This window comes from Callionymus lyra, chromosome 9 (genome assembly GCF_982586985.1).
Source record: "Callionymus lyra chromosome 9, fCalLyr1.hap1.1, whole genome shotgun sequence".
In the NCBI taxonomy this organism is placed as follows: domain Eukaryota; kingdom Metazoa; phylum Chordata; class Actinopteri; order Syngnathiformes; family Callionymidae; genus Callionymus; species Callionymus lyra.
The window spans coordinates 17,787,501-17,838,225 of NC_141826.1; the positions used below are offsets into that span (position 1 = coordinate 17,787,501).

The following is a 50,725-nucleotide window of genomic DNA, read 5'->3' on the forward strand; positions in this document are numbered from 1 at the left end:
ATCACGGCAAAACAGATAAGGGACACAAAAAATGATGAATATTAAGATATTATTATTAATATTATCTTTAATCTGATTAAATCTGATTTAAATTAGTAATTAATTTATTTAAAGATTCTAAAGAGAAAAAAACATCTAACATATCCATCCATCCATACATACTTTTGCTACTTCCACCACTACTACCTATGCTACTACCACTACTTTTACTACCACTAATACTAGTACTTGTACTATTACGATAACTACTTTTGTAAATGCCACGCTACTACAAAAATAGAAATAGTGAGATGTTTTGAATTATTTTTTAAACAAAGTATAAATGATTAAAATACAAATATTAGTGGTAAATACAAATAGTATCTATAATTACTTTCTTATGTTGCAAATTATTGGTAAGAATTTTTATTTTTTTCTTCTGTATGTAATGCATGATTTTTAGTAGAAGTATATAAAAAATCCACCTGTACTTTCAGAGCTGTGCCGTTGACTCATGACTGTAATTTGTGTGTTTGTTGCAAGAATAGACTTGATTAAATACATATTCACAGTCATAAAACTCACAGTCTCAACAATTTCCTCCACAATTCAGCGGCTCTTAAACGCCTCATCACATGTTGCGGCGAATTTCTTCAAACACACACACACACACACACACACACACACACACACCCTCGGACGGACACACCAAACAAAAGCAGTGGCCCAGAAAATGACATAAATGTCAATTATTCTCCAGCTCATGTGAAAGAGGTTGAACAAAGTGGTGGTAATAAAAAAATATTGATCAGTGGAAGCCGTAACGTGCCTGACAGGTATTGTTGTGGCATCGAGCGAGCGGCGCCTCGGCGTCCATGTCGACCTGCAGGACATTACATGACCACGTTAGCACTGATCACTGCAGAGGAACGACCTCCAATCAGCACGCGGCGTTCACACGCGGCAACGCAAACTAAGTGCAGCGTTAATAAACGTACCTGCTGGAAAAAAAAAAACAGGATAATTGCTGCTGAAAATGTTTTTTTTTTCTCTCTCTCTCTCTCCTAGTGCCGCAGTAACGATTATCTGATTTATGCAGTCAGAGCTGAAGGTTTGAAGGTTTGGTCATGATTAGATCTGGAGGTTGGGATGAAGCTTCAGTATTTATAAGCAGTTACTCATACATCAGCATCTTTTTTCGTGAGTGGGAGAGTTTATGTAATTGTGTTGGTTTTTTTTTCGACGCCTCGATGTCATCGGACACCGTGACGGCGGACGTCGACCCCCCGTGACGGCGTCCGAGGAGACGTTGGAAGTTGATGATGATTTATGGTCGAGAGGTTCTCGCTCCTGGTGACCGCGACAGCTGCTGCTCTGGTGTCGATTTGAATTCCAGGAGCGACGTCTGGACGTGAAGGTGTCCAGATGTTAGGTCAGTCGACGATATGTGGTACAGGTGTGAGAAAATGTTGATACACTATGTATAAAGCGATGATTTTCAAGATACTATAATAGTAATACTACTTCTTATTTTCTAAAAAATTAAATTAAATGTAAAAAATGTATACAGGACTTTTGAGTATCGTGAGAAAACATTGAAATATATCAGTGTATTGATATTCAATAGCAACTGTATTTACTTTAAAAAAAGTTTTCATTATAGTTATTTTTATGATTCATTGGTTATAAATTAATAGTTAAACTAAAAAAATACAATATATGTGTAAATATTTACAGCATTTTTTTTATTTTTGTGCCGCAATTTAACTCCCGGCCGCTAGATGGCAGCAGTACCTACGTCGCTAAACTTACTACGCTATAGGAACAAGGAAATTCCGGGAGATCTCGGCAATGACTGGGGACGAGAGGATACAGTCGACTCCAGCAGCTTTTAAAGCTGATGTTTGGCCACATTTCGGTTTCAAAACAAATGAAAGCAGTTACGACTTCGTCAAGAGTCATGTGGTCTGTAAATTCTGCAACACCAGAGTCAAGTACACGACAATACTACACATATATCCTTGGTACTACAGTATCACAATATATCGTATAACGCTGTCTCTCTATCGTGATAGGTTTCACTTATGTAAGTAAGTAAGTAATTTATATTTTTTACAGCGCTTATCCAGACCAGAGTGCTTTTTAAAAGTGTTTTTTTTGTACTTCAGATTTTCTTGTCTATTTTCCATTCTTTGGTTTAAAATACAGTTTATAACGGAAATCTAAAGGGCATCAAATGTCTTCATAACAGTACATATATTTTTTCTGTAGAACATTTGAACATAAAAAACGTTCATATACTAGATTGTCCTTCAAACATGCAGTTAAACAGAAAACATGTGCTCACCAAAATAAAAGCATCGACAATTTTCAATTCAATCTTTAAATAATTATGTTTATGTTTCATATAATCATTCACTTCTTAATAAACTTAAACATGTTGTTTTACTCAACTTTTCTTTTAAACCAAACAACACGTTCACCTCATAGTTAATTGATGTTTTTGTTGTTGACGTTACTATTTTTGTCACTAATTATTCAGATATATTGATATTGTTGTCCTTGTTGTTATTATATTATTAAATGATTGATGTTGTAGTTCGATGTTTTGGCTTCAAATCAAAGATTCCGGTTCATGTTGATATTGCGACCTGTACAGATGAAAGTGCTTAAGATAAGATAAGAAACAGAGATTATGATCGGAGACACCAAATAATAGTAAAACTGATGTTGAAGCTACTGGCGTTTTGCTGAGAATGTTTGGAGAAAGAAGACTAAAAACTGAAGGATAAGAGTAAGAGTTTCACATCGTTGTTGTAGTTCTTGTTAATGTATTTTTGATATTACTGTTGATTATTATAATTGCCAGTGTCATTTTACTCATTGCTATTTCCTCAAAAACATTTTTACGCCTTTATGAAAATATTTTTTAAGAGCTTTTTCACATGGAAATAAATCGCAAAATAGATGTTTTCCACAACAATTTTTTGTGCAGGTATTTTAATTTGATTTTTGCGAAAGTGCCCGAAAACAAGCTTTGATGTATTAGAAATAATGCGTGTTGTTGAGTTTTTGGAAAATCTTTTTTGAAAACTCGTCTTAATTGTAAAACTACCATCACTATGTGTCTGTTTGTACAAAACCTTAATGTGATTAAGCCCCGCCCACTGAAAAAACTTTCTGGACATGAAATCTTGTTTACCATAACCACGCCCACTCTGCTGTGATTAGTCAAACATCAAAGTTTGTCACCATGTGTCATCAATCCCAGAAGTCTCCACCTCCAAGGGACTAGTTGTATAAACAAAGCGGGCGTGATTACAGCTGGCTGGAGGAGGAGTTGAAGCAATTATTACAACATAATGAACTCCGCTCTCGTAACCTCTCGTTCGCCCAGATTTCAGACGGGGGAGAACTTTATAAAGTCATAAGTTGAAAACATGTTTGAGTGACTTACTGGAGAGGAAATCTTGTTTACCATAACCACGCCCACTCTGCTGTGATTGGTCAAACATCAAGGTTTGTCACCGCGTGTCATCAATCCCGGAAGCCTCCACCTCCAAGGCACTCGTTGTATAAGCAAAGCAGAGCTTGATTACATCTGGCTGGAGGAGGAGTTGAAGCAATTATTACAACATAATGAACTTCGCTCTCGTAACCTCTTGTTCGCCCAGATTTCAGACGGGGGAGAACTTTATAAAGTAATAACTTGAAAACATGTTTGAGTGACTTACTGGAGAGGAAATCTTGTTTACCATAACCACGCCCACTCTGCTGTGATTGGTCAAACATTTAGGTTTGTCACCATGTGTCATCAATCTCGGAAGTCTCCACCTCCAAGGGACTCGTTGTATAAGCAAAGCAGGGCTTGATTACAGCTGGCTGGAGGAGGAGTTGAAGCAATTATTACAACATAATGAACTCCGCTCTCGTAACCTCTTGTTCGCCCAGATTTCAGACGGGGGAGAACTTTATAAGTTGAAAACATGTTTGAGTGACTTACTGGAGAGGAAGACCTCAACATTTGAAACACGTGAGTCAGGAGAGTTTTTCACATTAGTTGACCTTCATAAACCTTGATTCTAATTGTTTATTGAGGAGTCGATCGTTCTTTTTTCAGTGTTTTTGTGACGCATCTTTTATCCGCAGGAAATAAAAGAAGCTTCATGCTAATAGGTTCCAGCGGACGCGCTGTTAGCAAGTCTGTGTAAATTCCAGCTACAATACCAGCGATGGAATCATTTTACATGTCTCGCCATTATGCTATCTAGTCCTCCTTTTCTTTTTGCACAGTCTGTTCTTGTTATAGCAACCTCCAGATAGGTGAGATGTTCTTCTGGTAATGTCATCACATTAACACAGTATGGACGCACACACACACACACACACACACCCCGGCGCAGCGCGAGAGGACGGGTGAACATGGGAGCGGGTTATATCCATATGTTAGTCAGGATGCCATTGCTTCTGTCTCATTAGCGCTGATTCCAAAGCCCCTGAGCTGCTTCTGGAGCTCCATCGGGACAGTTGATGAGGCCTGACTACATGACCTTTAACAACCTAATCAACTTCTAACACCTCGCCTACTTCCTGCCTCATTGCCATTCACCTGCGTGGACTTTTATTCCCCATTCGGTGCACAATCTTTTTTTTTTTTTCCCCAAAACGAATAGATTGGTAAACACGGGTGCAGCAGATGACGCCGCAGATGTAGGACAGGTGCCAGTCGTAGCGGTTTTTCCAATGAATATTGACTTAATAAGTCCAGATGTTTCTTGTTTTTAGCAGATTGTTGGACATGTATAGTTTTAAATATACTCTACAAACCCTTCGCTCCTTCTCATTTTCTAGAATTTCCTTGAGGACTTTAGTTTTTAAGGACACTAGCGATGTTTATGAATAAAATATCAGTCCGTGCAGGCTGTAGGTTCTGTGTATCGATCGAAAATATTCTTTTACCGACACGGATACTGATACCTTCACATCAATACCCTCTACTGGACCTTTCTTGATACCACATTTATAACATTAATTCCAACAAATTAAATTACGTTACAGTTTAATTTTTCATAATTTTCGCTAATTTATACTTCTGTAAAATCCAAACATTGGCACCGAAAGTCGAGGCATGTTTCGATACTCGGTGCTACCAAAGCATTTCAGTCGGTGCGACAAAATAACTAGTTAGCAGGTTGTGTTGCCTAGATTAACATCTTTTATCCTGATCCTCGACGGTTATCTGTCTGATGCCGTCAAGTGGAGACCATCTCTCTGCTGAACGCCATGTTTTTTTTATGATTCATAATCCATTATTAATTAGTAGAATATAGAAAAAGTTTGTTTCTCCCATTTTTAAAAGTATTCCTTAGAGCAGGGCTGGGCAATGAAATTTCCTCAGGGGCCACATGAGATACTGTGAGTGCTGTGAGGGGCTGTTAATCCAGAAGAGAGGAGCGAAAAGCTCAAATATGATGGAAAAACATTAAAAAGCAAGTAAGAAGAGTAAAGAAAGAAATATCAACATAAAATGAACCTTACTATAGCAAAAACATATTTATAAACCGATTGGGTAAAAGAAACTGATCGAAAAAGTAGCTTTTCCCTTTAAATATGATGTCAATATATTCTCCTTTTATTTGGAGGGGCCAGACATTTTCACAAAAGTTGAAAAAAATCTGCAACAAAAAACTTAAGAATTTATTTTTTAGATTTAATACGATAATAAACACTAAATAAAATGGTTAGCTGTCTATGTTCTACTCTTAATGGGGCGAAAATCCGAACATGATCACAATAAAACTATAAACAGAATTGTCTCAATGTACAGAACTTTTCTTTTGTTTGAGTGCAAACACAGTAAAAAAAAAGAGGTTCAAATAATAAAAAATAACAGATAGTCGAAGTGCTTTGACTGTATTCATGCAGCCCCTCAAGTGGTCAGAGTAGAACATAAACTTCTTGTTTTCGACAGCTTACGATTTTATTTTGTGTTTATTGTACATTTTTTATAAGTTTTTTGTTTCAGATTTTTTCACTTTTTTTGTAATTTTTGTGAAAATGTCCTCAAAATAAAATGGAGAAAATATTGACATCATATTTAGAGGAAAATGTTATTTTTCCATCAGTTTCCTTTTACACAAAAGGTTTATAAATATGTTTTGACATAGTAAGTTTATTTTATGTTGATATTTCTTTCTTTACTATTCTTACTTGCTTCATTTTTTTAAAGTTTTTCCATCATATTTTAGCTCCTCGCTCCTCTCTTTTGGATTGACGGCCCCCCATAGTATCTAATGTGACCCCAGAGGAAATTGCATCGCCCACCCCTGCTCTAGTCTGTAGTTCAGTATGAAACCAAGAGGCTAAAAGCTCTTGAGGGCCATTATTCCAAGTCTCTGTATTATTGTTTACAACTATAATCTCTGTCTCTTAGCTTAGCTCAGTTACAGTCACTTGTGTCTTCTCGTTTAAACTATTCTAACAGTTTAATTTCGTGTCTTAACAAGAAGGATCTGTCTCGCCTGCAGTTAATACAAAACTCTGCAGCGAGAATTATGACCTGCTCTAGTAGAAGAACTCACATTTCCCCCGATCCGTAAAACTCTTCGTTGGCTGCCAGTTTCTTTCAGTATCAATTTTTTAATTATTTTGAAAACTTTAATTTTGAAAGAAAATATCTTCAAAATAACTATCAAAAGCTGATCATAGAATATGTTTATGTTTCCATATGTAGTGTAAACAGCATTTCACAAGATCTAATAGATGTTTTCACGGAACCTTCTAAAGAAAAATAATAACTTTCTCTGGAGTAAAATGTGGAATAAAACGCCTCCTCACGATACTTTTCTGTACTTTGAAGCCTGAAGATGCAACAAAGCATCTCTAAAATGTGCTCACTTATCTGGAGAAAAAAAAAGAAAAGTTACAACATGTTATTGTCAGACTTTTACAGCCAATTCAAAGACATCAGTGTATTTTAACACAACATATACAGCTTTTTAACTCCACAATTCATTGTGATTTTATTGTTATGAATTGTTATGTAATTAATTCAATGAAAGACGTACATTTTAATGATCATGTGACCTGCAACGAGTAATAGATATATGAATTATGATATATTAGTGAATAAAAAGAAAGGTGCCGTTTGAGCCACAACTGAAGTTAAAAGACAGAATCATTACTTTTGAATTTATTCTGAAAGTCCGTCCTTCATTTCCAGCAGCACCAAACAAACCACCCAGGCAGGATATCAGTGGGAGCATCGACTAATGAACCCGTCAGCGGTTTTTATCTCTGGTTCGACTGGAGTTGGACGAGAGTGTCGGTGGTTAAAAATAAATCTTCTATCATTCCTTGCATGTAATGAAGCTGTTTTAAAGAATCTTTCAAACTGAAACTAAACCTTTTCTCGAACATTTTCAGTCAGAAGATTCGTTTATTTTGGTATAAGCTGTTGATTATGACGATGGTTCATATTTTCTTGCCTTTTATGTACGAAAAACACCACAGAAAATACGCAATATGAACACTTTGGCAATCCTGTTTACCAAAATCTGATTATTGTTATTATCAGAATGATCTTAAAATATGAAATAAAGTTATTACCGAGTAGAAATTTTGTCTAAATTTTTTTTTAAAAGACTAAATCTCAAAAGCTAAAATGTTGTTTGTTTTTTGGACCATCTGGGTATTACTGAGCTGTATTAGCAAGTTTTGTACTTTTTCTGAGAACAAAATCCATTCAATTTGACATTTTTGCAGCAATTTAGTGTTTTTTTGGAATTAATAAATTATGAATTTGCAATTGTTTAAATGATTTAAATGACACCGACCGCTTAAATGTGACCTACCTTCATATTAAAAAAACGTTTTTTCACTCGTTTACAGGTTTATTTTTTGAGTAAACTTGACTGAAACAAGTCACAAGCTAATGTTACTTCAGAGAAAATAATATTTTCTTTAAAAAAAAAAACTTATAAGACAATAATAATCAATAGAACACAATTTTTATAACATTTTTTTCTTTCTGTGCGGCCCCGGAAACAACTCCCACGGACCAGGTACCGGGGTTTTGGGGACCGCTATCAGATGCTAACGCTAACAGCGCTAAAGCTAGCTGACGACATTCTTATCAAATGGACTTTGCTGAGAAATTTCTCCACACAAACGTTCTCTTTCCAGGGCGACGAGAAGTTAAACTGCTGACTCATCCAGTCAACAACTCATTTTTGCTAGACGTCGTCTGAGGTGTGTTACGGGCTAAGTGGAATTTTTAATGCGCCGTTTATGCTATTTTAAAATGCGGAATGTGTTTTTCCCAGAGTGTTACCCGGAGTGTTTGTCCGAGATAAACCGCCCATCTCGTCGGCTCGGGTTGAAACTACATATTTGCTTCTCTGTGACTCACTGGAGGAGTTTTGTTTCAGTCTTTTACCCTTTTCTTTAACAGTTCCTTTTCTTTTAAATTTTACATTACATTTATGACATTTCTCCTCCTCAAGAACAAATCTCTATTTACATTATCAGGTTTTATCGTTCCTTTCACAAACATGTCCTCATTTCTACATTAGAAGAGATTTAATTGAATTTAATTGAAGATTTAAAGACTTTCTTGAAGATAATAAGTGTTGCAGGGTGGTTAATTTAAATTCTATATCTAGTGTTATCAACTAGCTAAGCTAACAAGTATAGCATTTACTCTAATTGAAAAATGTGCAATTTACAGATCAAACATATAGTTCATTTTTATTAGTTTTTTAACTATCTAAAGGAGTAATTTATTATGTTATTTTTGATGACATTTAAAGAACCAGTGTCTCTGTAATTGCCAGGACATGAAATCAATAAAGGATATTGGAAATACAAGTACAATGCGTTTAGTATTAAGATAGTGATTTTTATATAATAACGTGAATCAAAATGTGGTTTAAATATAATTTTGAGTAAATATGTTTCCAGACACGCAAAGAATTGTCAATGATCTTGATCACAGTTAAGTTGGACTGATATTAAAACACTTTTATCAGTTTTGATCCCCCTAAATACATTTTGAGACATTTTCGAGAGCTCATAGACGACAATCCAAATGTTTTTGACGTTAAAAGTGTGAAATGGCTCAAAGAAGAATAACATTTAGTGAGTTAAAGTGAAATCCTGCGTCGCTATTGTAGATCCTGAGCCGTCTAAATCATTGTTACTAAGAAACCATGTTAGTCTCTGATTGTTAGTGTTTGGTTTGAAGTTTGAAAATCTTTGCTGTTTCTTCCATTTGATTCTTGCCCTTGAAAAGATTGTCAAAAGCGTTCAGTGTTCAGATATTTTCACCATCTTTAAAAGAAACCAATATTTGATCTGAGAAAAGCCAAATTAAATAAATAAAAATAAAAGCATGTATTCTATGTATGAGACCCTGGCTTTCAAGACAAAACTCAATGCAAGAAGAATGTTTTGCTCACTTCACTAATAGCTTTATTAAACTAGGAACTAAATGTGTCTGAAATCTTAAAGTGCTTTATTAAGTGTAACAACACGTTTCATTATCACTCTCCTGGCGCGCTAATACATTTAATTGAACTGAGATTGATTTGCGATGATTGAACTGGCCATGATATGGCGCCAGGCAGTGGCAGAAACGAGAAAGAAAGAAAGACAATATCTGACATTTCCAAAGATATAATTTCACATCACAGCATGTGTTAATATGTCTGGGTTATTACAGTGTTGGCTAATGTAGTTTCATGTCACATATTTTCAAAAGGTAAAGGGTAAAGACAGCGTGGGCCCGATTGGAGCGGCGAGGGCAACACCGGGTTCTTATCGCACTAAAAGTGTGGGTTGGAGGATTTTCACTTTTAATTTTCCCATTAAAAGGTCAAGATAACACGTGTAATTAGATGTGTTTCCCGAGGGCAGCGGTGTTAAAATCAAGGACCCCAGTCTGTTTTGAAGCATGTGATGTGATGTACGATATTACTGTAGCACCCCTGCTACTCAAGTCCCATCATGCAGTGCGTTTAAAACCATTAGGAATTAAGAAGCCGGTGCTTTTACATCGTCACACGATCATCGCATGATTGGTTGAAAGTTCGATGAAGTCGCTCGGTGCTCTGTTGGTATAGTCTAGTGGCTCAATTATACCAACATTCTTGTATTGAATTTAAAAAGCTACGAATGAAAATATATTGAATTTAGAAAATGTATTTTGGGATTATTGTATTTGTAATTTCAAACTATATGTGTAAAGTGAAAATCAAAACTTTTTGATTACATTTTGTAAACCCTCGTCTTATCTCATGCTCCTTTGGGTCAGCTTGACCCTTAGTTAACACAAGGGTTAATACTCAATTTTCTTTATTCCATTTTCTTTAAATTTAGATATATACATAAATAAATAAAAATAAATAATTTTAAACAATTCAATGCATAAAAACACAATAAATTGCAATAAAAAAAGTATCTAGATTTCAACATTTTAAATGTTCAATTCATCCATTTAATATCCCAAACCTTAATTTATTTTCTCTATATTATTTATTCAATAAAAAAAAGTATTCAACTTTTCAAATGAATTTAAACGGCTACAGTTGAAAGAAAAAATGCATTTATAAAATCACACATTTTTTCTAAATAATTTAATGCCTTAAAAACACAATTTCAATCAAAACTCCAACATTTGACATGTTAAAATTAAACCATCTAATATTCCAATTCCACTGATATACTGAAATCTTCCATTTATTTTCTCTTTATTTTTTAATTAAAAAACAAACAAAATTGAACATGTCAATTGATGTACAATTACTTTTGAAATATATACAAATTATTAAATCGTATAAAATGATTGACATTTTTAATAAACAACAAGTTCATCATTTGAAATGTTAAATTGAATATTCAGATGCCACTGACATCCTTCCATACATACACAATATTTCAAATGCTAAAAAAGTTATTGAGGTAGTTCTCCGCTTAGTGTTTTATTCTCAATTTTTAAACGAGTTTCAGCAAAAACGGCTCTTTTTTCCAAATGAGGCATTGTTTTCCTGTGGCGGTTCTGTGAATCCATATGCTCTGCACACGGCACATGTTCAGGGAGGGGACACCTCTGCTCGCGTCTCTTCCCACAGTCCCATTGTGCAGCCGGGCAGGATTGTTGCGGCGTGTTGCGTGTGATGCGGGTTTCTGCCTGCACCACCAGCCACCGAACCTGATCTGAAATCCTAATCCCGGCGCTGAGTCGCCATTTCATCGCTGTCTGTCGGTTCTGTCTGTTTGGATCAGTGTTCCGTGTGGCGCCGTGCCCTCCTCGAGCACTCAGTTGGATATCTATTCCTTACTCTCTGACTCCTTCCCTCTGTTGACACAATGGTTCTTTTGTGTTGTCTGTGTACCTCTGCTGGCGAGAGCCAGCTTAGTGTTTTCTACAATTATACACACTCCTACCTCCGCCGTCCCTCGTGCTGCCTCTTCACCGGAGGAAAATTCAATAGAGACGAGGAGAAATGCTAAGAGACCTGGGAGGAGGCTCGCAGGGTTTAGATGGCGGCGTTGATAAGTCCTATATGGAGCGAGTAAACATGTTCTTATCTTGTTATCCAGCTTGCACATTAGGCACGTGGAGGAGGTGGCGGAGGTTTTTTTTTTTAAATCCTAATCATTGCGTTTCTACTTTGTCTCTATTTCAGCCTCTTATCACGCGGCCAAAACCGCGAGCACTTACACGAGAATAATGGAGGGTCAGACGTTGCCGACTCTTTTTCTTCGGCTTGCTAATGTTGGAGAAACGAGTGCGCGGTGATTACCTGCCCTAATGTGTGCTGTTTAAAGACCCGTTTCCCCGGGTGCGGTGTTAAACAGTGGTGCCCCTGAGTGAAGTATTAATGATGTGGATGGATGGATCAGATCAGTGAAAGACGCTTGATGTGGCGCGTTCAACGCATCAAACTTAACCACTTGGCAAATTGGACATGCTTGTTGGCTGTAGACGGAGTTCGGGCCAACTCTCGGCGCTCAAGGTCCGTTCTGAATATACATTCAAAACTATTAAAGGAGTTTTTTTTTTTTTAAATGACCAGCGTAAAGAAATATGGTAGATGTTAAATGTGTTGATTTAAGTGTCTTAAATAGATGTTGGACTCTATTGTATCATCAGTATGTTTTCATTGAAATGTTGACATTAGAAAATGATCTTAAGCCCCGCCCACTTAAAACACTTTGTTTTTCTGGAGCCAAAATCTTGTTTACCATAACCATTATGCTGTGATTGATCAAACATCAGGGTTTGACGTCAGTCCCCACCTCCATGGGACTCGTTGTATAAACAAAGCGGGGCGTGATTACAGTTTACTAGAGGAGGAGTGAAGCCATTATTATGTCCTAATGGACTCTCGTAACCTCTCGTTTGCCCAGATTTCAGACGGGGGCGGGTTGACCTAATGTGTTCGTACTTACCCTGATACGCTAGCCATGTTTATGTAAGGTAAGGTAAGGTAACACTTTATTGATCCCTCAGTAGGTCTCCTTCGGGAAATTGTTTATGTAGATCATATATAGACATAGATATCATGTAGATCAGTAGTACAGTGCCTCCTCACTATAACACTGTTCATCTTTTTTTTTTTTTAAAACAGTAATGTATATTTAAATGTATTTTGCACTGACAAGGCTACAAGACGGTTATTAGCTTCAGGCCACAGCAAACTTATACCAAATATAGACACTGTTGTACTCTTGAGCTGTACAACAACAACAAAAACTCTCTCTCCTTCCCATTTTTAACCAGGAAACCAAAACTCACTTCCTCCTTCCTCCTGTAGAAATCCCTCAACCTAAAATAAACCAACCCTAAACCCTACTTCTTACCAACCCTATTTCTTAAATTGTTGTTTTTTTTAGCTGTAAAAACTGCGGGAGAATGTGGAAAATATTAATGACGGTTATGTAAAGGTTTAAAAAGGATTCAAGGAGGGAGAGTCAACATAGTAAATAGTAAAGAAAAATAGGATGATAACTTCTTCACAGATTTCCTCGGAACACAGTCCAACTTTACACCATATTCTATATTGTTTTTTTTAAATTAATGCTTTTTATGATTGTCCTGGGCTTTGTAACGATTAATATATACTGTATTATATATATATATATATATATATATATATATATATTAACTTGAGTAACTTCCATAGAATGAGTCACATCCATGTTAGTTAACAGTGAAAAAGATATGTCGGATAATACACTAAAACTTTTAAATTTTTGGATTTTGAATCGAATATTTGCTTATGCTATATCTAAGTTTAATGGTCTATTTTGTGTTTTCTTGGAATTAAAAATTGTAAAGCTATGGCTTTACATTCAAATGTAAAAACAGAAATCTTACTTAAGGTTAACAGGAAAGTTTTAAATAGCTGCTTATAATGACTCAATCATTTTGTACCCGCTTTGTTCTTACGTTGACCGTCTTTTTTCCTTAAAGCTCACAGACTTATGGAACACGACACAAAAGGCTCTAATCACACCAGCGATCTTGGTTAAATGCATCAATTGTTCGAGGCTAGTTACGGAAGCGAACGACCTGAAATGTGAACCTTGTTATAAAATCTCCATCATCCGGTCTTTTTTTACGGTAACTTTTTGCTGGTAAAATGACTTTAAAAAAAAAAAAAGAAAGTCGTTCAGCTGCTCGTCTCTGGCCGCCGGTCCCGCAGGATCCTCCACCTGCTCGGCACATGTGAGCGGATGTGACGGCTCGCGGGGTGATTACCCAGCAGGCCGGTGTGTCTGCAACTGTAGGCTGAGGCGAGGGTTCCCTTCAGGTAGCGCAGCTATTCAGGTCAGCGAGCAGCTAATGGCATTTAGAAGCAATAGCATGAAAGAGATGGCAGTTGTTTGCTGTCAGCCGCCGCGCTACCTTTGTCTTATTGTCTGGCGTCCGTCTTAATCTCTCACTCACCCTCTTCTCACCACGAGGAGATCTTGTTATTAGATCCCCTCCCTTGGCTCATTTGTCATCCTGCACCCCCCCATCCCTCACTCCCCTCCTCCAGCAAATCCAGGACCTGAAGAATAAAGAGAAAACAATATAAACAGGCAAGGGAGCGCAATATTACGTTCATCATTCATTGGCCCTTGTGTCACTTGTGTTATTAGATTAATATTCCTTTTCCTCCCCCCACTGCACACCACCAATTACAATCAGATAGGAAGAAGCCCCCCCCCAACCCCCCTGAACCTCCCCCCTCCCGAAACCTTCCCCCCTCCTCGGTCTTTGAGTGCCAATTCTGATTTGGGCATCCTCTTGCATCGCTGAGATTCATTTTGCAGCAAATACCACGCGAGTCCCTCGACTCAAATTTAAATAGAAACTATTTCTCAAAGACACACAAAGAGAATATGAGAGCGTTAAGTCTGCTGATCCAACACACAAGTGTACTACAGCTGGAGTTGGGCTGTTAGGAAATGTCGATACGTCTTAATATCACCATTGTGGGGTTTTTTTTCAAGATACTATTTCACTTTTGAATGTACAATAAACAAGAAAATATTCAGTGTTCGGTAGATGGCAGCAGTCATTACGTCCGCCACTGCAAAGGAACAATGACATCCCGGTGATGACTGAGGACAAGAGGATACAGTGGACTCCAGCAGCTTTTAAAGCTGATGTTTTGACATATTTTGGTTTCAAAACAACATGAAAGCAGTTACGACTTCATCAAGAGTCATGTGGTCTGTAAATTCTGCAACACCAAGTACTGGACCATACTACAAATATATCCTTGTTACTACAGTATCACTATATATCGTATTGTTGTCCCTGTATCGTGATACATATCGCCATTTTTTTCCCCCATTAACCAGGCCACCACTTGAAAGATTGATTAATATTCCTTTATTCTTCCCACATTGGGGACAATTTAGTTGTTTCAGCAGTAAACACACATATCAGGAAGTACAGTACCTCTTAAAAAGAATAATAACAAAAAGAATAATAAATAAATAAATTATAATAACAAATAAAACACAAATAATAGCGTAGAAATAAGAATAATAAATAAAACATTATAAATAATACTAAATATATGAACAAAAAACATTTATTACATTTTTTAAATACTAGTACAGAAAGGGGGGGGGAGAAAATAACTAATTAAAAATGTTTTAACAATAACAATAATGTACAATATAGTGAAAACTGTTTTTAATAAATTGTACTAAATGCTGTGGAAGGTTTTTCTACATTACAAAAAAATCCCCTGTATACATCATTCATGTTAATTGTGGAACGTAAAGTATTCTAAAAACACCGTCCACACGAAAACAACCAAACTTCGTAGAGAGGGTTGGACTGAGATATCCTTGTTAATCCTTCTGTTCTAATAATACATTTCATTATTATACTCATGAGGCACTTTCTATCGCAGATAGCAAGTTGAAATTAAAAACTATACACAAGAGATATATGTTTAGATAAGCCTGCTGGGTACTGAGCCCCACATGGTTAACCCTTGAGGTGTGTCCCAAATCACTCACTTTCTGCACTTAATACTATGAGTGCACAAGTGTCTCCCGATGAGCAGTGTGCGAAAATGTGGCGTGCAATGAGCACTCAATTGGCACACTCAAATGGCCAGAAAATTGAGTGTGGATCGATGAACACTTTCCACCCTCAACGGCCGCCATCTTAGTGACGTAGATGACGCTAAACCGAAGCTACGTCACTGACGACGCGTATTCGGAGCAGATACTGGTGTAAATATCTCAAGAAAACACAAATTTTACCACAATACAACACAACAACAATAATAACACAAAGAAATATGACTTAATGACTTGTTTTCTCCACTGCAAAGGAACAATGACATCCCGGTGATGACTGAGGACGAGAGGATACAGTCGACTCCAGCAGCTTTTAAAGCTGATGTTTGGACATATTTTGGTTTTAAAACAAAATGAAAGCAGTTACGACTTCGTCAAGAGTCATGTGGTCTGTAAATTCTGCAACACCAGAGACAAGTACTCGACAATACAACAAATATATCCTTGTTACTACAGTACGGTTGTCCCTGTATCGTGATACGTATATTTCCCCCCCCCCATTAACCAGGCCAACAGTGCGTGCAGATACTGGTGTAAATGTCTCAAGAAAACACTAATTTTACCACAAAACAACACAACAACAATAATAACACAAAGAAATACAACGTAATGACTTGTTTCAATTGGCGAAAAGTGTTGTCAAGTGTCAGTGATAGAGTTCCTACTGCTGGTTGCAATCAGAGTTAAAAAGTAGTAGAAGAAGAAACTGTCGAGTCATTTCCAGTGTGTAGCAACAGTGTTTGATTTGAGACAGTACTACCTCATCGAAATCTTAGTACTTAAGTGTACTGTAAACCAGAATCTCAAGGTCAGGCAAGCGTAATACTTCCGACTGATACGTTGAACTAATTTGAAAGTGCTGAATGGAGGAAAAGGCCTCTACTAGTTAACAAAAAAAAAATCATGGCATAAACTTAAGGGAGACAAGAGAAAGGGTTCTGGACCAACTTAATTGACAAATTAAACAGTGGACTGTCAAGCAAAAAACCTTTGAGGCAAAACAGTGGGGAGGCATAACAAGGCACGACAAAGAGGCGTCATAAAATGTCCAGAACAAAATTCGAGTCCACTTTATGTGGCCTTGCGGAGAATGAAATTTCCGATGACCCTGGAAACATTTTTTTCAAGCACAACTTGCTGCTGATTTTTAAGTGTGTGTCGCAGGAGGAAAATAATCAACAAAAGCACAAAAAGGGGATGTTGTTCTCGGGATCAACCCCCTTCATTACAAGACCCCGCTAGTATTTCAGACGCTTCGGATCTGCTGGATACGCGACAAAGTACCTATTCTCTGTGCCAATAATGGAAGTTTCTTTATGTCTAATGCTTTGCTCAGGGGCTTCTCTGGTGCAGGATGATATTGCGTTCTGCCCTCGCTTAATCGATTCAACCACCAGTCACAGTCAGAGTTAGTTTGCCGTCACCACATCTCTTTTTAATCTTTTCTCCCTCAGTCTGGTTGGATTACCGGGTGTCGGGCGAGCCGGCAAATTACAATAAACAAATATACTCGGAGCAAACTGTGGCGGGTTCGCATAGGTTAACAACGATGTTATAAATGTTAAATGAAGCTGAAAATAAGACACTCAGTTGCCATGGCGATCATGTTGCTTGGTGTACTTTCTCCACTGGCACAGTTTAAATTAATCTTAAACTTGAATCTGATCTGCAGAGGAGAGATTTGTAATTGTTTGATGCCCAGGGGCTCTTTTGTGGAAGCACGAATCGGGTCCTTGGGTTCGCGCCGCCGCAACCTTGTGCTTCTCCTGTGTTGCTGGTGCAATGCTCAAACTAATGTGTGTCTCACTGTCTCCGACTCTTCAGGTGGTGCGGTCCAAGTGATGTGTAGGAAGTGCCATGCTGAACCGTATTGATGGATGTGTTAACAGACCGCAGTCTTTCATTGATCGTGAAGACTTCCGAAGCAGAGAATGTAAACAAAGCAGAGATCACAGGTGAAGATACTTTTTTTATTACATTCCATGGGAAACTCATAAAGTCAGTGTCCGGTGAAATCCTGCACATAACAAATAAAAACATTTGATTTAAATCAAAGCTTTTCTTTGAAGATACATTTAGAAAAATGATTCACTATTTAAAATTACTTTACTTTTTTGTGTCTATTTAGGGACGTTTTTGTTTCAGATTTATTTTTTAAAAAACACTATTTTTTTGTATCGCTGTAATCTTAGTTGCAGTTTGGAACGTGCTTTTATTGCGACAGACTTAATAACGGCATGTGTTATTTCTATCAGCGTTAATTTGAGGCTAAATTGTGTGAGTGTGTGTTCGAGACATGAGGTGGGGGGGTGCTGTTATGTATCACTGATGGAAGTCTGTGTTTGTCCAAACTTAAGATACAATCTTTTATCTAGGAATGAAGCACAAAATCAACCTTGTTTTTTTTTTTGCATAACTGTCTCGACTTGAGCTGGAAAAACTGCCACTGGTTGTTATTAGATCTTAACAAATATTCTTCAAGGAGAAACAACCCAAGTCTCTCGGACCGCAAATCTTTTCTTACAATTCTTTCTGATCGTCTGAGTAACTTGAGATTCCGTTATTTTCATTTGAAATAGCACTGAAGGACTTTCTGGTATATAAATATCATGATTTCTTAATTGACTATAAATATCTTTAGCCCCCGCTGACCCAACAACTTGCTATGCAACATAAAATATTGTCATCATTATTTTTTTATTCATATCAATTAAATATTAATGTACTTCAATAAAATAAATAAAATAAATCAATAGATGATTGGAAGAAGACTTTATTTAAAAACTTAACAAAAATATTGATTATTTTGATGCAAGATTTAAGCATAACTGCACAATAAAATAAAAAAAGTGAGATTTATTTTTGCAAATATAAAGTATCAAGCACTCCTTGACATTCTTTTTTAGGTCATGACGGCTGTGTTTTGATTGTGTAACACTTTTCCTCAGGTTGAATTATCATATTGTCGAGGTAATACAAGAGAGAGTGAAGGGATGATGTATTCTATTCTATGTTTATCTTTGTATCCTTTTAAAATCTTTGTGTTTTTCTCCTTTGCACTTTCTCATCTTTTTGAACTTTGTTCTTTTTATTTGAACTTTGTTCTTGCTTTTATTTACCTCCTGTACCTTCTTTTTTTTTCTGCTGTGAACTGGAAATCTAATTTCCAGAAGGAAATCCCCAGAATTCAATTCAGAAGTCAATTCAATCTAATCAAAAAGTTTACATTTTAGCAAAACTAATTTTAAAAAAATTAATACTGCAAGCAAGAGGGGCGACACATTTCGGGTTTGATTGTGTAAATTTGTCGTTTAAATAGCCGTGTGACTAAAGCTTGCTAATATATATATATATATATATACATATATATATATTAACAGAGAGGTGATGATAAAAAGGCCTTTTTTTTCCGCTGTCATGTCTGTGGCTTCTCTGGTTGAGCCTTTTCAGCTGCTGCTGGTCCAAAACGTGAGGTTAATAGCAGCATTTTAAACAAGCAGTCCCCGCCGGAGGAACAGAAATAGATCAGCCAGCACTTTCTTTAAGAGCTGCTGAGTGGAGGAAGAAAGCGAGAAGAAGGTAGGTATAGCCGGTGGGGAATAGGAGAAGAAAAAAGGAGCAGTAGTGGATGGTCTGGAGCTGCTTCATTGAGCAGGAATAAGGCAGCTCTCTGAGGAAGATGGCCATGAATCATGCTGCAGTTACTCACCACTTATTATGAACATCCTGTACCGGCCGGATTGATTTCCCCCCACCATTCACAAAATGCCCGATAGTGAAGATGGAGCATGAGGTGGAGAGGCTACTGTAGTCGGCCTATCAGCTGGATGAGTGAACGCCCCGGGTGGCTGAGCTGCAGAACAGCTAGTTCAGCAGTTAAGAATGTAAAACCCTTCTTACAGGGATAAGAAGTTGCCGCGAGAGAATAGAGAGTGAGCGGAAAAAAGGGTCTGGAAAGTTAATTTTTTTTACTCTCTCCCCGGCTTGTCCTCCGACCCGCGACCTGCCGGGAATAACTCCCACATGCTACTGTTCACTGGGTCTTTGTCGGGGTGACGCCGTCGTCAGGATCAGTGTTTGTCTTTCATTACCTTTTTGAATCACCTTTGAGTTTTATTGTGCTCCAGTAAAGATTTCATAATGCGTTTTTTGTTCTGACTCATTAGACGCAATTATCAATTATAATTCCTGCGGCAGTTATCAGCTCGACTGTGTATCGGAGGAATGTGTGCGAACACTTTAGGATGTGATAAAAGACGATGTATTTACGGGCATCGCTGCGTCGCCGCTTAAAATGCACAAGACAAGACACATCTTTTTAATGCTGCCGTTTATTTATTATCTTTCAATTGCTAATGTTCTTTTCACATTGTTTTCCCTTGTTTTGGGGGTTATTTTGTAGCACTTGTGTGAGCATGTGTGTACATGTTTCCAGTAAATCTGTCTTTCAGTTATGTTTTATTGTATTTAATATTTATTGTATGATTTGATATGATTTGAGTGAAATATTGGTATTTTTAATCCAACCCACCCTGGAGTCGACTGTATCCTCTCGTGCTCATTTGTCAGGATCTCACAATAGATAGATGGATGGATGGATAGTTAGATGGGTGGATGGATGGGTGGATTGATGGATGGATGGATGGATGGATGGATGGATGGATGGATGGATGGATGGATGGATGGATGGATGGATGGATGGATGGATGGATGCATGGATTGATGGATGGATGGATGGATGGATGGATGGATGCATGGATGGATGGATGCATGGATGGATGGATGGATGGATGGATGGATGGATGGATGGATGGATGGATGGATGGATGGATGGATGGATGGATGGATGGATGGATGGATGGATGGATGGATGGATGGATGGATGGATGGATGGATGGATGGATGGATGGATGGATGCATGGATGCATGGATGGATAGATGGAATGATGCATGGATGCACGGATGGACGGATGGATGTACGGACGAATGGATGGATGGATGGATGGATGGATGGATGGATGGATGGATGGATGGATGGATGGATGGATGGATGGATGGATGGATGGATGGATGGATGGATGGATGGATGGATGGATGGATGGATGGATGGATGGATGGATGGATGGATGGATGGATGGACGGACGGACGGACAGAAGGACGGACTGACTGATGGATAGAACATTAATGATCCCATAGAAAGATCGATGGATGGGTGAATAATACTTCAAAATAGTCTTGGATCCAGATAGTAATTTGTAATTTTGCTTCTTCGGTACGTCTAGTTATTTTTGGTAAGAGACGGACAAATGATGGTGAATAAATTACCTCATTGGACGAAGTTATTTCAAAATTTTTACTAATTCCCCTTGAATTTCTGTATGTACTTAAAGGGTTAGTTCACCCAAAATTCAAATGTCAATCATTTCCTACTAAGGGTTTGGATTAACTTCAGAGTGATCTGTTTCTTTTTAGAGTTATAGACAAAAAATGTATGTTCATGCTAATGTAGTGACTGGAGCTCAGTTGTCTTCGTCCTTATCTTCCACCAAAATGACACTTAAAAACATCCAAATACCTCCGTGGTGATGTTGGAATTCTTTCATTTAAACAAAAGTACTGGACTCAGGTCTGGATTTCTCACCCTGACTCATGTTAACGAGGGATTCCCAAAACCTGAGGTAGATAAACAGAGTCTCACATGCACGAGGGTGGGTACAAGTGACGGGTCGAGCTCGCTGGAGTCTTATTTGGCCGTCTAGCATGACTGGGCCTGGCAAGTCCCGGGATCAGAAGATCACCGCCACCTGCCAGCAGCCGGGTCCCTCCATATGTCCACCAGTCCACGTCCACGCCAACTAGGGCGAGGAAGTCTTGCGTCCAGCTTCGGAACGCCGACGCCACGGAGCTCAAAGACGACAAACAAGAAGCGGGAATAGTTGAGTACGGGGGAAAAGATTTCTGAGGAACTCGCTCAGATGTTGTTTCGTGTTCCTTCGACCACGAATGTCACACCCAGTTTGTCGGATACAGTCATGGTGTGTTTGTGTACCTGTCTGACTGACTGATCTGTGGCACATTCAGAACAGCTGAAGAGCTAATGGTCCAGCTGGAGACAGATGGCCTCTCAATAACACTATACCCCCCGAGCCAATGCTCACTCTCTCCTTTACACAGACCAGCACACATGGACACACACATCATTGCCTTCACATCATAAAGAAACATGAGAATTCCACTCAACAATCCGTTATATACCCTCAAGAAACCTGTTTTTCTCCACGTGTCAATAAAAGCGGTAATTGTCGGGTAATATTACCCAAAAGTAAAGTTTCTCGCTGCGATCAAAGAAGCATCTCCTGGCGGTCGAGGGGTTTGGTGCGTGGCCAGCTGGTGGGAGACCCCGTGGCAGACAGGAAAAATTCTTGAATAATTCGATTCATAAAAAAAATAAAAAAATAAATCGTCATGACAAAAACTCACACAGACGGTGTTTTCAGCTCCACAGTGGCCAAGGGGCACCACAGGCAGATGGAGGAAAGATTTGGGGGAAAACAGCTACAAATGTAGAGTATACTGAATTTATTTGTGTTGTATTCATGACTTTTGTTCATTAATTGACTTTTCTCTTCATTCAAAATGCTCACCATTTATTACCTTGATGTTAAGTCCCGATTCAAGCAGCTTTAAACAAGATTTTGACATTATGTTGTCATATTTTGTGTAATGATGGTTTAATTTTTGGACAATCAGAACTCACTATTGGTTATTTTAGCAATGCTCTGTATACGTAACATCGCCTAGTGAGTCAAAGACAGAAGATAAAGCGAGAAAAAGAAACAACAATAGTCTTTATCTCGTTTCCGGAATAACGATAGAGATCGAGATACAAGGGGAACGATAAAATATATTTTGCGAAAACTATGTATACTGTAGTAACAAGGATATATTTGTAGTATTGTCGAGTACTTGACTCTGGTGTTGCAGAATCTACAGACCACATGACTCTTGACGAAGTCGTAACTGCTTTCATTTGTTTTGAAACCATAATATATCCAAGCATCAGCTTTAAAAGCTGCTGGAGTCAACCGTATCCTCTCGTCCTCAGTCATCGTGGGGATCTTGCGGGGTGTCCTTGTTTCTTAAAGCTGCGGAGGATGTAATGACTGCTGCCATCTAGTGGTCGGAGGTTTAATTGCAAAACCAAAATGAACAAACGCTGTGAATATTTACATTTTAGATGTAAATAAAAAATATTTTCTTTTACACACTTTTACACAAATATCGCTACTGTTCTGTTAAATTTCGTTAGAGTTTTGGGAAAGAAAAAAAATTGCAATAGTTTACTGTATCATTTTTTATCCCACACCCCTACAACAGTAGCCCCTCAACATGGCAATTACACTAATCGAAAACAGGGTGGAGCCAAAAACAATCTTTTCAATCTTACTGCTTTAATGTCTGTGCTAAAGGAATGTTGTGTTCTATACTAAATAGGATTGCATATTAAACTTTACATTGTCATCTTTCTAGTGATTTATCACGAGTAAACATGACTGAATACTTAATTTATGTATTGCTAAAACCCAACTTGTTATTCCACCAGATGAACAGTAGGGGGTTCATGGTCTGGACCACTCTATATAGACCAGGGGTGTCAAACCGGTCCAGTAAAGGGCCAGGGTGGTGTAGGTTTTTGTTCCAACCAGTCAAGCACACATGAGTTAACCAATCGGGTGTCGGCTTAACAAGCAACACCTGACTGACAATTAATTGATTACTGTCTTCAGACGCCTGATTGGTGTGCTTGACTGGTTGGAACAAAAACCTGCACCACCCTGGCCCTTTACTGGACCGGTTTGACACATGTGATATAGACCTTGAATCATCAAATTAGTGAGTTGTTTTTACATGAAAGTTTGCCTTGCTATATTTTCGGGGGCTCGGTTCTGAAATTCAGCTGGAATATCAGCTCCTCTTTGCTGGAAACATGCTTGTCCTATGAGGTCATGTCGGCTCATAGTTGAGGCCTCAGCGTGATTCTTTGGCAGCCACTCTAAAGATGCTGTAAACACACTTTTCTGATTCAGAAAATATTTCTTGAATCGTCTTCTATCAAGTGTGGATGTGTCACAGTATTTGGTCAGAAAGTGCATTATTTTAGTAATTTTTTTTCAATACATTTGCAACAACACGACCATGTAAATCTAATGAAATTTGGTGACTTTCTCTTCTTCTCCCGGCATGATTTGAAGAACGTGTGCGAGGCAGCAGCCTGGGATTATGGATGGAGGCAGGTGTAGCTGATATTGGTTATACAGCCTTCAACATATGGGGCTGTCGTGTCCCATGTGTACGTATCTGCCTCCGCGGCTGTCGTCTAATTATGCAGAGCAAACAAAGCTATCTGCCTGCTGCTATGAGCCGCTTCTGTGGGTTTTGATTGTTACTCATCGGATAGATCTTTTCCCAGTGATTAAGACGTTGTCGCGATCAACCTGTAGAAATAAACCGAACCCACTTTTGATGTCGCCGTCATGGCGGACGCTCGTCTGTGTAATTGTTTTATGTTTGCATCCTTCAAGGATGTTCGTAAGTGAAGTTTAATAGGTATTTAATGGCGTATACCATTAAGACTATAACATTTTAAATGTCTATCTTGGTCAGATTAAATGGCTCTTTAATATGGAAGTATATCAGTGCCATCACAATAATGAACGGTTTTTGTCATTTAATACTTATTTGAATAATTGAATGAAGAGGCAGAAAATGATTGAGTGAAGAATGAATGCAATAGTTTCTATATCGAAAGGTTGATTATTTATTTTTTAATTTAATTCAAAAATATTTTTTAGAAATAGTACAGATAGATCTTGGTATTGATATTCTAATAATTATAAAAACATTTTTAAATACCATATACAACTCTTTTTGTAGAAATAAATCGCCCATACTAACATTTATATCAAATTAAAAAAATATAGAATTATATTTATTTTATTTATCGGAATTAAAATATCAAACTCTACAAGTCAAAATAATTTTTGGATTTTTTTTTTAATGATTGAAAGAAGCATAAGAAAATAAATGCAAACGTTTGTGTATTGAAAGGTTACATTTGTTTGTTTTAAATATTTGGTTAAACTTTTTTTTTTTTAAATGATTGTTTTTATTTCACAAAAAGTTTGATGTTTTTTATTCATTTTAATAAAATGTTTATGAAATTCTATGTATAAAAAAAACCCTATTAAACCAACATTTTTACATTTAAATTAAAAGGCAAAGAATTAAAAGCATATTTAATTTAGAAAATGTATTTTTTGAATCATTGGTATTACAATATCAAACTCTATGTCTCTAAAGAAATATAATTCACTTTGAATATATATTGAGTCCAATGCCAAAAAAAACCATTTAATTAAAAAAAAATGTTTAAAAAACAACAGTTTTAACAAATGAAATGTTTAATTCAACCGTTCAATAATCTGATGCTACTGACACTCTTCCATATTTAGATGTATAAGTTGAGTTTGTCTCCTGACACTGTAAAAAAAAAAACAACACTTGTCACAATGTCAATGCAAAAGCTTCTGATTCCAGTGTGAAGCCGTAATTGGTCCGGCGCTACTGTGGTGTGACTTCAAAATTTTGGAAGTCAAATTGAATTATTAATACGCGATGACATTTCCGACAGGACTTTTAATTGACGCTAATTGTGCTTCGCACCCGGAACAAATCTCGCTGTAACAGAAAGGGTTGAAACAATGTGATTTTTAATATGGCGTCAAACTTCTCAGAATTGAAAGAGTCTTTCTTTTTTTTTTTCCCCGCAGGGGCATGTGAGCAGAGTGGTGATCTGAGTCTGTGCAGACTTGTAGATGCTGCTCTACCTCCATCCTCATCCCCTTCTGCTGCCGAAACTTCACAGCGTGATTGCCCACCACACCCCAGCACCACGCCTCCATCACCAACCCTCTCCCTCACCCCCTCCCTTGGCACTGATCCTTCTTTTGGCCTGAAAGCAGCTGCCTGCCCTCCTCTCCATGAGACTCCAACTGTAGAACCCCACCTTCACCACACCCCCTCATCACTTCCCACCCCGGCTGTCACCTCCTGGGATCCGACAGGAGTTACCCAAAAGACCTCCCTCCCGCTTTCTCTGGCGCATCCTCTCTCAGTGACAATGATGGAGCCTGGGAATGTTCCAACACTAGCCGAGGACCCTCTACTACACCCGGCCCGCACTTGTATCGGGTGCTTTATCGAGACGCATGATAACACGGGCGCGGACTCGATCCAAAACCCGTCTCACGACCCAACCACGGATCCTGTTTCGGATGCCGGGCTCAGCGTACGGTTGGGGGACGTGGGTCGGGAGGACTTCTCTGACATTAACAACATTAGCATTCAGTGCCTAAGCCATGCAGGGGAGGCAGTGAGCCACTACGGAGAACAGCTTCTCTCTGATCAGCTACTTACCTTTCCTTTGCCAAAGGGATCAGTGGAGAATAAGCGTGTGGGGGACAGCAAAACAACTGAGGACTGTGAAGACGCTGAAGAAGACCCAACAGCCAAGAATCTATATGAGGGACTGTTACTGGACAAGGTGAGCGGCGAGGAGGTTCTGCTGGCCAACGCTGGTCAAGACTGGGGCTACTTCGAGTCCTTCATCAGCGAGAGTAAGATGGAACTGCTCGACCTTTGTTCCAAGAACGAGCTGTCGGTCAACCTCTTCTCCGAGGAGGACGTGGACAATTTATTTGACGACGAGGACGACGACTCGACATTAAGCAGCGACGTCTGTTCTCTGAAGATTCGCTACGAATCGTTCCAGGACAACATGAGGGAAAAGACAAACGTGCTTCAGGAGGAGACACAGTTTAACTTTTTCCCGAGTGTCCTCGCCAACTGTGCTAAGAAAGAAGAAGGCGCCGAGGTATTGAGGAGGAGCTCGGATGAGATTCAACCAAAAACTGATGAGCTCATGCTGGAGACAGCACAGGATGAAAAAGCCACCGAGTGCAGTGTACATAGTCCGCTGGATGGATCCCAGGATTCACCTATGTCCACGTCCAAGGTTAGCTACCTTATGGATTTTAATTCTACAGAGGAGTCGGGGGAATTCAGCGACGACAGCTCCTGCGCCTCCTCAGACACGGTGCACGAGGGCAAGCTCAAGAAGGCCCACTCGAAAAGGTTCCTCAGTCCCTCCAATCCACTTAATTACGGCTTACGCTCCAAAAGAAAGGTACGATACAGCGACGACTACTTGTACGATGTCGACTCACTTGAAAGCGAGAAGAACGCAGAGAAGAAAGAGAAAGTCGTCCCGGGTCAAAAGGAGGAGGAAGATGTAGATTGGTGCCCCAAGAAACGCCGGAAATCATGTCGTAAAGAGCCCCCAGTGGTCATCAAGTACATCATTATTAACAGGTTCAAAGGAGAAAGATTCATGTCAATAAAATTAGGCAAATTAGACCCTATGGAGGATCCTATTAGTTTAACGGCCAGCACGGTTAACAAGTACGAGAGGCAGGCACCTCTTAAGGATTTCTGGCGAGAAAAGCAAAGGAAGAGACAGGAAGAGCTGAGACTCGCTGCGAGAGATAAACAACAACGGGGCGTTCATCTAAATGGTCGACACCATCGGCCCTTTAACGCCAACCACCCCAAAAGAAAATACAAGATTGCAAACAGAATTAAAGTTCAGAGAATTCATGCCGTGGACCCATCAGCGATAGCCCGGGCGTCTCTTCAGACTCACCAGGGCTATGAAGGTGTCACCAAAGAAGAGGCTAGCTCCACGGAAGCCGGTATAATCGCAACTCTAGGCACCCCGGTCACATTAGACTCCCTCATGCACACTGTAAAAACCAAGAGCCGTTCCCAAGAGATAGAGGAAAGAGAAAGGAGACGGTTGGGTGAAAACACGATAATCAGGATAAAGAAATTTAAAAGTGTAGCAAGACTGAAGAGCCTAAAAATTAAAGCGGCAGGTGAAGTGGAGGGAAGTGTGACTAATGGTTTGGACGCTTGTGTCATCGTAGGCCAGCTTGAGGATCCTATTAATGTTTTAGAACATCAAGCAAAAATGAGCTTAAATTCACTCAAACCCCATTTCACTGACAGTGGTGCCTCGGCTCACACACCTGAGGAGAAATTCACCTTCATTTCCTCAACATGCTCCCCTGATAAAGCGCCATCTTCACAGGAGGTCGAGTCTGGTGTCCCGGTAATCCCAGGAGGATACCTGCAAACTCTATTAGATGCCACAGACTCCTCTGGGGGAGCGACTATTACATATTTCCCTCAACAGGCCAATAGGCAGCAGTATACAGTCGGGCTGTCCCTCGAAGACAAACAGTTTCCTTCTTTGCAGCTCGCTCAGAGCTGCGTACTCTCTCCTCCCTCGGAGTCGGAGCTTCAGCAATCCCCTCAAAACTGTCCCAGCTTTCCCCAGATGTGGCACACACAATTATGTGCAAGCGGCCAAAACTTTGGCCCCGAAACCCCCGAAACTCCAATCCTTCCCAACAACTTTTCAGCGTCTGTGCCATTAAATGACAGCATGCCAGTGACTAACTATAGACAGTTGAGCCCCGAGGGTGACAGGATGCTTTATGAAAAGAACTACCTGACAGAAACTGGGCTTCAGCCTGGCCCGGATATGCCAGTCTGTCAGTCCACATGCGTTGAGGGCCAGGTGAGGTATCAGAGAGGGTCCCTGTGCACAGACAATGGCAGGCTGATCAGCTATGACTCGGTGGGTTCTTTGTCAGCGTCCTCCAGCAATTACAGCTCTCTAAGCCTCAAGTCTTGTGAGCGAGAGGGCGAGGAGGAGGGTCGAGACACCTTCTTGGCTCACTGTAGCCCAAAAGTGGTGATTCAGCAGAGTGTGGATGCCCTCACGCCCCTTAGGGAGTCCTCAGACCTGCTGGATATCTCGAACTTTACACCCGACAAGTTCCGGCACTCCTCCTTGTCGGAGCTGTCCCCTCCTGAGACCCCTAATCTATCTCCCCAGGTAGTTGGGCGAGACATGAAGATGCCCGCTAATGTTGGGAAATACCAAGAGGTGAATGATATGACTATGGACTGTAATAGGGAAGTGAAGTGGAACTGTGACAGTATGCAGCAACAGGAGCATACTGGAAATGCATTTGCAGCTGATGATGGTCGTCTTCTGCACAACTTTAATAGCGACGATGTCATATGTTTAGACAAGAAAGAGATTTGTGGGAATGAGTTCGACGAACAGACTGGTGAAATTGCCGGTGCCAAAAGCATTAAGTCAAAGAAAAAGGGGAATTGCAAACAAACCGCTGCAGGACAAAGTCCAAAGAAAGGCAGAGTCCCCAGAGCACCCAAGTCGGATAAAGTCAAGACCCCAAAGCAAAACTCGCGATCGACAAAAAAGATAAAGGCCATGCTGGAGGGTAAGGCGGCGAAAAGCCAAGCGGGTGGCTGCGCCGCCAGCCCTAACGACAGCTGCAGCACCGGAGACTGGTCTGGCACCGGCTGGTCAGAAAGCAAAAGTCTTGTAGCAGATGACCAGAGAGAATTCGAGGAGCCATCCAATATACTGTCCAACATTGTCTCTGGCATGGCTGAGGTCCAGAGGTTTATGATGGCATCCATTGAGCCACTGTGGAATCCCATGTCCGAGGCCTGTATGCCCTCTGAGGCCAACAACCTCAACTTAAAGACACTCAAAATCCTGGCGGGCACCGAAGCAGATCTAAAGAAGAAGGGAGCCGTGCTAACCGGCGCCGGGAGAGGCAGAAAGGCCGGTGGGAAGGGAGTGAAGAACCAGTCGAAATTCAACCCTGCTCATCCCCTGTTCCCTCAACTGGCCCTCGGCTGCAACATGTTCGACAAACCCAACTTCATCAACCCGGGGCCTGCGCACAAAAAGCTGTACCGCCACAAGACCAGCGCAAAGTTCCCTCGGATTGAAACACTGAAGGGGAAGCGAGCTGAGAGAGACCCAAATAAGGACATAGCACTGATGACCTCTTTTGAGAAACTGAGGTAATATTTCGTTATCAGCTGCTGTTGCACCCCCTTCTCTCTTTCCCCACTACCTGCTCAGCCCTTCCTCCCAAGCATACCCACACTGACGCTATGCCAGAGCTGCATGAGTACTACGTTCCCCCTGACTACTCCCAATCCCTTTTTAATCTCCCGAAGAGGAAATTAATATCTGCATGAAAAAACTTCTTGTACTTTGCAAACTACCTATTGAGTGATTGTGTCAAGCTTGATTGAGATTTGAAACAACCATGGCTGCATTTTTCTTGCTTTTGTTGTTTAAGCTTCTGTTTGTTCTTCTTATCGTTGTTTTTGATAATTTATTTTTGTCTGAAAAATAATAGAATAAGCCTTGAATACAGTTCTGTCGCCTTTTATGAGGAACTTTGTTTTTGTATTTTATCTCTGCAAATCTATCTCTTCTGAATTATGTATTTGCACCCTCTTTTCCCTGAAGATGTAGCTATACAAACAAATGCATTGAGTGACATCTACGCAACCCTCCTCATCTGTTTTTGTATGCAGAATATGGATGTCCTGTTGTTGCTGTCCTTCATACACTGCCTGGCTCATGTCAAGAGGAAAACCTACTATAATGAGCCCTATATAAGCCCGAGACATCTTGAAAAACACAAGATGGGGGACCATTTTCTATTGACGACATATCAGACATTGTCTTTTCTTTGCCCCCCCCCCCCTCCCTCTCTCTCTCCAGGAATTTTTTCTTAAGCTTTCTTTTTCATCAAGAGGAACTGACCTAAGGTTACATTTTCACGCCTTTGCCAATTCATAAAAGCTCCACCCTAAGAGTATTTTTGTCAATGTTGTTGTACAGGAACATGCAATATTTGCAAAAAAGATTATTATAACCTGAAAATCAATGTGCCAAAAGTAACAATGCTGTGTAAATGACCTCTTATATATGTGTGGGTATTGGTTGTCCCCTCTTTTTTTATTATTATTATTTTTTAAATCCACCTGTTTGAGTTGGAATCTTCTACCCGGGATCTGCCAATGTGGGTCGACTTAATTCGGGAGTTTTCTGTCTTCTACGATGAAAGGCACCAACAGCTGGCAGTGGTACGCGACCACTCACTAAAACTAATCAGGAGGACGTCGAATCCTCTTCGTTTCCAGATACTTTGTCTGCCAAATTCAATTTACCTCAACATCACCTGGCACTGAGAAGCAACAAAAGAGAGACAAAGCGGAAAAACATGCTCCGAAGGCTGCGGTACAAGACGGGGATGAAGTACAGAGATGCTCAAACATTCATTCTTTTGACCAAGGATAGTGTAGAAAAGATGATGAGGTTAAGCAATTAAATGATTTTGCCAGTAGGGGCTTTCTGAAAAAAAAGAGAAAAAAAAAGAAACCTGTTTTTCAAGGCAGTTCATCGCCACACACTCGTACATCATTCAACCGTGAGTGAACAGTTCAACTGCGAATGTAAAAGCGGTACAACAGTCATTTTGTAAATGAAGGAAAGCATGTCAAAATCTTTTATTTAAAACATCATTCTTTGGTCTTGTATGTTTCTTGATCACCTCACATATATGTATATATATGTGTTTAATCCACATCTTGTTCGTAGAAAGATTTTTCTTTGTTTTTTTGTTAAAATAAAGTACATTTAAAACTTTATTGACACTATTCGGGGAGGAGATGTTAGTGACGGTCAAGCTGATTGGACCAAACTTCTACTAAAATGAGCCAATGGGAGGGGTTTCTTTGTCACAAGGTCCGCCCATCATGTGGCGCCGCCTACTGGCCGATTTCAGTTCACGCACCCTCAGCCAATACAAATGAAGGAGATTGAACTTCAGTGCAATTTAAAAGAATACATTCTTGATAATCAGCGTTTTTTTAAGAAACTTTTTTAGCTTGTGTTATTTGTCGCCACACATTCCTGTCAACGTCTCACATTTTTTCGTAGCCATGCCTTCGTGTTCTCAAGTGTATCAGGGTTAGGACCAAGACAAGCTGCTGATGGAAGCTCCAAACGGGCTCACCGAGCCCAGAGTCTGCCTTCTCTCATTCCTGCCTATTGTCAAATTGAATGTAATTCTCATCTTTCTTTTTTTCTTTCTTCTTTTTTCTTTGGGTTTACAAATTGTGCCACTGTTGAGCTGCCTCATTTTCACGGTGCTAAGAAAGGTGACAAAATCTTTTTTTTTTTGGTTCGGTTCAGGGGGTTTGTCTTGATTTTCCTGAGTTAAAAAAGAAATGCAACATAGATTAGGTGAATAACCCTCTTTATGAATGTATATTCAACATGTTCTGTTCGATGTTCTCACTTCATTCTTTGACATTGATTGGGAATTTTTCTTTTCGCTCTTTTCATTAAAAGATTACCGAGCTTTATATATACTGTCTAGAGTTGTTACCAGAAGGAATCTTAACGAACTCTTGACACTACAAAATCTTGTATATTTTTTGTGTGCCAATTTGTAACATATTTTGTAAGTGTATATTTTTCTTAGAAAGTGCTGTGAAGTATTTGTGCGTGTGATTAACCTTTTATGCGCCTTTGTGGGCAGTGGAAAGGATATAAAATGACAAGTTTCTGGTTTTAAAAACCAAAATATGAAAGTATCAACAGAAAAACTAGAAATATTTACATTTTGTTGGAAGTTTTGTAATAAGACCATGATCTTGTTGTGAGAGTGTTGTGTTACTGTGAAAAACACAAATAAGCAAAGAAAAAAAAAGAAAACTTGGAAAAAATATAATTTGTGAACAATTTGCTGTTTTATAGATTTTCATGTAAATTATTTGAGTATTATTTTGTTTTTTGTTGTAACTGTTGCAAAGGTTTTAAATATTTGTGATCAAGCCTGTATGGTGATAATGTAATATTGGTAACTTGCTGAGTTTTGTAATAATGTTTATGGAGTAAATATACAAATTAAAATACAGTTTTGAATGCTGCTTTCTGAAGAGAGTTGGGTTGTGTTTTTTACACTTTGCTCTTTCCTGATTGGAAAAACCGTGGAGGACTCTCTTCCTCCTCTTGTCGCCTCTTCCAGCCTCTTACGCCGTCACCTCTTTCAGGAATTCAACCGTCACCTTTCATCTCATATATTCGCTTTTGAAATCGTAAAAAAACAATCATTTCAATCGTTTCTTCCGCTGGGGCAAAAAAAAGAAAAGATTTTCTAATAGAAACATGTTTTTTATTGAAAATAATTCCTCTGTTCCATTTAAGCAACTGTGACACTGAAGAGTAGAAATGGAAATTTGAAGTGTTTTTTTTCTTTCAGTGTTCCCCCGTCAGGTGTCGGCCTCGTCCCTCTATGGGGACTCTCTTGATCATCCTGGTCCAGCCTTTTATCTCGATGTCTTCATTAACACTTCATCGATTGTCTTCTCTTTTCTTTTTTTTCCAGAGATCTCCAACCTTCTCCGAGAAACATTATCTGTCTTTCCACGACCCTTCCATATGTGCAAATTAAATCTCATTCTAAATCCATCTTTTAAAGTCTAGTGAGACTCTAGGGAGTCGTTCTATATATTTATAGTCTGTATTTCAATTCAACTTTTAATTAAACTGCTAAATCAAAACCGAGTTAAGCTAATCTTTATAAGAGAAGAGAACAAACAGGTCCCGGCGAATCACGATGAGCAAGCATCCTGGCGGCAGAAGTCCTTTTTTAACAGGCAGAAACCTCAAGCAGAACCAGACTGAGTGTCGATAGCCTTCTTCTGTGACCGGCCGGAGGGTTTTCAGACTATGTGCCGGTCACTGGTTCCAGGGCAGAGCGACATTTGGAGATTCAGTGTAAAACGTATCCCTTGTGTTGTGTCTGGGTGAACGACCTCCCCCACTTTGTATTTCAAGGAGGTTGTTCAAAACCCCAAATTTTACTTGTTTTCTACTCACCCTCATGTCGAATTAGGGTTGGAAGTAATTTGTTAATTTTTCGATTTATAGGAAAAAATATAAGGTCATGCTAATGTAGCGACAGGTGCTAACTTGTATTTGTCTTCATCTTCATCCAAAAAGACAAACTTAAAAACATCCAAATACCTCCATACTACTTGTCTGTAACGTCCATCTTGTATTGAAGCCTCAACACAAGAAATTGTCCTGTATTAAATTAAATAAGTCCATATTTGAAGGTTGTTTGTAGCGGATGCTTTCGGTTTGTGTACATGCGCAAGATTTGCGCTAATAGCCTGATATCTTCTGCTGAAAACAAGCTTAAAATAAGACTTCTCACGTTTATTTTTCTGAAGTATTTACAATGTCGAAGCTTCAATACAAGATGGACGTTACAGACAAGCAGAATGGGGGTATTTGGATGTTTTTAATATGTTTTTTGGACGAAGATGAAGACAAAGACAAGTTAGCGCCGGTCGCTACATTAGCAGGGGCTTATATTTTTGCCTATAAATCAAAAAATAAACAAATTACTCTGAAAATTGATGTTTTTAAGTTTGTCTGTTAATTTTCACAACGTGACTCATTCTTGAAACATTCCTTCATTTGTCAAAGATAATTATTTTTTAAAAATCGGTAAAGATTATTAAACGTTGAGAAAGTCTTGAGCTAAAATCCAATTTCAATAAATAAGATCATAAAAATAAAATAATGTAATACATTTTTTACTGCTTTTATTGTGTTTATAAATTGTCAGCAAGAATTTTAGAAGAAGTTTACACGTTTATTTCCTGAGTAAACTTTAAGTACCTTTCAGACCGAAATAATAATCGATAGAACAAAATTACATTAGTGATTTTTTTCATTCTTTTTGTTTTTTTTGTGTTTATAACTTGTTCAGCCAGCATTTTTACGAGTATTTCCTAACTTGATAAAAAAAGAATTGATGATTTAAGAGTCACAAGATAATGTTGTATCAGAGAAAATCCTGTCTTTTCTTTCCAAAATAAAGAACCTTTCAGACCGAAATAAACGATAGAACAGAAATTTGATTAGTGATTCTTTTTCATTCTTTTTGTTTTTTTGTGTTTATAACTTGTCATCAAGCATTTTTACGAGTTTACACAAGTATTTCCTGAATAAACTTGATCATTGAAGTGTCTTAATGATTTAAGAGTCACAAGCTCATGTTATATCAGAGAAAATCCGGTCTTTCTTCAAAATAAAGCACCTTTCAGACCCAAATATCGATAGAACAGGTATTAAATTGATGATTTTCTTTTTATTCATTTTGTTTTTTGTGTTTATAACTTGTCAGAAATGTATACTTTAGAATCCAACATGAACTTATTTGAACCTGTAATATTCACTGTGTTAGTTTTAAGTTTCTTCTCACTCTCACACCAGTGTCCAAATTCTTTTTTTTTCCATGTATCGTTCTCCATTTACAAAAATGTGTGCGAGTTCAACCAAAAATAATTAGTCTTTTGCTGTTTGTCAGTCCGGGAGCCTCTTGGAGGAGAAGCATTTTAATTTCTGCACGTCTGCCTCATGTTATTTTAATGTCATATCTAATTAGCACTCAGGGTCAGGCTTTGCAGGAGTGACTGCTCATCCATAACTCTGAGCCGGGCCGCTGTGGTCCACGCTGCAACTCATCCTGGCATGCTTAATTGGAGCCGGAGATACTGTCGGAGACCATAAACACAGCCTGTGATGTCTGCCTCTTAAATTGTCAGGTGGTATTAACATTGTTTGGGTCTTTAGTCACCCAGAACAGATAAGAAAGCAAACTATAACAGGAACGTCTCGGTGGATACGTTCAATGAGATCTTCATTATTCCTGCATGTGCCGCCATCAGCGCACTGCTCATTAGTCGCTCTCACTACTCTTGGTATTAGGATTATTATTCATTCAGACTAGGCTCGGGGGCTGGTTGGATATTTAGGCAAATATATCCTCAAGGTAGATTACAAATGTTGCATTACTTGACTTGGATGCCTTAGGCCGGTCTGTCAAACTGAGCCTGAGAAACCTGGGTGTTGTCTCTAGTTCAACGCTGCAGAAAACTGACCAGAAACTGTTTCCTTCAACTGAGAAAAATCTTTAAATATAGGAAACTGATGTCACAACACGATCTGGATCTTATAATCCATGCGTTTGTGTCTTCTCGTTTAGACTATTGTAACAGTTTATTTTCTGTCTAAACAAGAAGGATCTGTCTGTTCTGCAGTTAATACAAAACTCTGCAGCGAGTATTCTGATCCGCTCTGGTAGAAGAACTCACATTTCTCTGATCCTTAAAACTCTTCACTGGATGCCAGTTTCTTTCAGGATCCATTTTAAAATTCTGGTTCTTACTTTCAGATCTATTCATGGTCAGGCTCCTCCTTACATCAGTGATCTGATCCAGCCTTACACCCCAGCTCGGTCTCTGAGGTCTGTGGATCAGAATCTACTTATGGTTCCTCGCACACGGTTCAGGACCAGAGGAGAGAAATCCTTCCAGACTGTTGCTCCTAAGCTTTGGAACGATCTTCCTCTCCCTCTGTGTTTGATGGATCCACTTACTTCTTGAAACGTCTTGGCCTTTTAAAGCATGTAATTTAACTGTGTATTGTTTTTGATTGTTAAAGTGCTTTGTGACCCTGGTCTAGAAAGGCGCTTTACAGATAACCTTTACTTACTTACTTACTCACATTAAACATATGTAATTGGTGCGATTAGAATATTTTTGATCTCTAGAAAAGCAAACTCAATATGAAAAAGTACTTGAACTTTCACATGTTATTAATGTCATTTAAGACGGTGGTTAATGTGTCACATCCAGAAGGTTAAACTCCGGGTTTAAAGTGAGGCAGCATCATTCAACCTGTGGTTGTATGACGTTCCTCCAGGCACTCTGGTTTCCTCCCACAGTCTAAAAAACATACAGATGTGAACCTGACTGTCGCACTAGGGGTCACCTCCAGCTACCTGCATAAGATGGGAAAGATAATTGTATAGATATATAGAACAACTATATGCTTGAAAATTCGCATTCACATTTTAAAAATGCAAATGGCAAAAAAACTAAAATTATATTTATAGTTTGGAATGTCCTAATAAACGAGTGTGATAATAATGTAATGTTTTTTATTCTATGAACTCTTAAATCATTATTTTTATTCTATATACTTTTAATAACTACTCTCGAATAAGTGTTGCTTATTTAAGTAGCCATTATTTGCGATTTATGCTATTGTTTTATTGTAAGTAAGTAAGTAAATAAGTAATTTATATTTGTATAGTGCTTTTCCAGACCAGGGTCACAAATCTCTTAAACAATCAAAACAATACTAAATAAAATATATACTTAAAAGGTCAATATATTGTGTTTTTCTTCTGAACCAGACAATTAAATAAAAACAGCATATCGACAGCGATCTAATCTGAATCTTTGTGAATGAACAGGATTGTCCACCCAGACAATAATTAAAGCAAACATACACGATGACTTTGTGTCCACTATATTCGGTAGAAAGAACATTTTGCGAATCATAGGTTCAGCCACTAGAGGGCGACAGCAAGGATTTCAAATGAACAATGGACTGATATTACGGATGTTACGTTGAATAAAACTGCTATTACATCAAGACTGATGCAGTGTTTCTGTGACTCGTTCAGCAATTTTAGAAAATGAGCCAGTTCTATGTTTTAATGATGGCGGATGGGATATCAGTTCATAATTTAATTTGATCTTTTGAGCTACAATGTTTTTTTTAATGTGTGGTTCAGCACCAGATAGATGCTTCATTCAACATCCCCTGAAGAAATCCCCGATTTTTATCAGCCTACATCCTTGTTTTTATTCGACTTTTTTTCTTCTGAATACATGAATAAATATAAGTGGAAACACCAGGGCTGGCATCTGGATTTATGAAATATGTGTTTGTGCTGTTCTCTCATTGCCAAGGTTCCGAAAAAAGGCCGTGACCAAGGCTGACCTGATGTGAATTGGTTTGCAGAAATGAAGATTAAATCAGGCTCAGAACTTCTACATGGGATTTTCACCCATTACATTATTCATTATTGTTATTTATGTAACTATTAAATAATACACTATTAATATGTTTTAAATTATTATTTATTAATGTATTATTGTTTTTGTTATGATTTGTGTTTGTATTTTTAATCTCTCTCTGTGAACTGCTGTCACTACTCATATTTTAATAAAAAATGACTGTATTTGGTTGGTTTAACGCCATTTTTTAAAGCCAGATATATGCCCAATCTACACCACTAGATGTCACTGTTTGCGCCAGACAAAGGTTGTAGGTTTCACTTTGGCTTAAACGTTTCTATGTTCTATCGACAATTTCTTTGATATCGAATAAATACATAAAAAATAACCAGTTTATTTAATACATAACGTATAGTCGGTATGTATCAACAACATACTTTAATGAGCCTTTAAATAAAAATGAATCATTTTAAAACGAAACACTTCGAAAGGAGTTAAGGTGAAAGCGTGTCTGAAAATAAAAACAACGTTTACTACACTATTATTATTCCTAGAATGATCTGTACTACAGTGTTAGCGAACGTCCTGTTCACAACAAACACCTTTAAATGACGCTCATGTTACCGGCAGCATTGACGCTCCTCGGTGCGGTCTCGCAGGCGCGCTCGCTCGCTCACCCGCACATACACACGAACGCACATGCGCGCGCAGTGGTTCCCGTCCGCCTGTGAGGCGCATCCCAGGGAAAGTTTACCCTCGTCATTTCCGGAAGATCTTTGTAGCATTCCTCTAAGAAAGAAAATGGACTCCTGTTTATCAGAGATTATTTAAAGAACAACCGGGACACTCGGCGTTTATACTTCGTTTCCTATCAAAGGTAACGCATCAGACATGAACGGGGAAAAATTCGAGCGACTGTTGCTGCCTTCAACTTAATGTGTTCCTGTTTGCTCTGGTTCTGACTGACAACGTCATTGGTTGACGTTGTTCGCTCAGTTAGCTTGCAGTTATTCGGACATCGGTAGAAATGCTCATTTAAACACTTTGCTTCACATAACATCAATGAAGACTTCACGAGTTTATACAACATGCCATGGCCACGCACTGACAGAAGGATTGTGTGTATCTAAGCTCGGTTAACAACACGTTAACGTGAAACACTCGTTAGCTACTAAGCTAGTTAGCTCCCTAGCATTTAGCGTCACTGAACTTCACCCCTTATTTCTCTGTCATTTGTTTGTTAAACACACGTGCTGTGCCCGCTGGTTTGAGACAAAAGTGTTACACTCGTACGGAGACATCTCGACGGATGTTATCGGAAACATTCCGTCGCTTAATGTTGTTGAACAGAAACAATGCTAGTAGGTAGCAAAAGGTGATGATGCCATTTTGTTTTTATGTTGACTAGGCATCATTTTAATATCTCGTTACACTAACACAAAATGGTGATCTCACCCATTAGTTCACAAATATAACAATCGTTTAAGAAATCCATTTATATAAATATTATTGCAAAATATTCCTAGCCATATCTTTACATCCATCCACGAAGCCAAAAGTAACATCACAAATCACAGTAAGTCACAATGAAACCAACACTGAGTTCACATATTCTTTATCACTTTTGCTCGTGTATGAACTTGTATAAACATGCCAATGTATAACTAATCTGCTTTTACATATGCTGTGTTTACAATACTGGTAATACAAGTTGTCCATGTTAATAATCATTTGTGTTTTGCCTCAGCCACTTGATCTCGTAGAAGTTTGGAGACCCATTGCCATATTCGTGGGTTCCTTCCGGGTCAATGGAAGGGTCTGACAGCTCAGAGCAGAGCGGCAGTGACCAGCTAGCCTCTCAACGCAGGAGGCAACTGGACCGTCTGGACAGAGAGGAAGCCTTTTACCAGTTCGTCAACAATCTCAGCGATGAGGACTATCGTCTCATGAGGGACAATAATCTGTTGGGAACCCCAGGTGAGGCCTTTGAATCGTCGATTATTATTGCGGACAAAATATGTGCCATATGAAACTAAAATAAGGCTTTGGCATTTTAAGTTTTTTATGCCACTATCATTTTAAGTTATACCAAAAGCTTTATGAAGTACTCTTTGAGGTAACATATGCCATATGTTTTTATTTAGTAAAAAGGCACATTATACTAGTAAGTTTCTTCTGTTCTTTTCTGTCTTTTTCAATTACATGTCTTAATCCAATTGATTCCACATTCTAATATTTATGTATCCTGACAAAATAGTTGATCCATAGACTTCTGTATTTTTCTGCACTTCAACAAACATTTTATCAAGAATAAACATGAAAGAAGCTAAGGTGTACAAAAAGGAGTCACTGATTGATTTGAGATTTCGATGAGATTTCTTTTTTACGATGGAGCCAAAACGTAGCATTTAGTGACGCCATTATAATGGAGGTGTTGGCTCCACATGCTCCATCCTGTGGCTGAAACCAGTGGTCGTCTCAGATAAGTCACTGTGTTAAAGTGTGCACAAGCCTTCACGCTACTGAAGATACACCATCCGTTTCTGTCCCAGGACAGTGGAAAGGAGATTATGTTTGGAGCGTCTTTTAGTGGAGGGAGCTGCGAGCAGAGGGCATTGGGTGGACAGTGGCATGCCCTGGTAAGTGTCGAGGTTTTTGTCCTGTTGCTTTAAAAAGCAAAACGTTATTTATTGCATCTCGTTAAGGTTTTTGTAATTTGTAGCATCTTACACTAAACATAATGCATTCATTTTCAAATGACATTCATTGGGTGCTAAGAAAATTGGTCACACGATTCACTATGTCACTATGATAAATAGTTTGTGTATATATAAGAACAATTGGTTGCCTCTGATTTTTTTTAATTCAAAATATAATTTTTTGTTATGGTTGGTGGTTTAAAAAGGGTTTTGTTTTGATTGTTTAAGCGCTTTGTGACTCTGGTCTAGAAAAGTGCTCTACAAATAATACTTACTTACTTACTTACTTACATTGTCTAGTGGATCAATGGTAGACAAGTGTAAACAGACAACAGGTTTACTTTAAGTGAAAGCCTTGAGTCTTGGATCTAGTCCCACCTAGCACTGAACTTGGGTTTCTTAAAGACAAAACTACAATAAATCTATAGAGATATGTCTATAGTTTGCTGGCATACATCCATGCACAGGTTGCATTGACCTCCCTTGACTCTGTTCCCTGGTTGTCTGTGTTTCCTTTGTTCAATCCCTTTTCTTGTGTCAATGTAACACGTTTTCTTTCAGGACTTGTCTGGGGAAAAAAAATGTTATTTGATTTCTTTTGTATCTTGTCAGAATTGTCACAATACTCTATTTAAAAGGTTTGGCCTCGGCTAAAAGAGCTTGTATAGTTTGGTTCAAAATGGTGAGGTAAGATAAGTTTCTCTGAGCTGGTGGGAACAACGTGTACTTTTCATGGATAAACCCTTTTGCTCACTATTTATTGTGGGTTAATGTTTTCAGGCGAGGTGACAGAAGATGAGCTCTTAAGTCGACTTCAACAAATCAAGGACGCACCAGAGCAGCAGACCAACCCACCCAGGGCTGAGAGTGGAGAAGAATCCACTGGTAACTTTGCTTTTTTCCTAATTGCCTTGATTTAATTTTTTTATCACAGTTCTTTTATGTATACATTTTCGTTTTAAAACAAATAAAGTACTCGACAATACTACAAATATATCCTTGTTCCTACATTATCACAAGATGTTGTCATGATGCGTATCGTATCGCTAGATTCTTGACAATACACACCCCCAATTAAAACAGGATGTGGTTGTTTAAAATGAAATTATCTGCATTTCAGAACAACCAGAAAGTTCCGAGGAGCCTGCTAACGGAGACAGCCTGTTGGACTGGTTAAACACTGTACGGCGCACCGGAAACACAACCAGGACTGGTCACCGAGGCAATCAGTCGTGGCGTGCAGTGAGTCAGACAAACCCCAACAGTGGAGATTTCCGCTTCAGCTTAGAGATCAGTGTTAACCGGAACTTGGCTGAACAGCAGGCGGCGGCTGAAAGGGAGCAGGAATCTCAAGGGGGGTCAACGGAGCCGGCAAACACCGAACCAGCAGTCCCGATGGAGCCGGAGGTGTTGGAGGAGCCGGTCGTGGAAGAGGTGGCGGTCATTGTGGAGCCAGAGCCAGAAATCGAAGAAGTGGTTTCACAGGAGATTGAAGAAGAGCCCCCCAGTCCACCTTCTCTGATTCCAGTGCAGCCAACGCTCTCCCCCCCGCGGAGAGGACAAAGGAGAGCCCGTAGCCGAAGTCCAGAAGTGCGGCGAACCAGGGCCCGCACAGCACGCAGTCGTTCCCCGCTCACCCGTGATCCACTGCAGGAGCTACGTATTCCAAGTTTTGTTCAAAGCGTTCCCGCCCCGACTATGGAGACCAGCCCGTCCCCTGTGCCTCAGGTGGAGGGAAGCTCTCGGACTCGACAACATGTTCTGTCTAGACAAAGCACTGTTGAAAGCGATGCTCAGCCTTCCGGGCCAGGAGCAGAGTCTACCCCAGAGACCCAGAATGCCGCATCTCAGGAAGGAGATGCGACCGGTGCGGAGGGAGACGGTACAGGTGCAGAAGGAGGCGCAGCTGGTCGAAGGCCTCCTACAATCATGCTGGATCTCCAGGTACGTCGCGTGCGCCCCGGGGAGTATCGGCAAAGGGACAGCATAGCCAGTCGTACCCGCTCACGCTCTCAGAACTCAAACAACACATTTCTTTATGAAAGCGAGCGCGGTGGCTTTCGTAGGACTTTCTCACGCTCCGAGCGTGCCGGTGTAAGGACCTATGTCAGTACAATCCGCATTCCAATCCGAAGGATCTCCGACGCAGGTTTGGGAGAGGCCACCTCGATGGCTCTCCAGTCCATGATTCGGCAAATCATGACGGGTTTCGGCGAGCTCGGCTACCTCATGGATTCGGACTCTGATTCAACAGATTCAAACCGCGGAGCAAGCACGCCGGCAGATTTGGCCGAAGCCCTCAATAACCAAGACGCCGCCGGCGCAAACCCCGCCGCGGACACGGAAGAGCCGCCCGCGGCTGCCACCGCCGCCACCGCCGCCGTGGCGGCTGCTGCCGCTGCGGCCGCCGCCGCTGCCGCCGGCGTCAGGGCGAGGACACTTGAAGCCGACGTGGACGAGACCCTGGCCACGGCGCCCCCTTCGGCAGGTTTCAGACCCCGGCCCAGACCCCCCATCAACCTGGAGGAGCCCAGCTCGCTGCCCTTCCTCCGCCTGGCCCACTTCTTCCTCCTCAACGACGACGACGACGACCAGCCTCAAGGGCTCACCAAAGAGCAGATCGACAACCTCTCCATGCGCAACTTCGGTGAAAACGATGCCATGAAGACGTGCAGCGTGTGCATCACCGAGTACGCAGAGGGGAACAAGTTACGCAAGCTCCCCTGCTCTCACGAGTACCACGTGCACTGCATCGACCGCTGGCTTTCTGAGAACTCTACGTGCCCGATCTGTCGTAGAGCGGTGCTGGTGTCCGCCAACCGAGAGAGCGTGGTGTAGGTTCCCCAAGTGTCTCAATCATGAGGCTTTCGAGGAGACGTTTTCTTATTTTTATTGCCCATTGGTGAGTTCGTCCTGGTGTTTTCACAGGATCGGGTCCCCGCACATTAGCCACAGCCTCCCTCTCTCAACACAAGTCTTACAGAAGTCCAAAGTTAGACACAGGAAGTGCATGCTGTTTTGGAGCGACCAAATATGACCATGTTTTCTGGTGCAAATGGGTCAAGACGTGCACATAACAGCACTTCATCCGAAATCATCATCATTATTCAACACACCGGACCCCGGCCCCCGAGTTACAAAACACCTCACCGAGACCTGATGGGGAGCATCAGTGCAGTTTCCTGAGTATTAGCTGTAAATAAGCTTGTATAAATCTCTCAAATATACTTTGTAACGATCAATTTGGTTTTGAAATGTAAATGATCTCAGTGTAGGATGTAGACTCTGCATCCTCAAGTCTAGTCATTAACAAATTCCGTCTCCCGTCATGTTATTTAAGCTCCAATCGGTTCTTTACTTCCATTTAAAAAACTACATGTATCATGAGTTTAAAGTATTTTGTTTTTATTTATACATTCACAAAGATGCTAGAATTTGGTAACTTTAGTCTCTCACCCCGAAGAGCCGAGAATTAGGCGTGATTTAACACAATGTTTTATGTACATTTGGGCATGCCAGTGTAACTTACTAACGGGCAATACAAACTGTTAACCCACGTTGCTGCTTCTCCCCCTTGTTCTAGAATATTTAATTTTTAATGTTCAACAATGCCTTTTTGTCTTCATTTCTAATTACGACTTTTTAATTCTCCCTCTAGCAGTGTTTGATATTGTTTTGGATAATTTAAGTTTTTTCTTCACATATTCCTCGAGTGGACTTTGTTGAAATGCAGTCGAGTGTCACACCATTTGCCGAAAAAAAAAAAACAACAACCTTTGTTTGGAACAGCTACACGCGATGAATGTACATACCACTGTTTCTGTTGTGGACGGAGAGTTCCCCCGGTATCATGCCAAGTCTGTGAAGCACCAACGCTCTCCGGGTCCAGGTCGAGCCGCCCGTCGGCGAGTCGACTCCCCTCTGCCTTAAGCGCAGTCGTTCCGCTCAGTGTGCAATACATGCAGAAGAGAAAAATGGGCAAATACAAACCGTGTTATATCTGTATACTATTGTTAAAATAAAGATCTTAAAATGAAGACTATAAAATACTAAAGTGTTGAAGAACATTTTATTTTGAGGTCTGTAGGATTTTTCTTTTTTTAAATCGCGATGTTAAAAGGAATCTCCACGGAGAGAACGCGGCGCCACAGTGATGATGACCTTTTCCCGCCGCCGTTCCACTGTTCGATGTCTTTGCCACAGTTATACTTCCCTCTGTGGGAAGTAGTTTAAATGCAAGATTTTATGTCATTGTTTAATACCATCAATATGTGATTGATTGTATGTTCCCTCTTGGGCCATGCGTTATTAGTTTGGGCCTTGTTCTGTGTGCCGCCCGGTACAGTCTGTGGCCCGGGTGTTTGAAATGAAACTAACCGCTGAATTAATAAACAAGTTGTTATGCTACAAACGTCCAATATGTAAGACGAAGTGTGTTTTCTAACTTCAAGTTAAGTTCTACTGATGAGTTAAAACACCAGCGAAGGTACGAAGGTCACGGTGGGATGAGTTAATTATACGATGAAAGCGTCACGTTCTTAAAGGGTCTTTAGTTTAAAATTCCCATTTAACTTATTTAAATGAAATGTTTGATTTTTGTCATTTGAATCAATCTTTTATCACAATCTTATGTTTTTCATTAAGAAAGAGTTGAAATCCAATATTTCTGCCTTTAAAAAGTACATTTAATCAAATGTATAAAGAAGTTGAAATATTTTTAAATGTCTTTTGAAAATCTTTTGAATATAGATTTTATTTTCATTTAATACGATTTCTCACACAGAAAATAACGAGCTTCACAACGAAATGTAGAACAAGAATCCTATTGTATTATTTATAAATTGTATGTTTTTTCTGAAACGACAACACATTCATCCAGTTTGGAATTTTGTCTTTCACTTAATTTTTATTCGATTTTTCATAGACATGCATATTTTTGTTTCAATTTTTAGAAGGCAAACTACACATTGCTGTCAGAATTGTATTATTTTCACAATAATAATACATTTTATTTAATGTTTTCTAGTAGTTTTTGTGTTTTTTTTTTCACTTTGTTCTTAAACACATTTTCACACACAAAAAATATGATACTCGCATAATAACTTGCAGACAATGAATCACATTCAGAAATGTTTCTGGTAAAAATATAAATATGATTGGTTTGTTCTTTGTAACTACAATATATCTTGTTTGTTTTTTTAAACTTTATTATTTATTACTTATTACACAGCGTTGTGACATTATTAGTGTCGCATAATAATTGTAAAAAAAAAGATTTAAATCCATTTGGAAAAAATGCTTTCAGCATTGTATATTATTATTAATAATAATAATACATTGTAATTGTTGTTTGTGTCAATGACCATAGAAGTATTACATTAGATCAGACATGGGCAAACTACGGCCCGTTAGGCTTTTTAATCCGGCCCGCCGAATTTGTCCAAATTATAGTAAAAACCTTCATTTTCCCCTTTCCCTGCAATGCCCACGTTCCCCAATAGATGGCGCCATGGCACCAGGACCTACTTTACCACTCTCGCGTCCGCTGTTAAAGTTTGGGGAAAGTGTTTCAACGAGTCTGGGAGCTCAAAGAGGAGATTCGCTCATTTCTGGAGTTAATGGGGAAATCCGACGAATTCCCCGAGCTGAGCGACACAAACTGGCTTTGCGTTTGCTGTGGACATATTTTCACACATGAATGAGCTGAACGTGAAGCTACAGGGGAAAGATCAGTTTGTGCACGACATGTACACAAATGTGAGAGCCTTCAAATCCAAGCTGGTTTTATTCTCCAGGCAAATGTCAAACAAATCTTTCGCACATGTTCCCACTCTAGCCGTGCAGAAAGAGGCGAAGAAATACTGCAAATCACTGGACGACCTGCACAGATCCAAGTCAACAGACCAACACCTCAGATCTGTCCTGAGAATTGCCACAACAAAACTCACTCCAGACTTTGATGCACTGGCAAAAAAGGGAGACCAACAACACTGTTCCCACTGAAATTGGTGAGTTTTTCTGCTGTGTTATGAAAAAATGCATGTGGAAAGTTTGGAGGTGCGTTTGGAAGGATATTTAATACATCCTATGTCTGTGCTTGGCAAAGATACACGTGTACTGTTTGCGCGTGAAGGTGAGGGCGTCCATGGCGAGTTTGTAGAGCGCGCGGTCAGTGTGTTGTCTTCGGTCAAGCTTCAATAAGAAGACGAGGCGTGATACCTGGTTTGTTAATAGAAACCTGATTCTTTATTAACCTGTAACCATTCACGTGCTACCTGCATGGCTATCCACCACAGACCAGCAGGCGGGGCTTCCAGCATGCACCTCACTGCTGTGGCATGCTGGGTAATGGAGTTCACATGTTATTATGCTCATAACATCACAGTCAGGACAATCCATCCATGATTTTGCGGGGTTTAACACAAGTAGATATTATTGAGCTCAAGTATATCGTTGTGTAATAATATGTTTTGAATGTTGAAAGTGATTTCATTAAATGTTGATTTCTTTAGCTTTGCACCTTCGATTGAAACTTATTAAAAACAGATGCAATCTTGATAAATCACAGTGCGTATGCTATTTTAATCTATTTACATTTCCTCCTCCCAGTATCATGCAAAATAGTATGTAAACGCCATATATTGCATATTCCTTGAGACAAACTTATTAACTGATAAGGGCTATTTTTCACATTTGAAAGATAGTTAATAAATTGGGTTGTAGTGTTCTTACTGTGCTATGAGGTTTGCACATACTACATGTAATGCTTTAGTATATCCGGCCCAAACACTCCATCCAAATACTCCTGGCCCGCGAGTCAAAAAGTTTGCCCACCCCTGGTCTTTGGCACACAAAGACAGATAACCATTCACACACACACTCTCATACCTACGGACAATTTCCCAATTTCTCAATCAACCTCTGTATGTTTTTAGACTGTGGGAGGAAACAGGAGTACCGGGAGTGAGTATTTCATTATTACCAAGCTACTTGATAGAACTTTCGACCAATCATGCGACACACAGACGATCATGTGATGTACATGAACACAACATCACAGAGTTCATGTTATTTTATCAGCAACGCTGGAGTATTTCCATCTAAATACTGCAGCGGCTCATATCTTGAGGAGCAGATGCCCACGGATGGTTTTAAAAAGGAAAGCATAACGGAGCATCAATCGTATCTGTTTAACAGTCTGCTGACTTAAACCGGAGCTGGAATTGTTTTAGTTTGCCTGACTTTCACTAAAATAACACACCATGAATGAAACTTGAGAGTAGTTCAATGAAATCAAACAAAACCAAAGACGTGATGTCCTGTTTAATGTGTTACCATAGTTCCTTTATGGTTTATCATTCAATAATGTGTGTTTAAAATAAAACATTTTTTTTTTTATTTACATTTATTTACAATTAACATGCAAGTATTCACACATTTTTGGGTTGAAATTAAACTTCCGGCCGCTAGATGGCAGCAGTCATTACTTCCTTCACAGCCTAATGAAAATTGAAATCCCACGACATCTCCTCTATGACTGAGGACGAGAGGATACAGTCGACTCCAGCAGATTTTGAAGTTGAATTATGGACACATTTTGGTTTCAAAACAAATTATGTGGTCTGTAAATTCTGCAACACCAGAGTCAAGTACTCGACAATACTTCAAATATATTCTTGTTCCAACAGTATCCCAATATTGGTTCCCCTGTATTGTGATGCGTATCGTATCGCCAGATTCTTGGCAATACACACCCCTAGCAGCGACCAATCAACAGTCACTAAATAAAAGCAGTTTGTAGAAAGGCATCATAAAAATTCACTGTGTTTTTGGCTCAGTAAGTAAGGTGGGTGTGATTGCTGCCTCCAGCTGAGTTCTGTGGTTATGTAGTTAAAAAATGTCAGAAACTTTAGAGTAGTGTAGAATATATTTAGATATGTAGTACTGTGTGCAAAAGAAAAATCTGCGAAACAACGATATGGTGAGAAACGACTGTATTGAAGATATAGTTTATAGCAATATCAAAGTGGGGTCAAGTTTATCATCTATCTATCTATCCATCCTTCCATTTATACTATCATTCGTACACTATATATACTATCTTTCTACTAACTATCTTGTAAGTTAAGGCTGAGTTAGTATATATAGTATTCACGATTGTATTCATGATCGTGTGTCTTTCAGCTCAAAGCTTGTGACCCTCAGTGAGAGCAGAGGTTCTCCCTCTCAGCTCAGCTCACGAGCACGTTACCAACACTCTATTTTGGGGAATAACACGGAACATTTTGGCCAACAATCTTTAACCCTTTAGGTCAAAAGCCTCATCAGTTATTTCTCGAACAGTTGTTCTGAAAAATCCAAAGATGAGATGCTGTTAAACTTGAATTGAGATGGACCAACTGCTCTTCTTCACAAGCTGCTGGAGCATGATTTGGAAAAAAAGCTGGAATGACTCCAGTTGGAAGGCGAACACATGCTCAGGTTTTTCTGTCAGGAAAAGGTTGGAGATCAGCGACTTTCTTTCATCCTCTTCCAAGTTCACAGCCCGTGATGGGTGACGACGGATCAGATCATGTCGAGATGAAACTACTGCGGTAGCCGAGCAGACACCGCGAGGCCAAACACGAATATCTGCTCAAATAACTGTTAGGAGAATTAGTAAGTAAGTAAGTAAGTAATATTTATTTATATAGCGCTTTTCGAGACCAGGGTCACAAAGCGCTTTAACAATCAAAACAATACTCAAAACAGTACATACTTCAAAGATCAAGACAACACAGAGAATACAGGAGTTCGAGAAATTCAAGGAAAAGCCTGAACAAATAGAAACGTCTTAAGATGTTTCTTAAAGGAGTCAGTAGACTCCATCAAGCGCAAAGAGAGAGGAAGATCGTTCCAAAGCTTAGGAGCAACAGCCTGAAAAGATTTCTCTCCTCTGGTCCTGAGCCGTGTGCGAGGAACCATAAGTAGATTCTGATCCACAGACCTCAGAGCCCGAGCTGGGGTGTAAGGCTGGATCAGATCAGTGATGTAAGGAGGAGCCTGACCATGAATAGCTCTGAAAGTAAGAACCAGAATTTTAAAGTTGATCCTGAAAGAAACTGGAAGCCAGTGAAGAGTTTTAAGGATCGGAGAAATGTGAGTTCTCCTACTTGAGCGGGTCAGAATTCTCGCTGCAGAGTTCTGAATCAACTGCAGACGAGACAGCTCCTTCTTGTTAAGACATGAAAACAAACTGTTACAATAGTCCAGACGAGAAGAAACAAACGCATGGATTACAATTAGTGAAGTTCTCGATGCCTGGACAGAGTGAAAACAACCAGAGTCGAAATTTGTTACTCGCGAGGGGAGACACTCAGACCGTAGAGACCGCGCTCAAACAATCTCAGTGACAACCAACGATCTGCATCTCCCTCACGCTTTTTATTTCCTTTCACAGCTACATCAGCCACAACCAGGCTGGAATAGGTTTACAGATACGATGAACGTTGTTTAGAGAGGGCACACACGCTGGCGGGGGTTGACCTTCGGTTAGCAGGAGCAAGACAAGAACCATCTACAGTTTGTGGGTTAAACGTCATGGTATGTGGTTTCATCAGCCATGATGCACAAGTTGTATCAGTAATGATGTACAAGTTTAATGAGTAATGATGTACAAGTTTTATCAGTCACGAGGCACCGACTTGTGAGGGACAAACATTCTGATCACTTAAATTCTTATAACAATAACTGTGGAATCTGTTCATGAGCTAAAGGCGACAGTCACAAGTTTTTAAACACACTTAGATCACAATTACAGCTTAGATCTCAGGTTCTTATCACCATAACAGTTTCAGTGTTGTTGAACCTTTATTTAGGAACGATGAGGAAGCAAGTATTGTGATTCCCAGGCAACAACAAACAAGACAAAGTTATAAATACCAGCTATAAACTAAATAGTGGTAAAGATACATTCATGTTTATATGACAAATGACACCCGTGTCACAATAAAAACACACAATTGTACATTATTTATATATTTATCAATGCATTTTATGTATACAATAAAAATAATGTATCTTTTTTTATTGTGAGGCAGCTCTCATTATTCATATAAACATGAATGTATCTTTACCTCTATATAAATACACACACACACACACACATACACACACATGTATAAAAGGCTACGTATAAAAAACATGCTTGCTTGAAGCATTTCCTACATCTCACAACATCTATTAATACTAATACTGATCTATAGATCTGATCTGCGATAATATATACATTTATTTAGACTGATCTGCGATAATATATACATTTATTTTTTATTTTTATAGACTGAGGTGCATTCATTCATTGACCTTCATAAATAAGTTAATAAATAATGTAATATTGTTTTTTAACACCTCTGTAATGTAAACAATTCATTTGATACATAAAGCATAGATTTATTTTCGAATATTGTCATAAAATGTCCTCAATACATTATTACAATTTAGAAGTTCATTATTAAATGAGAACATGAGAATTAAGTTTTTTTTTATGGCTATT

The 50,725-nt window shown here is 39.3% G+C and overlaps 2 protein-coding genes across 3 annotated transcripts; both read left to right on the top strand.

Moving 5' to 3' along the window:
• The first annotated feature begins 17,397 nt into the window (after positions 1-17,397).
• nexmifb (neurite extension and migration factor b) lies at positions 17,398-30,303 on the top strand. Its single transcript, XM_087799565.1, has 3 exons — positions 17,398-17,531; positions 25,408-29,605; positions 30,131-30,303. The coding sequence occupies exons 1-3, from the start codon at positions 17,450-17,452 to the stop codon at positions 30,213-30,215; spliced, it is 4,365 nt and encodes a 1,454-aa protein (XP_087655691.1). The 5' UTR covers positions 17,398-17,449; the 3' UTR covers positions 30,216-30,303.
• Positions 30,304-38,251: 7,948 nt separating this feature from the next.
• Positions 38,252-44,602, top strand: rlim (ring finger protein, LIM domain interacting). 2 transcript variants are annotated; one of them, XM_087798956.1, is made up of 5 exons: positions 38,252-38,369; positions 39,240-39,469; positions 40,972-41,076; positions 41,312-41,433; positions 41,512-44,602. In XM_087798956.1, the coding sequence occupies exons 2-5, from the start codon at positions 39,301-39,303 to the stop codon at positions 43,027-43,029; spliced, it is 1,914 nt and encodes a 637-aa protein (XP_087655082.1). In that variant the 5' UTR covers positions 38,252-38,369; positions 39,240-39,300; the 3' UTR covers positions 43,030-44,602. The 2 variants fall into 2 exon arrangements, with proteins under 2 accessions (XP_087655082.1, XP_087655081.1); XM_087798955.1 differs by having other exon boundaries at positions 41,312-44,602.
• Positions 44,603-50,725: the final 6,123 nt, after the last annotated feature.

Coding starts and splice junctions, on each gene's coding strand:
- nexmifb (XM_087799565.1), top strand. CDS start 17,450: ATGGATGTGTTAACAGACCGCAGTCTTTCATTGATCGTGAAGACTTCC. Junction 17,532..25,407: donor AAACAAAGCAGAGATCACAG/GTGAAGATACTT, acceptor TTTTCCCCGCAG/GGGCATGTGAGCAGAGTGGT. Junction 29,606..30,130: donor ACCTCTTTTGAGAAACTGAG/GTAATATTTCGT, acceptor TTTTGTATGCAG/AATATGGATGTCCTGTTGTT.
- rlim (XM_087798955.1), top strand. CDS start 39,301: ATGGAAGGGTCTGACAGCTCAGAGCAGAGCGGCAGTGACCAGCTAGCC. Junction 39,470..40,971: donor TAATCTGTTGGGAACCCCAG/GTGAGGCCTTTG, acceptor TAATGTTTTCAG/GCGAGGTGACAGAAGATGAG. Junction 41,077..41,311: donor GAGTGGAGAAGAATCCACTG/GTAACTTTGCTT, acceptor TCTGCATTTCAG/AACAACCAGAAAGTTCCGAG.